General features: G+C 40.7%; 1 long non-coding RNA gene across 2 annotated transcripts; it reads left to right on the forward strand.

The window, feature by feature from the left end:
• The first annotated feature begins 316 nt into the window (after positions 1-316).
• LOC143685454 (uncharacterized) lies at positions 317-52674 on the forward strand. 2 transcript variants are annotated; one of them, XR_013176682.1, is made up of 4 exons: positions 317-509; positions 14057-14163; positions 16720-16852; positions 52466-52674. It is a non-coding gene; the product is annotated as an uncharacterized LOC143685454 (long non-coding RNA). The 2 variants fall into 2 exon arrangements; XR_013176688.1 differs by lacking the exon at positions 14057-14163.
• Positions 52675-72089: the final 19415 nt, after the last annotated feature.

The following is a 72089-nucleotide window of genomic DNA, read 5'->3' on the forward strand; positions in this document are numbered from 1 at the left end:
TTACTTAACCTCCCCCCGCCTCTGCTCCCTCATCTGAAAACTGGGGGTGGTAATAATAGTTAACCTAATACACGGGGTTATTGAGGGGATTAAGGAGAACACGTGTAGAGTACTTAGATTGGTGTGAGCCTGCTAAAATGTATTATTTTGACTTTATGGGGTTAATTGAGATAGGAGCAAGATTCATGGAGGATCTTCAGGCAAAGCCTTAAAGTTTTAAACAGAATAGTTCCATTAATGTGGAATGTTGGCCACATTTTCTTAGAATCTTACCCTTTGGCGCCTATTCTTCTCATTATTATAGTGTCTCCTGTTTTCTGTGCTCAATAATTCCCCTTCTTCCGAGGCTTTGGTATCAATGAATATACCATTTTAGAAGAACTCAGGCATTTGGAACTCGACCAATGAGGTTTTTGCTGTAATTTAATTCAATCCAAACAGCTTTTATTGGGAATCTACCATGGGCAACTGGATCACTGTGGGAGCTCCAGAGACAGCCATCCACTGAGGTAAGAGGAAGGGGAACTTCCATGGAGCAAACTGTCTTTAGCTAGCTCTGTAATCTGCATTCACCAGTGATTTTTTCAACTTCATCAGTAATCTACCATGAACCAGTTTTTTTGTCAGACATTCATTCAGCAAACACCTAGGATGATGTATTTAGGCACTGCACGTACGACTGGTGCAATGGTAAGCAAAATGTCCTGATCCCTGCTTTTCAGAGCACCTCAGAGGTTGAATGGTGTAGCCAGTTATACCAAAGAACATTTTCTTAGATAATTTTTGTTATTGTTGCCCAATTACCTTCTGGGAAGATCCATAGGGTTATGGAAAGGCTTTTCAGCTCTAGGAGAGCTAGGAAGACAGCCCAATCTGAAAGGCAACTTGGCAATGTGCCAGTCTACAACATCCCAGGAGCCTCAGAGTTTTTCTTCCTTGGGGGCTGTGGGGGTGGCTTTTGTTGTATTCCCCTGCCATGAAGGGATTGGGGTCGACTTTGGGAGACCACTGTGTTGGGTTGGTGGCTGAAGGGCAGGGAAGTCTCGAAGCAGCGGGTGAAGCTGTACAGTGCTGATGGCGTAGAGGGAGGTAGCCCTCTGTGTGCTGGAATGCAATCAGATACATTAATTTCCTTGGGGGACAAATGAAATTAATCCTCTCTCCAGATGGCAGCAAAGTGACAAGAGTGCAGAGATTAAAAGAGATTGTGAGGTTAGCTGGGTGACAGCACCATCAATCGGGTTACAAACCCAGTGCTCCAGTCTCACCAAGGGCAAATGGCACCATCTCAGTTTTGCAAGTCTGATGGGTTTGGCGTCCTGGAGGAAAACCCAGTCCTACTAACTTTCTTCAGCTTTGCCTCCTTCAAATTTCAGAACTCCTAGTTTTAAGAGACTCTTTGCATTCATCTGTTAAATATTATTTTGGTGTTGATGACTTTGTGTCAAACTCTTCCCTGACATTATCATTTATATTTATATATATATTTTAACTTTTATACCACACTGTGCCCGTTGGGTCCTCTAGGGAGCAGAGTCTGAGATGGAGAGGAACATGCAGGAGGTCTTCTGGGAGTGCTCTCAGCATGAACACCCATGTGGGGACAGGAAGGAAGCAGGTCTGGGCAGGAGGAGAGGCTGGTTGCAATGTGGTGAGCTCCGAGGCTCTTGAGCTGTCCCGATTCGGGGTGAAAGCTCTGGGCCTTTATACCACTGGTCAGCCAGTCACCGATGGGGTCTGTGGAGGGCTTGACCATCAGTAAGGTGGCTGTCCTCAGCCCAGACAGCTGAGAGCTGTCCGCAGACATCTGTCCTAGGGGGAAGATCTGGGCAGCACAGCACAGTATCTGTGAATCCATGATGGCCACTTAGTAGAGGTCCTCCATGCGAACTGCATGCCTGAAATTCTTTGGCAATTCCATCAGTGACCTCATAAACATCTGAAGGTGTCCTTAAGCCATTTTTCATCTCTTAGGAGCATTTGACAGCAACTTCTCTGTCTTTCACTAAAATAATTTGCTTCTTTCTCTAATTTCCTGATTCTTTCCTCTTTTCACTGGCTCATTTCCTAATCCTTAACTATGATCAAGTCCCCTAAAACTCATTCTTAGAACTCTTCTTTTAGCCACTTCTCAGTTATCTCACAGAGACCCTGGGTTTCTCTTCTGAGCTGCAGTCTGCCCTCTCTAATTGCCACTTCAAACTCAGCGTGTGTCAAATCAAACGTGCCCTGTCTCTTAAACCAGTTCCCTTTCCTGATTTTTTTTCCTATCGCTTTCCTAATCATTATGCTTGGGATAGCACATCCACCTGGAAACCTTCATGTACCTCATTTACCATCTTATTGTCACCAAGTCTTTTAAGTTCATCTGTCAGAATTTATTTCATTACCACAACTGAGATTTGCTCAAGCTATTATCACATCACATTTGGTATACTGCAATAGTAGAGATAACGACAGCTACTGCTTATGCGCTATTTATAAAGTGCCTATAAATTGCCCAGCACTGAGCTAAGCACTTTGCATAAAACATGAATATATTTATTCCTTGTAACAACCCCAGGAGGCAGGAACTGTTATTAGACCCACTTTACAGAGAAGAAAAGTGAGGCACAGAGAAGTCAGCAGCGTTCCCAAAGGCACACAGCTAGTAAGGCTTAGCCCCAGAGAACCTGGCTCTACAGCTTTTGTGCTTTACCAGTAACCTAAACTGCTTGCAGTTGGGGTTCGGCTGCTGGTGCCATCATCATCATCATCTTTCTCACCGTTCTTGCCAACAGTGCTTAGCCTCCTGCCTCATACCTCTTTAATTGGAGGTGTGCCTATCTTATTTCCCCAACTCGACTGAAAGGTTTCTGAGGGTAGAGACCATGTCTTACTCTTCTCTGAATCTCACTGTAAACAGCAGGAATTTGATGAAACCAATTCATTGAATTGTTTGAGATACCAGGTCATAGCCTCAGCATGGGTCTCTCAGATTTCCCACATGCAGCCTGTTCTCCCTGTTATGCACAGAATGAACTGTTTAAAATGGAAAGTACGTTTAGTTAATTCCTCGTTCAAAACTCTCCATTGGTTCTGATAAAATTTAAAGTCCTTATCATGGCCTTATAAGATCATGGGGCTCCAGCCTCACCCCTGCCTGCCTCAGGTCGGCCGCCCGGGCCTACTGGCTGCACTTCTAACATGCCAGATCAGCACCTTGCCGGGACTGTGCTCCCACAGATCTTTTTTCCTGCTTCCTCCCTCACTTCATTCAGTTCAAATGTCTGGCCTGTTATCTAAAAGAGCACCCTCATCCCATCATTTGCTACTTCTTACCCTGCACTCTCTTTTGGCAGTATTGATCCCTACTTGACATTATACTATAACTGGTTTATTATCTGTCTCCCCTTTTACAAAGCAAGTTGCATGAAGGGAAGGGTATTGTCTATCTTGTTTAAGCCCCGAACACTGCTCCCCCAGAGCAAGGTCTCGACAAGTATTTATTGCATGAATGAAGAAAAAGTGGGGGAGAAAACGGGGTCCTCAAAACAACTGCCATAGCACCCATTCAGGCTTCTCCCCACTTTAGCCAGCAGGGGGCTCTTCTGCTCTCTCTAGAATTCAGAATAGTACACAAGTACCTTCCTAACAGTTTACCTGAAATTCTACTTTTTCATAAAATCAGAAATATCTACCTCCTGCTTCTTGGTCCTCCCGGGATTGTGCCAAACCAGGTAAATACTGATCTTTGTGTTAGCAAGCAAGTTTTGCTTTTTCTAGGTGGTCTTTCAAGGAATTTGGGGGTTTGGTTTTTGAAAAGTGTAAGGTTTGCTGCTGGAAACTCTTATTTTTTAATTCACTCACAAAGACACGTCGTCATAAACAAAATGTGCGGAACCAGAGTGACAGTCATAATATAACTTTATGTAAGTGCTTGCGCCTGGCAAATTAAATAACTGACTGAATGAAGCTAATCAATTATAATAACTGTGTTTATATCCCTTTGAAAGAGAAATGCCTTTCTCTCTGGTTCTTTCTGAACACCTCCCACGCCCCCACCACTAACCTGGAAAGATAATATGTATTGTTGGGAGCAGATGTCAGAAATATATTGTTAAATACATCATCTTCTTCTGGAAAATAAAATTTCCCCCACTTAAAATAGAATGGTTTTGAAGTTTGTATCAACTTAAAAATTAAAAAATCCCCACTGGAAGACATTGCTAATGCATTTGAATGAATTTATTGTCTCTTGCCCATTTCCTTTAGAGTAGATCCTGGCAGGAGTGCCTGCTTCATTGCCAAGACAAAAAGAACTATATATTATGGCTTATTCTCTGCCAACACAAAGTAAAGCTAGTTTGGCAACACTTAACCGTTGTTGGGAAGGCCCAGGTACAGACATGAGGATATTAACATGGCTTATATTCAGTTACTCATGTCTGCTTCTGTACAAACACTCCTTAATTTCACACTTAAGAAAATCTGCCTTCCTAGTCAGGCAAAATATTCCTGGAAAAGCCACAGTAACCTTCTGTAAATGAGCAGAGTAAATGGATTCTTGCAGAGAAAAGAGCAGTGAGGAACTGATGGGAATGCATCAACTATCTCGATGGAGAGGTCTGCCTTCTAGGGTATTTTCAACAAACAGAATCCTTCATGGCAATCTTCAGTTTTCAAACTATAAACAAATTTTGGTCCAAGCATTTTTTTTCCTTTCTGGAAAAAATAATTGAAATTGCTGACTCTAGACAATAGGAAATGAACCCGACGCCTCCTATGGCCTGAGGGAGCAGGTGAAGGTGTGTGTTGAGCCTGGTGAGCTGACTCAGCAGCAATTGTTTAAAGGGATTCCTCTGAAAGGAGTGCTCTTATCTGACTGTGTTACACTGAAATGTTATGCTTAGTCCATTGATAATGTATGCCCGGTGTGGGCAGAGGTCCTTTGCAGGTAGTGTGTGTGGGCAATAAAATAGACACAATTGCTGTCCTGAAACAGCTTATGAAACTGCCTATGGAATATGCACACTTGAAAGAGGCTTAAGAGCATTGCAAAGCCTGATACTAATGACTATGACCAAGACTCATCTATTTCAGGAAAGTGTGGTTAGACGGAAGTTAGGGCATGTCTGGGCTCCAAAAAGAACATCATAACAAATCCAAAAGCAATTGGCAACATGGCAGCCCTCCCGAACACAAAAACGCTTCTGGAGTGCTAGAAGTTAGATCTGGAGGGGTGAAAGACCATTGTATTTTTAAAAGCATTAACTTGGCAGTTCATTCTTTCCTAGGAATCTACTGGGCATCTACTATGTGTAAGGCACTGTGCCAGGGGCCTCAAGTTATTTATAATCAAAAAGGGGATATGACATACATATAAGTTCCTAAAATGGAATGGACACAGGAATGAGTGTCTTGAGGGCAGTACATATGAAGTGTTGAGGGAATTCAGAGGAAGATGGATTACACTTGGTTGAGAGGCTCAGTGAAGGTATTAGTGAGCAGATGGATCTTATGGGACAAATCGGATTTGAGCACTTTGGAGACAGGCAGAGGCCTCGGGCTGAATCCAAAGCAGTAACAGGTTCTGAAGCTTTTGTTCCCTTGCCTTCAGGTGTCAGATGCCTGGCCATGATGCCATATTGATAAATCAAACACCGGATATTGATTGAACCTATACTCAACCTCTTTCCCCACTCATAATCCTCTGCCTTCTGAACATCAGAAGCATTTCCTCAGGTTATTTTAGTTCAATAATCATTCCTACTTGTAAGAAATAATGAATAAAGGGCATATGCTTTCCCAACTTTTGGGGGTCTATCTTTACCCATGCCAGTCACCACTCAAGCTCACAAGATCATGGAACCTTTTACAGATGTGGCATAGCCCTGTTCTGAGCTGAACGATGGTCATGTAGGTTTATACTTTTGTACCAGAGAAACCTGATTAGCAGCCTTGATCACTGGAAAACTGGGAACGGAAAGACATCTCCATGTTCCTCTACATAAACAGCAAAACTGATGCTTACATCTTGAAAGAGAACTAGAAAATAGAACAGAGCAAATGAGACTTGGTTTTGGGAATGAAACCTCCCCTCTGAATTATCAAGCTTCCCAGTAGGGGTGTTATCTTCCTGTGAATCTCGGGCTTCCGGTAGACACAACCAGGTTTGAGTGGAGACAACATTGTCCCAAGGAATCTCATTTTACATAAAATGGTAGAATGGTAAGATCTGAAAGCATACTGAGACCACCAACCTGGAAAAGATGTTTGTTCTAATATGACTAAAAATGGACTTATTTGTGTTTGATAAAGAAATGACATGATAAGCATGGAGCTTTTAAGATGCACACTCCAGTAAGAGAAAAAGGCTTGAAACACACTGGATGCTTTATGTCATTGGTGTCATCTTCAAATGTCAAGAATGACTTTATAGAGTGCTGCTGCTACTGTCCACCCACTCACTGAAGTCCTTCAATGACAGGAATCCTTCACCGATTATGCCTTCAGATGAGACCCCAGCCCTGGCCAACACTTTGAAGCCTCACAAGGACCCAGCCATTACCACACACAAACATGGTCCTCACTCATTTGATCCCCAACCATATGGTTTTGTACCCATTTCATGTATTTCAACCATTTGATCAAGAACAGAACCAATAACTTTGCTGATTGCCAATAGATGCTGCCATCACCAACCAACCAAACAACTGTACATTTTTTCATCACTGTTTTTTCATTTATGAGAATATGCATCTACCTTCATTGTCCATCACTTGTGCAACAATAAGTCATCATCACACCTGAATTCTCCCAAAATCTGTTTCCTAGATGTAGAGTCACAGACTTAGCTGGGTTTGCTCCTTAGCAAACTTGTAGCTGCTTCTACATACCTTTGCTGAAGTCTGTTCTTTGCCTTCCTCAATCCCTCTCTACCAGCAGCTTGCTTTCTCTCACCCATGGCAGACTTCCATCTGGGTTGCTTCTAGCTATCAGTGCCCCCATACACCAACTGGGCTAAAATTATTGCCTCTTTTCAGATGCACAGAAAGAAATATGGCTACATCCTGCATTTGCTTATATTCAGGTAATTATAAATTTAGAAACCTGGAAATAATTACAAAACATCCGTCAAAAGAAAATAATACCCTGGCCACACTTTGCTACCTTTGAGAGTACTTTAAGAGTATTATGTGGTACCTATGATGAAGGACATAAAATCCATATTTTTGTTTAAAAAATGGGCCTACTTTTATTTAGCACCCAAATTTAATTACTCTTAAAGCTTTTTAGGATCCCAGATGAAAGATGCTTCAGTGGTGTAAAGTTCTGATATTATTTATTTCCGTAGTCATCAACATTAGTTGGTTTCTTCTTTCTTGAAACCTATTTATCATTTGTATATATATAGTAGTTTGGAGCTTCCTGCATTAGATCATCTCCCGTCCTTTCAGTGTCCTTGATGTTCGCTGCGCTTTCCTGGGGAGGCTTGCTGAGACAGAAACACAGTAGCCTTTTCAGTTTTAATATCTTTAGAAGTTCTTTAATGTTACATACTGCTATTGATATGTTTGTTTTTTGTTTGTTTGTTTTGTTTTTTTGCATGGGCAGGCACCAAGAAACGAACCCAGGTCTCTGGCATGGCAGGAGAGAACTCTGCTGAGCCACCATGGCCTGCCCTATATACTGCTATTGAAATGGGCTTTGACAATCTTTTTTTTCCTCTCTCATTTTTGTCCTGTGTAGAACAGTATCTTCTTTCTTATCAGGGTGACCAGACTTTTCTTCTGATCTCAATATTCATTCGTACACAAACCTTTATTTTTGACTTCCAAGGTGCTTGGTACTGTGTTAGATACTGCGGTTGCCCAGTGATTCCTGGGCCCTAAACCTTCCTTCAAAAACCAGCAGAGATTGTGTCTCCTTTGAGAAGTCACCTCTGACATTTCCCCTCCCATCCTCTCAGCTTGTAGTTTGGTGAACAGTCTCTAAGGGGCCCCAGTGATGCCTGCCTCCTGGCATTCACACCATTAGAGTACTCCCTCTCCTTGTGTGCGGGATCTGCGACTCACTTCTAACCAATATAACAGGGCACAGGTGATAGAATGCTATTTCCAGATTATGTCATATAAGATTATAACATCTGTCTTGCTAAGAGATTCTTTCCCTTGTTGGTTTTGATGAATCAACATTACATATTGGGAGGCTCCATTGGAAAGGAACTGAGGTGTAGCCTTTGGCTGACAGCCAGCAAAAACTGAGGCTCACAATCCAACACCTCATAAGGAACTGAATGCTACCAACTACTCCATGAGCTCACAGGTAGATCATTCCCCTGTTGAGCCTTCAGATGAGAATGCAGCCCTGGATTCAACTAAGCCATGACTAGACTCTTGACCCACTGAAAATGTGAGATAACAAATGTTTGAAGCTGCTAAATGCATGGTAATATCATTATGCAGCAATAAAAAACCAATTTCTCTCTCTTCTGTGGGATCTATGCATATTGCACATTCCTCAGTTACTATATTTACATTGTATCATGAATTTTTTGCATGCCAGGCTTTCCTATTTACAAAGAGGACCATAATAATAATAATCATTGGAGCAGAGTAGAAAGGCATACCGTATCTTTCAAACGTGAAAAAATGTTTCAAGGCCCCATCCTGATTATGGCTGTGTGCAAAGGGAAGGAGAAATTACTTAAACTTGCCAATGAAGTATGACTTTTCAAGTGACCCTGGTTGGCCTGGTCTTTAGGCAGTCAAATTCAAAATCCAGTTCCTTTATCAGAGCCATTGTTCTTTCAAAGTTTTCCTCTCTTTCCTCCCTGAGGTTGTGTCAGGAAAGGCTTACATGTCCTTGTGTTGGGCATTGTATCCTCACCAGAGAAGCCTTCTTGGCATTGTCTATTATTTCACTGTGCCATGAGGTAGCCTGATGGCATCTCCTGTTGATGTCTGCAGCTGACAGAACACATGGTCTATCTTTTGGTCTGATCAATAGCTTATAGACTTCTTTTTGCTGACTGAGCTCTGCACTGGCCCTTGGTAGTTCTACAGATATGGAATCTTTTCCATGTTCTCCATCCAATACCTGTCCTAGAATGTCCATCCTGTAGTTTCTGCTATGGGTCACCTTGACACAGTTGGTCCTCAGTGGTCTCTCATTGGGAGCCCATGGGATCACCTGAATCCCTTTCATGCCTTAAAGGAGCTAAGAGAGACCAGGGACCCATCTTCTCTAACTTGGAAGAATGATATGAGATGAACTTTTCCCACATCCTAGAGAAGTGGGGCATAAGCCCCATCTTCCTTCAGTTTCTGTCTTACTCTATATTATAGTCTTGCGGCCAGTCTAAGCCCAGTCTAATAAAGGTTTGTGTACGAATGAATATTGAGATCAGAAGAAAAGTCTGGTCACCCTGATAAGAAAGAAGATACTTTTCTACACAGGACAAAAATGAGAGAGGAAAAAAAAGATCGTCAGGCAGGAGGCAGTCCTGAGTCTCTGAGAGATTCAGGTATAGTCTTCTCTTTATCTCCTTCTCTCAAAATCTCTTTCCATTAACATTACATCTCCTGGAAGGGCTTCAGATTCCCCTTCCTGTCTGGAGGAAATTTACTCATGTCATTTCTTCCTACTTCCCTTCCCTACCTCAGGACACAGCTCCATGGCTTTAATCCCTATTCAATACTGCATGTTTGAAACTGTAATCAGATCGTCTTCCTGGAGATGTGATTTAATCAAGAGTGGTTGTTAAGCTGGATTAGGTGACAACATGTCTCCACCCATTTGGGTGGGTCTTGATAAGTTTCTGGGGTCCTATAAAAGAGGAAACATTTTGGAGAATGAAAAAGAGATTCGGAGAAAGCAGAGCAGAATGACATAGTCACAAAAAGCAGAGAGCCCACTAGTCAGTGACCTTTGGAGAGGAAGAAGGTAAACACCTCCCAGGGAGCTTCATGAAGCAGGAGGCCAGGAGAGAAAGCTAGCAGATGATGCCATGCTCGCCATGTGCCCTTCCAGCCGAGAGAGAAACCATGACTGTGTTCGCCATGTGCCTTCTCACTTGAGAAACCCTGAACTTCATCGGCCTTCTTGAACCAATGTATCTTTCCCTGGATGTCTCTGATTGGACATTTCTATAGACTTGTTTTAATTGGGACATTTTCTTGGCCTTAGAACTGTAAACTAGCAACTTATTAAATTCCCTTTTCAAAAGCCATTTTGTTTCTGGTATATTGCATTCAGCAGCTAGCAAACTAGAATAGCTGCCCATCAGTATCCTTAATTTTTGTTCCAGCAGCTATTAGATCTGTCCACATTTGTCTGTGTGACACCTGGCTTGTACCATCAATCCCCTTGGGACATGACCTGTAGCTCCAACTCCAGCTCCCCTTTGCCTTAGGTGATCTGTCTCTCTCAGGTGTGCAATCATCTGGGCAGTCCGTGAGATGGACTGTCTTATAAGTGGGCAGGAAATGGGCATGAAAGTCCCACAGTACTGATTGGGAGCAATATGTGGAATGGTCTCATTAATTCCCGTGGTGAAAGTTACATTGCCTGGTCTAGTGGCATTTGGCATATAAGTCACATGTTTCATCCCTAGTCCCCTTAATGTAACTTGTAGTGCATCACTGGTGTTCCAATGAGGGGTTTGATGGGACAAACCCCCCTCACTGGGCCACACCTCCTTACACTGGAATATGAGCCAATTGAGTAGTGAATTTATTTCCGTTTTGGAGGCTAGTGAATATATGTGTTGACACAGAGAATAATGGGTGGTGAGAGAGGACAATTTACTCATCTCATGCCCTGGGAATAGTATACTATCTGCACCAGTGTCCCACATCACAGTACAGGCAACAAAAATGACTTGTCGATAAAGAAAAGAGCATCAAGAATTATTCAAAAATATTTCCATTTTTCTATTTAAAAATCATTCCATAAGGGAAAAGATGAATATATTTTACTCCACTGAAATTAAGAATTTATGTTCATCAAAAATTCCATAAAGAGATTGAAAAGATGGGCCACAAATCAGAAAAAAAAATCCATACACATCCACCTGACAAAGGTTAGTATCAAAAATATGCAGAGTATATCTAACAAAAAGATTAGAAAAAGACAAACTACCTGTGATGGTTGGGTTCAGGTGTCAACTTGCCAGGTTGTCTTGTCAGGCAAGCACTGGCCTAACCATTACTGCAAAGATATTTTGTGGCTGACTGATAAACCAGAATGCTGGTTTATTAAATCATCAGTCAGTTGATTGCATTTGTGACTGATTACATCTATGATCAGTTAAGGGTGTGTCTTCCACAAACAAGAGAATCTATTCAGTTGGATTTGATCCAATCAGTTGAAGACTTTTAAAGGAGAAGAGAGAATTTTCATTGCTTCTTCAGCCAGCAAGGCTCTCCTGTGGAGTTCATAGAGACCCTTCATCAGAGTGGCCAGCCTCGCTGTCTGCCCTATAGATTTTGGACTCTTGCATCCCCATGGTTGCATGAGACACATTTATAAATCTCATATTTAAAGATATTTATCTCCTGTTGTTTCTGTTTCTCTAGAGAACCGTGACTAATATACAACCTATGCCAGTTTGAAAGTATTACGTACCCTAGAAAAGCCATGTTTTAATCCGGATCCATCTTTTAATCCCTATTCAGTACTGTAGGTTGGAAACTTGAATAGATTATCTCCATGGAGTGTGACACATCCAATTGTGGGTATTAACCTTTGATTAGAGGGAGAAGTGACTCCATCCTTTCCAGATGGGTCTTGATTAGCTTACTGGAATCCTTTAAAAGAGAAAACATTTTGGAAAAACATGAGAGCAACAAAGCCGTGAGAATCACGAGCCCACGCAACCAGAGACCTTTGGAGGTGAAGAAGAAAAACGCCCGTGGGAGAGCTTCGTGAAACAAGAAGCCTGGAGAGGAAGCTAGCAGACGTCGCCATGTTTGTCATGTATCTTTTCAGTTGAGAAAGAAACCCTGACCATCATCGATGTTCTTGGATCAAGGTATCTTTCCATGGATGCCTTAGATTGGACATTCCTATAGCTTTGCCTTAATTTGGACATTTTCATGGCTCTAGCACTGTAAACTTGCAACTTAATACATTCCCCCTTTTAAAAGCTGTTCCATTTCTGGAATATCACATTCCAGCAGCTTTCAAACTAGAACAATATCCAAAAGAAAAAATAAGTACAGGACATGAACAGGACTTCTAAAGAAGCATGAATGGCCAATAGACATATAAAAAGATATTCAACTTTATTAGTGACCAGGGAAATGGAAATTAAAACCACAGTAAAATATTTGACACCCTGCAAATTGACAAACATTAGAAAGTCTGACAATAGCTAGTGTTGGCAAGTACAATGGGGACTCATAAATGGGATAGGAGTACAGATTTGTTCAACCACTTCAGAAGACAAGATGGTACTACCTAAGTCAAGTTGAGCATGTGCACACCCAGTAATTGGGCTCCTAGAGAGAGGTCCTGAGAAACCCTTGTCCTTGGGGTCCCAGGAGCCAGGCAGAAGAATGTTCTCAGTAGCACTGCTCACAGCAAAGAAGTGGAGCTAGTTCAGTTGACCATCCACATGAGAATGGATACATAAACATGTTGCAGTATACTCATCCAGTATAAAACCATACCACAGTGGAATGAAATGAGTGAACTACAGCTACACATGTCAGTATGGATGACTCTCAAAACACACAATGTTGAATGAACAAAGGAAAGTCACAGCATGAGGGAGATAAGACAAGCATGAGTCTTTTCCTCTAACGATCAAAAACTGGCAAAACCAGGCATGTGAGGGATACAGACATTAAATCTAAAATGAAAAACAAGTTAATAATTAAGATGAAGGTCCACACCCCTGGGGGTTATGTCCCACGCAGAGAGGGGGAGGGTGGTGAGACTGCTCATCACATTGGCTGGAGAGAGAGGCCACATCTGAGTAACAAAAGAGGCTCTCTTCCTGGCAACGTGGGAAAAAGATCCTGGAATGAGCTGAGACTCAGCATCAAAGGACTGAGAAAAACCCTAGAATGAGCTGAGAATTAACATCAAGGGATTGAGAGAACCTTCTCGACCAAAAGGGGGAAGAGGGAAATGAGACAGTGTCAATGGCTGAGAGATTCCAAACAGAGACGAGAGGTTATCCTGGAGATTATTCTTACACATTAAGTAGGTATCACCCTGTTGTTCCAGATGTAGTGGAGAGGCTGGAGGGAATCGCCTGAAAATGTAGTGCTGTGTTCCAGTAGCCATGTTTCTTGATGATGATTGAACAATGATATAGCTTTCACAATGAGACTCTGTGAATGTGAAAGCCTTATGTCTGATGCTCCTTTTAGCTACTATACCAACAGAAGAGTAGAACATATGGAATAAAAATAAATAATAGGGGGAACAAATGTTAAAATAAATTCAGTTTGAAATGCGAGTGATAAATGAAAGCGAGGGGTAAGGGGTATGGTACGCATAGTTTTTTTTTTCTCTATTATCATTTTATTTTTTTCTATTGTCTTTTTATTTCTTTTTCTAAATTGATGCAAATGTACTAAGAAATGATGAATATACAACTATGTGATGATATTAAGAATTACTGATTGTATATGTAGAATGAAATGATATTTAAATGTTTGTTAATTTTTTTTTAATTAATAAAAAAAGTTAAAAAAAATAATTAAGATGAAATTCAGAATAAGATTACCTGATTGTGGGAGAAGGAAGGAGGAAAGGAGATGCAATCAGTGATCGGGACTCCCTTCGAAGGTAACAATAACTTTCTATTTCCTAAGCAAGGGGTCAGCAAACTTTTCCTGTAAAAGGCCAGATAGGAATTCTTTTGCACTATGTGGGCTCTATGGTCCCTGCACAACTGCTCAACTCTACCATTGTAGTATAAAGCAGCCTTGACAACAGGTAAACGATGAGTGTGACTATGTTCCAATAAAAGTTTATTTATGAACCAGTCCCCCCAAAATTAGAATTACATAGAATTTTCTCATGTCATGAAATATTGCTCTTTTTTTTTTTCTTCCAGATTTTTAAAAATCATTCAAAAATGAAAAGCCATTCTTGTGAGTCAGGCAGAACTAGGTGGAGGGCCAGATTTGGCCTGTGGGCCAGTTTATTGACCCCTATCTTAAGGTACTATTTTAACTTATATATCTACATATGCAAAAATTGAGTATATATAGACTACATATTATACTGCGTATGTTTTATGTAATTTAGAAGAAAATCTTTTTTAAAAATTAAAAAAAGTTCTTTCTTATACTACTACCTATTTAGCATCTGCTTCTGTGTAGGCACCATTTTCTTTTATTTTCCCATAGGAATGAAAGGCAGGTACTGTTTATTCTTCTTAGAAGATGAAATGAAGCCGCAGGAACATTAACTGACTTGAATGTGGGCCCCAGGAAGTGAGGGGCAGAGCAGAGATGAGAACTCAGGTCTGTCCCACCCCCACATTCCATATGTTCTGTCCTTCTGTGTCCTTGAGGTGCAAGAACTGTATCGTATTCATCTCTGCACCCCCACACCCATCTCAGAGCCTGGCACCTGGTGAGTGATCCTTAAACCTTGACAGAGTGCTTCTGCTTCAGCTGACTAATTAGTCTGCAGGTAATTTCTAGCTGATAGAAAAGAGGCCAGCGGTTAGTATGTTTTTCCTATAAGTATCAGATAAGATTCTGGTTGCAAGCTGCCCAAGTATCTATATATAACTGAAGAAAATAGGAAGTTCCTGGGAAGATACTGGATATCTTTGTATATAACATTGAATAATCAGGTCCAGGGAAGTAGCAGGTAGCAGGAAATAATGGATGCCCCCTTTGTGGCACCTTATTTAGAATGACTCGCTCCCATCATCTTCCGCTCTGTGCTCCTTAACTTCTGGGAGGGTGAGGAACTGGACTTTCTGGGGTCGTCTGCTCATGTTTGGATGAGAGGAGGCCCCGTGATTGGCCGTCCTCTCAAGAGCACTCAGCATGACGAAGGGAATAGTTCCCAGAAGGACTGGCAGCTGTCCACTCTGTCTTGGAAAGAGATGTTCCTTGTTTCCCTGCTCCCAGGACAGTTCCTTGAGAGTTAAAGGAGCAGCAACAATGCCTCACACTCTTAGAGGAAGGGCTCAGAGCACTAGCAGCTCAGCCCCAGCGTCCTCATGCTCAATGGATACTTTTAAATGCAAAATTTCTAATTTGAGATACCTGCTTTCTTTTCACAGCAGCCTTCCCATAGCTTATTCATTTTTACATTTTGTAGCATACTAGGGACTCTGTTCTTTAGGAAGCCACGTGGCTAATGTGGCCATTAAAAAAATATGGATTCAAGGATGAAATGTGACCGGCCATGCAGCATACAAAAAAAAAAAAAAGTGGATTCTACAATCTCTAGTGGAGATGAAATTTTGCCCAATTTGAGTACATTTTTAAATGACGGTTCTTAGCAATTTGCTCACTGTACTTTATCTAGAGTGTGGGGTGCAGGAAGGAATGGGAATATTGAATGAAGGAGTGGCTCAAATTCCAATGCCCAGAGATACTGCTCCTGACTGATCCTATAACCAAGATGACGAAGTTTTAGTGGAAGAAGTTGTAAGTTGAGAATTTAGACAGTATAAAAGTAGAAGAGGAAAGAAGTCTTAAGGTGCACACTGTTTTGTTTTTAACATTTTAAGGAGAGAGATTAGTGATGGGCTTATGCCCACTTTATGTCCTCATCAATTATATCTCTACTTTATTAATATAATTTACTATATGATACAATCTGGCTTTACTCATCTGTTATACTTACAGATTCCAATATATAATTTATTATATTATTACATGTAGGATATAACTATTTTGTAGATAAAATATCCAGGAATAGTTTTTTGAATATGTGGGTTTAACAAAGACTAGATTATGTTTAAATAAGCAAAAGCCAAATATAAAATAAAGTACAGCCTGAATGCCTAGGATGATGGTGTTAACTATGATATGCTCAATGGGGGGAGTAAATTTTGAAAATACAATTAATAGATAAGAGTATCCAAGAGAAAAACAATGGAAGGTCACAAGATTTGCTGAATACCAAATAGGAGAAGGATTGGAGATGGGATGGACAAAATAAGGTGGTGTCTCAGGTGACGACACCAAAGCAAATTCAAATAGCTTAAAATGATCTATTTTGAAGAATGAAATCTAAACCCAAAGTATATGATCTAACACATTAGAAAAGAAGTCTTATTGCTCCTGGGGAATGGAAGAGGAGTAAAATGATGATCATAAATGCGGCATTGAGTCATGCCCCAAATTCTGTCCCTGGCAGAGACTCAGTGGGATGTTTTGTGACATGTCAGGCCCAGCTGTTGTCTCCCATATTACCCTTTGATTGAGCTATCATTTACGAACTGATGTAAATGTCCATTATTTATCATTTCACTTTGTATCAGCTTTAGTGTAATGCTTCCTACAGATAATACTTACCCCTCACCGAATCCAAAGCTAGCATGTTCAAACTTGAAATCACACCTTCACATTTCAGGGTCTCAAAATTTAGAGAGCAGGTCTCTGATCTATGCATCTGCCACTTCCACGGTTTTTAAACTTCATTTTCAAACAGTCTCGGCTGTCCAGTGTTTAGAAATAGCACCACCCCCTGACGGTTTCATTTTTTTCTCCCTGAATCTTCAACACTTCTACATCTTTCTTGAGGTAGAACCACAGAAATCGGATGGATCATGACTTTGTACATGGCTGAAAGCTGCTGTTAAAATTTGTTTCGGGGACCTGGTGCACTGTAGCATTGGATGGACAGCTGGGACCGTCATTTGTCAGCTGGATGACCTGGGGTAAGTCATTTGGCCTCTCTGAGCTGAATTTCTTCTCCCATTTTATGAATTTCCTGGGGGTAATCATAGGGATCAAATGAGACAAAGTAAAGGTAAGGATAGAAATGCGTACCTTTATTTTTTCTGATTTAAAAATTAATATATACTTATTGTAAAAAAAAAAAAAACCAAAACCGGGATTATATAATGAAATGGAAAATTTCTACAAGTATCAACCACTGGTGATAGTTTGGTTATTTTCCCTTAGATGGTTTTCTTTTCTCCCTCATTAACATTATTTGCTTATACCTTATTTATTATTATAAAAACAAGATAATTTTACATTCTACATTCTGTATTTTCTCTTGCTTAGTTCACTTCATACGTTGTGACAACTTTAAAGGTCAGTGCATTTAGAACTACCACATTCTTTTTCATGCCTCTATAGGCTCCTAATTGCCCAGATGCCCCATAAATTATTTAGCCAGAATCTTAGTAGTGGCCATGTTAGCTTGTTCCTAGTTTGTCTGTTTTATTTTTGCTATTTGAGCCAACGCTGTAACAAACAGCCTTGTGCTACAGAACTTTTACATTCTAAAGTGATTATTTCTGTGCATTCCTAGGAAAGGAATTGCTGGGTCAAATATATGAGCATTTAAAATTTGATGTCTATTGCTAAGCTGGACAAGTACATTAAAGTTGTGATAAGAGTCATTATTAAACTAGGTTCCAGAAAGCACGTGAGTGGAGGTTGTAGAATGAGCCTGGGAACAGAGCAGGAGGCAGGGGTAAGTCACTAAGCTTCCCTGTGCCTCAGTTTCTTCATCGGTAAAGTAGAGCTAAGAAGAGTTCCCATTTAGTAGGATTAAATGGGATAATGTATGCTAAGTGCTGAGATCCCTATCTGGCAGAGTGGAAGCACTCCATAAACAAGAGCTGTTGTTATTATGATACTTTAAGCAAGGACTGTGACCCTGGTATGAGCTGTTCATTGCCCCCCAGAGCAGGTGGCCAGAAGCCCTGGAGATCTAGCCCAGTATTAACTCTGGTGGCCTAAGCCTGCCTTCTTTCGACATAATATAATTTACTTTCCTTCTGCTTCCAAGGCCTTGTGAAGTCATTTTACCATGTATCTGTGAGTTTGACCTGTGGGAAATCAGAAAAGCTTATCTTTCTGGCCTCTTTGAGACTGTCCCCCATGAAGGAAGAAAGATGAGAGTTCCTATTTACTGAATCCCTACTATGTGTGAGAGTTTATCACACTTTAAAAAAACATAGTCATTACTTTTTTTAGTCCTCACTATGCCCTTTGTTGTGAGTATTACTATCCCCAAGTCAGAGATGAGCAATCTGAGAACTGGTGATAAGGAACTTGCCCAAGGCCACACAATTAACAAGTGAGGGGTTGTGGACCCAGGATTGGCCTCAAGGTTCCCATATTGTTCCATGGTGACCTCCAACTCTCAGCCCAGAGATGAACATAGCTATAACCATACTCTGTCCTGATTCAGAGCCATAATTCTCTGTCCATAATTTTTAAAAACCTTTGGTGTGGGATCTTGTTTAGTATTTTTTAAAGTTGAAATAACCTTCATGGATAATTTGAGGCTGTTAAAAAAGTCTATTTATTCACTCAACTACTAGCGGATCACAGAAGCCACAGTGCCATTGTCCTGTGGGTTCTTCCATTCATTTTGAAGTCTCTCATCCATCTTCACGCACATCACTGTGCAGAAGGGAATTGTGCCGTGGTTTCCAGGATCTGCTCTGGACAATTGGCCTTTGTCCATCATGGAGGTCATTGTTGGAGTTGTACGTTCCACAAGGCTATTCAGAAGTAGGACTCTTCCATTTTCCTCCTTAGACCAAAGCAGAAAATTCTGAGTCTCTCTGCTTCCTCTATGTCATCCTAAGCAACTTTTTAAATAGTGAGAATCAAATAGTCTTAAACACATACATAAACTACTATGTGACTTTGATGCATTTAAAGGATCATTTTGTATTACCTTCTTCAAAATTATTGTGTAGCCCTGATCAGAGATACTTTCCCTTGCTTCCTTTGGATCAATTTTAGTTTTTTTTATGATCCACTCAGCACTTTCTTAGCAGCCTAATGTAACTCTTTAGTTAAATGAGTCGTGGAGGGTCTTTGCAGATCTGTATGACTCTCTTTTCCAGGTCTTTTAATAGTAATGTTAAAACAAGTCCTCAATAATCCTCTCTGAGGATTATTTCTCAAACTCTTCCTTTCTGGGTGTCCGAAGAAGTACCTGGGGTTCTTGGTGCTTCTCTCAAATGAAGTGAGGGCATGGTGAAGCTTTTCTTTCCTTTTCTATCCAGAAGAGTGACCCTAATCATGCGTTCATACAGGTGACCCCACAAATACTTCCTCCATGACTTCCTGCCTGTTACTTGGAAGTACGTCGAGTGTATTTTCTTTCCTTGTAATTTCTAAAACTGTGGGTACCTGGAAGTTATCATTTAGATCTCTCTTCCACATAGGACTGGCTGAGCTTGCCCATTGAGAGAACTGACTGCAGTGACAGAAATAAACTGAAAGGTGCTGGGAAAGATTTCTCCCTAAACCTTCTATCTTGCATCTTTATTCATAAAATGAATATTTATCAAGCAACTGCATGTGCTTAATTCAAACTGAGCTGGAGCAGTGAACAGGACAAACATGATCCTCACCTATATAGAGCTGCTATTGGAGAGTGGGGCAATAAAAAGGTAGCATGGTAGAGTGTGATTGGGAGGGCTACTGTATGCTGGGGAAGGCCTCTCTGGTGAGGGGATGTTTGGGCTTCGTTAAATGACACAAGGGAGCCAGCTGTGTGATGAGCTAAGTAAGATCTTTCCAGGCAAAGGGAACAGCAAATAAAGGCCCCAAGGCAGAACACGCGCAACCTGTTCGGAGAAGTGAGAAGAGAACAGTGAGATGGGAGCAGAGATAGCAAGGGCAAAAAGACAGCAGATGAGATCGGAGAAGTGGTGGGGCCAGGTCGTGGCTGGCCTCGAGGCCAAGATAAGAAATTCATATTGTACTTCCAGTGCAATGGAAGACATTGTGGGAGAGCTCTATGGTCTAATTTGTGGTTTTGAGAGGTTGCTTTGGCTGCTGTGTAGAGAATAGATTTTAGAGGGGCAAACGGGGACTCAGAGACCAGCAGGGAAGCTGTTTCTTTAGTCCAGATGAAAAATGATGGTAGTTTGGACTAGGAGATGGAGAGAAGTCCATGAATTTGGGGTATATTTTGGAGGTAGAGCAGTTAGAGTTGCTGGTGGATTAGATGTGAAGGGTGAGTTAAGAAAAGAATCATGAACAATGCCTGGGATTTTGACTGGAGTGCCTAAATGGACAGTGGATGCTGTTTCTTGAGATGGGAACACTGGGGAAGGAACTGTTTGGAGAGGGGAGGTTAAGAGTTTTGTTTGGGTGTGAGGTGTCAAGTAGGCAGTAGGTTGTAAGTGTCTGGAGCTCAGAAGAGAGGCTCTGCTGATGCATAGTTTTGTGTCATGTAAAGCAGAAACACAATGCTTGCACATCAAAGACACTAGCTAAGTGCTTAATGAATGGAGGTGTTCTCATTAAAACTTAAATATGATCAAACTCAAGTGTTTCCAGTCATTCTCAACCTAGTCTGAATTCACATGGTTATTTTCTGACGACTTGAAAACTGATGTGTTTTAAAGGATGACAGAAGGACTTTGGGGACATGGCACTCCTGTGAGGAAATAAGCTGCGTGTATGGAGGGGAGGGATGCTAAAAGAGAAGGCAACAAAATACCACAACAAGTGTAATTTGGAGCTATGTCTGCTGTATTTCTTTTCCAGAAAATGTAGTCTTTTTTCAAGTAAATAATTACTTCTACCTTGTGTGTATGTGTGTGTGTGTGTGTTTTGCAAAGAAAGAAAAAAGCAATAGTTTTCAAAGCATTCCTCAAAAAGTGGTTACAGGATAGATCCCAGAATTTGTCACAGGCTACCATACGATCTTCTCGTATTTTTCCTTCTAGCTGCTCCAGAATATAGGAGGCTTTTTTTTTATCATCATAATCGACTTTTTTCCTTCTTTTTTTGTGAACAATAACATAGATACAAAAAAGCTATAAATTTCCAAGCACAGCACCACAATTAGTTGTAGAACATATTTCAGACTTTGACATGGGTTACAATTTCACAGTTTTAGGTTTTTACTTCTAGCTGCTCTATAGTACTGGAGACTAAGAGAGAAATCACTTCAGTGATTCAGTATTCATAGTCATTTATTAAGTCCTGTCTTCTATGTGTAATTCCACCACCACCTTTGATCTTTCTATATTTTTCATTAGGGTTTTTGGGCTATGGCAATTCTAAGTTTTTATATTGGAAGGGTCTGTCACTAATATGCGGTAAAGAGATGAAACTGTCTGATGTTCTGGAAAGGCTGGGCTAGTTTCAGGACTTATCTGGACCAGGGACCCATCTGGAGGTTGTAGGTTTCTGGCAAATTACTCTAGTGCCTGGAACCCTTGTAGAATCTTATAAATTGCCCTAGGGGGTCTTTAGGATTGGCTGGAATGGTCTGTGTATGTATTTTGAACATAACTAATTTTATATAACATTTCCAGTTCAGTCCCTTTATCCTAGTAAGGTGTTCTATTGCATAATTGTACCATGATGTTTTTTATAATGTATAGAATTTCTATTCACAGAGATTAATAAGATGTTTTCCTACCTGGGAACATTTTAATATGCCAATACAATTAAAACTTGACTAACTATCTTCCATGAGCTAGTGGTGTAGATTTCCATCCCACTTTTAAGGAAAGAAATTTCAACAAGTACCAAATATTCTTTCCCTGGCAGCCTTGTATTTAGCACTCAGTTCTAAGTTCCTTGAGAACAGACAATTGGCTTCATCTCAGAGTGACTCCTGGGCTTACCCAGTGGAGACTTAATGAAGGCATGGATGAAAAAGACAAATTTAAATTGAGGCCAGGTAGCAACTAATGATGCTGCTCTTTAAGAATCGAAACCAAATAAAACAAACCAAAGGCTTCAAGGTAAACTTTCTGGAAACTCTCTACTTTTGTCACGAAGTGTGAATCTTACCCCTCCACATTGGGTGCAATCATTGTTACATTACTTTGATTTTATAAACGGAATTAAATCTGACACCATGTCCCTGCTGCTTGTGGTGTGGAGAAGGTTAATCTGGGTAATGTTTTGAGGTGTTCTCCCCCTCGTTAAAGGATAGCTTTTAAGAGAAAGGTAAAATCGTCACTCTCTAACAAATATACAATGAACACAGATCAAAGATTTTATTTAATTCATTCATAAATGAGAAAACCAGCAAGATGTTTTAGCACTGGTTCAAAGGAGAATTTAAAAATCATGCACCTTTATAGGACCCTAGGAATGCTGAAATTAATTTGCAAATAGATGCAAAACTGGTCAATATCTGGGGGCAATAAGTAATTGCATTCCATTGGATGAAATTCATTTGCATTTCAAGATCATTTGCCTTACCATCTATTTTCTACAGCTTACAGAGTTGCAAAATAGCTCAAAGATGATGGAACGCATACAGACATGACCCAGTAAACTTTTGTTGTTGTTGTTGACTATATGAAAGTCTTTCGAAATTTTTCCCGCCACCCTTCCTAGGGTTGCCCAAGAATTTGGGGATCGTATTCGTACTGGTCACCATTGGCATGCTTGCTTAAAAGCAAGGAGCTTTACTACATCTGGGCTAACCATGGTATCTAAGCCTTTGCCTTCAGGTTGGCACCCTTCTGGGGTGGTGCCACAGCTAAGGGTGCTGCAGGGGTAAGGCTAGAGTCTGCTTTTCCTGAAATGCCAAATTCCATCCCTTTCTCAGACATCACTGCCAGCTCTGCCCTTCCAAACGCTCCAAGCATTTCTAGCCTTTCTTTTCCTTTCTTCTCAGGCAATCCTGGCGAATCTCCCAAGGTGGCTGTAGAAATTCTTGGTATCTCTCTCTTCCTGGGGTGAAAGTTAGGCCAGGAACTTCTCCTTCTAACTCATTCCTGCTGCATATATTGATGGTACCTGGACAGTTAAAATTATGAGATGGGCTTTTTCACTGGAAGGTTCTGAATCAATAGCTGTACTGCACTGGAGAGTGGAGGTCAGACTAATTAACTTGAGAAAGGTTGATGCTGAAATGAAGAGGGGAGTTTCCAGTTCATCTCGGCGTAGGAGGAGAGCACTCCATTCCCTGAGCATCCTGACAATGATGATTTTATGATGTCACTGTTTGAATTGCTCTTATCACGTACCACCTCCCATTCTCTCTGTTCCTGCTTATCCTTCCTATGGGGAGCAATGACACCCAGTTGGTAAGTAAAGGATTTTAGTTTCACCATTTCTGATTACTTTTCAGACTTAGGAACACTTCCGAGCTCTGGCAGTGCTTTGCAGCTGGTCCTGCTTGTTTTCCCCAAAAGGCAACTTAATTAACCCTTGACCATCCTGCGGCTTATATTAACCTAAGGGTTGTGTAGTTTGACATTCAATGTTTAGAAATGGCTTGCCCTCTTTAATATATCTAATTTAGCAGCTTGATAATCTTTTTTTTTTTCAGGTAATATAGTACTTTCTTTCTTCCTTTTTATCTAAATGGGTTCCCCAAACTTTCACAGACCCCCAAACCATAGTTAAGAACAGTGGATTTTAAATGGGGATTAAATGCCAGTGCCCCAAGGCATTTGGCAATTGTCATAATTGACACTTTTAATGGTGATGGCTGTGTGGCTGCTGCCGGTATCTAGTGGGGAGAGGCCAAGGACGCTGCTAAGCCTCCCACGATGCACAGGGCAGCCCCCCTCCCCGTAGCCCCAACAAAGAATTATCACATCTAGAATGTTAATTGTGCTGAGGTTGAGGAACTTTGGCTTAAAAGAAGGAAAAAATAAAACTGTTTTTAAAAAATTATAGAATAATAGATGAATCCTTATGGAAAAGTTAGAAAATACAGTTAAGTTAAAAAGAAAAACGTAAGCCTCTTGAAATCCCAGAAAAGTACATTTTCTACTAAAGTTAATTTTTTTCCATAAAGATATAAAAAAATAATGATAATTTGAACCTGTTCTCACTCTCAGTAAAACTTTGAGGCAAAGTGTTCATTTCTGCTCATTTAGAAAATACAATGCACTGAAACAAAATTGGTCCAAGTCTTTATGGACTACTTGGAGGGAAAAGCAAAGTGTCAAATAGGAACTAAATCTGATCATCTGATACAATGGACTGATTCCAGATGTATTTCTGCATGTTTAAGTGCCACTCAAAGGGCAGAGGAGAGGACCTTGTCACAGGTGTAGTAAACCCCTCTCCAGGATAACTCAGCCGAGGTTGAACACACATTAGTTGCAGATGATGGCGCTTTAGTGGGAGGAGGTAATATAGTTGTTATTTATTAAATGAAAGGCTTCGAAAATAGAAAGATGATAAAAGAATGTGAAAGAGGAGAAGCCCTTTTGTGGAGTCAAAAGCTGGAGACAATGTGGCACCAACCTGGGAGTGTCTGTGGTAGTTAGATTCAGTTGTCAACTTGGCAAGGTAAAGGCACCTAGCTTTGTTGCTGCAGACATGAGCCAATGGTACGTGAACCTCATCTGTTTGCTAATTACATCTGCAGTCGGCTAGGAGGCGTGCCTGCTGCAATGAATGACATTTGACTTAATTGGCTGGTGCTTAAATGAGAGAGCACAACGTAGCACAGCCTAAGCAGCTTGGCATATCTCATCTCAGCACTTGCAGCTCAGCCCAGACCTTTGGAGATGCAGAAAGGAATCACCCTGGGAAAAGTTGTTGGAACCCAGAGGCCTGGAGAGAAGGCCAGCAGAGATCGCCCTGTGCCTTCCCACATAAGAAAGAACCTCAGATGAAAGTTAGCTGCCTTTCCTCTGAAGAACATATGAAATAAATCCCCTTTATTAAGCGCCAATCTGTCTCTGGTGTGTTGCATTCTGGCAGCCAGCAAACTAGCACAGTCTCTCTGAGTGACATTTTTGCTGGGTGGGGATGCAGGAAAGTGGGTGACTTAAAGCATGAGGGGGCATGGACTTCAGTTGGACTCTGTGGCTGACAGTGGCAGAAAAGTCTGGATGAGTGTGAGCTGACGAATGTGGTTAAAGCAAGGCCCTGTGAGTTCACTTCTGCTCTGGAATATTTTTGAGAAAGTGGAGTATTGAGGAGGTGAGCAATCCTCTCAATAAGAACCTTATGATCTCCCCTTCTGTGGAAAGCTTTGTGCTGGGCTGGGTGTCTGGGGACACAAAGGTTAATCAAGTTTTTGTCTAAATAGATGAAGACAGAATTTATTGAGTCTGGGGCCACCCCTTCAGTTTCCTAAACAGAAAGTTGCTTACTCTTGAAATTTAGAGCTGCTACAAAAATTTTAGAGCTGCTCTTGTTCAAGTAGGTTGTAGTAACTTGATTAGTTGAGAGTGAATCTAGGCAGAAGTAGTCAAAAGTTAATCAAAAGGGAGAGATGATGGTGGCTTAGTGAGGTGTGGGATTAAGTTTGTCCTCCAGAGCAGATAGTAAATAACCAGCAACAGTACAGAACAACTGCTGGGGCCACGTCAGTGACCGGACACACAGCACACCCCAGTCTGGACAAGCTGAACTGGCTGTGAGCCCCCTCAGACCTGTGAGTCCCCCAAGCCATGGTGGTCACCGCCCCTCCACCACAGGTTGGTTCCCAGAGGGGATAGGAAAGGAACTTTACTAATAGCAAGGGGCTGAGCTTAAGCAAGCTCCAATTTGTGGAGTTAACAAATTCTGACTACTAAAAATAGCCCCCACCTCAGCTGAACCTGGAGTAAAAGCAGAGGTTGCTGTTTTTAGCCCCAGCCCAGAGGGGACGGAACTGACAGAAAAACAAAAAAAACAAAAAACAATAGAGGGTTTTTTTGGATCGGACTGCACAAAGTACTTGAAAGGGTCTGGGCCCTGAAGGAAAGGAGGGGACACATAGGACTTAGAGATATACAGAGCAATGTACCAACTTAAACCCAGGGGTCTTGCTCTGAAAAGGATTTTTCTTTTTTGTGGCTGTGTTTCTGTGGCTTGACTGCTCTTTGCATACAACTGCAAGGCTTCTCAGGCTCCAACTGCCCCAGAAAAGGCAGAATTAAGCTCGTCTGAGAGCTTGTCTGGAGGCTGTGCCCTCGTCAGGAAAGGGATGGGATCCAGCTCAGGTGGAATCCCTCCCTCAGGAATTCAGCCCCCAGGGTCTGGAAAACTGAAGCTATTAAAACCAGACTACAACCTCTCCTCTGTCTCAACCACACCCCCAGGGAGAGTCTGCTGAAGTTAAAGGTACCACACCACCTTAGGCTGGTGGGACCTGCAGACAGACAAGCTCCACATACTGGGCAGGATAGGAAAAACACAGAGTCTAGAGGCTTCATAGGAAAGCCTTTCAACATGCTGGGTCTCACCCTCAGGGAAAACTGACACAGGTGACTCTTTCTTCCTGAGAGGAAGCCAGTTTCGTCAGGGAAAATCTGACTGAGGTCTGTAATACTTAAGTAGACCCTCCTGAGGGTGGAAGGGAGGAAGAGGCACCATACAGGTAGGGCAAGAAACAAGAAAAGAAGAACTGAAAAATTCTAATCTGTTAAACAAAACCTAGGCTAGAGGTCTAGAATAAGCTGAGCTGAATGTCAAAGAACAGATAGACAACAAAGTCATCCAGAAGAAAATCCTAGGTAAAAAAAGAAAAAACAATCTCCAGAATAAACTAATCAAGGAAATTAGATGCCTAGATGCCAGCAAAAAGTAATGAATAATACTAGGAAAATTAAAGCTATGGTCCAGTCAAAGGAATAAACCAACAATTCAAATGAGATACAGAAGTTGAAACAATTGATTTAGAATGTTTGAACAGACATGGGAAACCTCATCAAAAATCAAATCAATGAATTGAGGGAGGATATAAAAAGACAAGGGATGAACAAAAAGTACAAATCAAAAGTCTGAAAATACAGATCACAGAACTTATGGGAATGAAAGACACAGTAGAAGAGATGAAAAAAAAAACAATGGAAACCTACAATGTTAGATTTCAAGAGGCAGAAGATAGGATTAGTGAACTGGAGGATGGGACATCTGAAATCTGACAAGCTAAAGAAAATATGGGGAAAAGAACAGAAAAATATGAGCAGGGACTCAGGGAATTGAATAACAACATGAAGCACACAGATATATGTGTTGTGAGTGTCCCAGAAGGAGAAGAGAATGGAAAAGGAGGAGAAAACTAATGGAGGAAATTATCACTGAAAATTTCCCAACTTTAATGAAAGACTTAAAATTACAGATCCAAGAAGTGTAGCGTATCCCAAACAGAATAGATCCAAATAGACATACTCCAAGACACTAATCAGAATATCAGATGTCAAAGACAAAGAGAGAATTTTGAAAGCAGCAAGAGAAAAATCAATCCATCACATACAAGGGAAGCCCAATAAGACTATACATAGATTTCTCAGCAGAAACCATGGAGGCAAGAAGAAAGTGTTGTGATATATTTGAGACACTAAAAGAGAAAAACTGCCAACCAAGAATTCTATAGCCAGCAAAACTGTCCTTTAAAAATGAAGGGGAAATTAAAACATTTTCAGACAAAAAAAAATCACTGACAGAATTTGTGACCAAGAGACTGGCTCTGCAAGAAATACTAAAGGGAACACTAGAGTCAGATAGGAAAAGACAGGAAAGGGAGATGTGGAGAAGGGTGTAGAAATAAAGACTATCTGTAGAGGTAAAAATAAGAAAAATTAGATATGACACATAATATCCAAAAGGTAAAATGGTAGAAGAAAGTACTGCCCATACAGTAATAACACTAAATAATAATGGATTAAGTTCCCCAATCAAAAGACATAGACTGGCAGAATAGATTAAAAACAGGACCCATCTATATGCTGTCTGCAGGAGATGCATTTTAGACCTAAGGATAAACATAGGTTGAAAGTGAAAGGTTGGGAAAAGATATTTCATACAAACAAAAATCAGTAAAGAGCAGGAGTAGCTATACCAAAATCCAAAAAATTAGACTTCAAATGTAAAACAACTAAGAGACAGAGAAGGACACTATGTATTAATAAATGGAACAATTCAACAAGAAGACATAACAATCATAAATATTTATTCGCTGAGCCAGACTGCCTCGAAATACATGAGGCAAACACTGAAAACACTGCAAAGAGAAATAGACACATTATACCATAATAGTTGGAGACTTCAATCCCCACTCTCATTGATGAACAGGACATCTAGAAAGAGGATCAATAAAGAAACAGAGAATTTGAATAATACAATAAATGATCTATACTTAACAGACATTTATAGAACATTAAAACCCACAACAGCAGGATACACCTTTTTCTCAGGTGCTCATGGATCATTCTCAAGGATAGACCATACGCAGGGTCACAAAGCAAGTCTCAATAAATTTTAAAAGATTGAAATCATACAAAACACTTTCTTGGATCATAAAGGAATGAAGTTGGAAATCAGTAATAGGTAGAGGGCCAGAAAATTCATAAATATATGGAGGCTCAACAACATACTCTTAAACAACCAGTGGGTCAAGGAAGAATATATCTTATAAAACTTATAATAGGAGGTGTTTTCCCAGACCTTACACCCAAAGCATGAGCATTGAAGAAAAATAAATAAATGGGAACTCCTCAAAATTAAACACTTTTGGGCATCAAAGAACTTAATCAAGAAAGTAAAAGACAGCCTACACAATTGGAGACAATATTTGGAAATGATATATCAGATAAAGGTCTAGTATCCAGAATATATAAAAAGATTGTTCAGCTCAACAATAAAAAGACAGACAATGCAATTTCAAAATGGGCAAAAGACATGGACAGACACTTCTCAGAAGAGGAAATACAAATGGCCAAATGGTCCATAGATGGACCTTGAGGACATTATGCTGAATGAGATTAGCCAGAAGCAAAAGGACAAATACTATATGGTCTCACTGATATGTTCATGAATTGGAAGACTAAATAAAATTAAGATGTCAGTTCTACCTAAATTGATTTATAGATTCAATGCAATGCCAATTAAAATCCCCAAACCTTACTTTTCAGAAATAGAAAAACCAATAACCAAATTTATCTGAAAGGGCAGAGTACCCTGAATAGCTAAAAATATCCAGAGAAAGAAAAATGAAGTCAGATGTCTCACACTATCTGACTTTAAGGCGTATTATGAAGCTACAGTAGTCAAAACAGCATGGTACCGGCATAAAGATAGATATACTGACCAATGGAATCAAATAGAGTGCTCAGATATAGACCTTCTCATCTATAGACAATTGATCTTTAATAAGGCAGTCAAGCCAACTCACCTGGGACAGAACAGTCCCTTCAATAAGTGGTGCCTAGAGAACTGGATATCCACATGCAAGAGAATAAAAGAGGATTCTAATTTCACACCTGTTCTAGTTTGCTAGCTGCCAGAATGCAACACACCAGAGACAGATTGGCTTTTAATAAAAGGGGATTTATTTCATTAGATCTTCAGAGGAAAGGCAGCTAACTTTCAACTGAGGTTCTTTCTTACATGGAAGGCACAGAACGATCTCTGCTGGCCTTCTCTCCAGGCTTCTGGGGTCCAACAACTTTCCCCGGGGTGACTTACTTCTGCATCTCCAAAGGCCTGGGCTGACCTGCGAGTGCTGAGATGAGGTATACTGAGCTGCCTGGGTGTGCTATGTTGAGCTCTCTCATTTAAGCACCAGCCAATTAAATCAAACACTGTTCATTGCAGCAGGCATGCCTCCTAGCCGACTGCAGATGTGATGAGCAACAGATGAGGTTCATGTACCATTGACTCATGTCCACAGCAACAGAACTAGGCACCTTCACCTGGCTAAGCTGACACCTGGACCTAACTACCACATGTCCACCCCTTGTCATTTTGGCAACTATATGCATCACCTTAAATGATATTAAGGTGGCACAAATTCTCTTCTGGCTGTGAACCTATGAATCTCAAAACAAGATATCTCGTGCCAATGTTAGTACATTGAATGAAGCTGAATGTGAGAATGATAAAGGGAGGAGGGCTGGGGCACAATGAAATCAGAAGGAAAAATAGATGATAAAGACTGAGATTATATAATCTAGGAATGTGTACAATAATAGTGACTAAATATACAAATTAAAAATGTTTTTGCATGAGAAAGAGCAAGGGAAAGTCAATATTGCAGGGTGTTGAAAATCAATGGTAATTCTTTTTTTCTTTTAACATGGGCAGGCACTGGGAATCGAACCTGGGTCTCTGGCACAGCAGATGAGAACTCTGCCTGCTGAGCCACCCTGGCCCACCTGGTAATTCATAGTTTAAAACTTTAACTTATATGTGAGACTAAAGCAAAAAAAAATGTTTATTTGGTACAAAACTTATATTTTGATTAGTGCATCTCCTAATATAACTGAACACCATAAGTACATGGAACCTTGAGTAGAGCATGAGATTTTATAGGTTTGTTCAGAGTGATGTTCCGATAAATCCCAGAGTGATTTGAATAGTGAATAGAAAAGTATTTGCAAAGTCCCCTTGGGGGAATGGTGAGAAAGAGGGAAAATTCAACTTCCCCATTTGGAGAAGGTCTGATATTTTTGCAAGCAGTGAGATAACAAAATCAATAGGCTGAGCCCTCAATCTTGGGGTTTGTTATATGAAACTTATCCCCGCAAAGGATGGACTAAGCTTACTTAAAATTAGGCCTAAGAGTCACCTCCAGAGAACCCGTTTTGATGTTCAAATGTGGCCTCTCAGCCAACACAGCAAGCAAATTCACTGCCCTCCCCCTCTCTACATGGGACATGACTCGCAGGAGTGTAAACCTCCCTGGCAACATGGGACAGAAATCTTAGAAAGAGCTGGGACTCAGCATCAAGGGATTGAGAAAACCTTCTCGACCAAAAGGGGGAAGAGAGAAATGAGACAAATAAAGTGTCAGTGGCTGAGAGATTTCAAATAGAGTCGAGAGGTTATCCTGGAGGTTATTCTTACAGATTATATAGATAACCCCTTTTTAGTTTAAGGTGTATTAGAGAGGCTAGAGGGAAGTGCCTGAAACTATAGAGCTGTGTTCCAGTAGCCATGTTTCTTTAATATGATTGTATAATGATATAGCTTTCACAAAGTGACTGTGTGATTGTGAAAACCTTGTTCTGATGCTCTATGGTATGGACAGATGAGTAAAACATATGGATTAAATATAAATAAATAATGGGGGAATAAATGTTAATATAAGTTGGGTAGAGGGAAATACTAATGGCCAGTGAGAGGGAGGGGTAAGGGGTATGGTATATATGAGTTTTTTTCTTTTTTCTTTTTATCTCTTTTTCCGGAGTCATGTAAATATTCTGAGAAATGATCATAGTGATGAATATACAACTATGTGATGACATTGTGAGCATTGATTGCCCGCAAAGTATGGAATGTTCATACATTAAGAATGTTTGTGTTGTATGTGTACTGGTTTTATTAATTAAAAAAACAAACAAAGCACAATGAGATATCATCTCACACTCACCAGAATGGCCATTATCAAAAAAATTGAAAATGACAAGTGCAAGTACTGGAGAGGATGTGGAGAAAGAGGCACACTTATCCACTGTTGGTGGGAATATAAAATGGTACAACCTCTGTTCTAGTTTGCTAGCTGCCAGAATGCAACACACCAGAGACAGATTGGCTTTTAGTAAAAGGGATTTATTTCATTAGTTCTTCAGAGGAAAGTAAGCTAACTTTCAGCTGAGGTTCTTGCTTATGCACAGGACGATCTCTGCTAGCCTTCTCTCCAGGCCTCTGGGTTCCAACAACTTTTCCCAGGGCAATTCCTTTCTGCATCTCCAAAGACCTGGGCTGAGCTGCGAATGCTGAGATGAGGTATGCTGAGCTGCTTGGGTTGTGCTACCTTGCGCTCTCTCATTTAAGCACCAACCAATTAAGTCAAACATCATTCATTGCAGCAGACACGCCTCCTAGCCGACCTCAGATGTAATGAGCAACAGATGAGGTTCACATACTATTGGCTCATGTCCACAGCAACAGAACTAGGTGCCTTCACCTGGTCAAGTTGACAGTTGACTCTAACTACCACAGGTAGTTTGGCAGTTCCTTGGGAAGCTAAGTATAGAATTGCCATATGATCCAGCAATACCATTGCTAGGTATCTATTCTTTTTTTTATTTTTTATTTTTTATTATTTTTTTATTAATTAAAAAAAGATTTAACAAAACAATTAGAAATCATTCCATTCTACATGTGCAATCAGTAATTCTTAATAACATCACATAGTTGCATATTCATCATTTCTTAGTACATTTGCATTGATTTAGAAAAAGAAATAAAAAAATAAAAAGACAACAGAATAAGAATTAAAACATTAATAGAAAGAAAAAAAAAACAAAAAACCTATACCTCACATGCAGCTTCATTCAGTGTTTTAACATAATTGCATTACAATTGGGTAGTATTGTGCTGTCCATTTCTGAGTTTTTATATCCAGTCCCGTTGTACAGTCTGTATCCCTTCAGCTCCAATTACCCCTTCTCTCTCTTTTTTTTTTTAATTAACGGAAAAAAAGAAATTAACCCAACATTTAGAAATCATACCATTCTACATATGCAATCAGTAATTCTTAACATCATCACATAGATGCATGATCATCATTTCTTAGTACATTTGCATCGGTTTAGAAAAACTAGCAACATAACCAAAAAAGATATAGAATGTTAATATAGAGACAAAAATAAAAGTAATAATAGTAAAGTCAAAACAAAACAAAACAAAATAAAAACCTATAGCTCAGATGCAGCTTCATTCAGTGTTTTAACATGATTACTTTACAATTAGGTATTATTGTGCTGTCCATTTTTGAGTTTTTGTATTTAGTCCTGTTGCACAGTCTGTATCCCTTCAACTCCAATTGCCCATTATCTTACCCTGTTTCTACCTCCTGCTGGACTCTGTTACCAATGACATATTCCAAATTTATTCTCGAATGTCTGTTCACATCAGTGGGACCATACAGTATTTGTCCTTTAGTTTTTGGCTAGACTCACTCAGCATAATGTTCTCTAGGTCCATCCATGTTATTACATGGTTCATAAGTTTATCTTGTCTTAAAGCTGCATAATATTCCATCGTATGTATATACCACAGTTTGTTTAGCCACTCTTCTGTTGGTGGAGATTTCGGCTGTTTCCATCTCTTTGCAATTGTAAATAACGCTGCTATAACATTGGTGTGCAAATGTCCGTTTGTGTCTTTGCCCTTAAGTCCTTTGAGTATATTCCCAGCAATGGTATTGCTGGGTCGTATGGCAATTCTATATTCAGCTTTTTGAGGAACCGCCAAACTGCCTTCCACAGTGGTTGCACCATTTGACATTCCCACCAACAGTGGATAAGTGTGCCTCTTTCTCCGCATCCTCTCCAGCACTTGTCATTTTCTGTTTTGTTGATAATGGCCATTCTGGTGGGTGTGAGATGATATCTCATTGTGGTTTTGATTTGCATTTCTCTAATGGCCAGGGACATTGAGCATCTCTTCATGTGCCTTTTGGCCATTTGTATTTCCTCTTCTGATAGGTGTCTGTTCAAGTCTTTTTCCCATTTTGTAATTGGGTTGGCTGTCTTTTTGTTGTTGAGTTGAACAATCTCTTTATAAATTCTGGATACTAGACCTTTATCTGATATATCATTTCCAAATATTGTCTCCCATTGTGTAGGCTGTCTTTCTACTTTCTTGATGAAGTTCTTTGATGCACAAAAATGTTTAATTTTGAGAAGCTCCCATTTATTTATTTCCTTCTTCAGTGTTCTTGCTTTAGGTTTAAGGTCCATAAAACCGCCTCCAGTTGTAAGATCCATAAGATATCTCCCAACATTTTCCTCTAACTGTTTTATGGTCTTAGACCTAATGTTTAGATCTTTGATCCACTTTGAGTTAACTTTTGTATAGGGTGTGAGAGATGGGTCTTCTTTCATTCTTTTGCATATGGATATCCAGTTCTCTAGGCACCATTTATTGAAGAAACTGTTCTGTCCCAGGTGAGTTGGCTTGACTGCCTTAACAAAGATCAAATGTCCATAGATGAGAGGGTCTATATCTGAGCACTCTATTCGATTCCATTGGTCGATATATCTATCTTTATGCCAATACCATGCTGTTTTGACCACTGTGGCTTCATAATATGTCTTAAAGTCCGGCATCGCTAGACCTCCAGCTTCGTTTTTTTTCCTCAAGATGTTTTTAGCAATTCGGGGCACCCTTCCCTTCCAGATAAATTTGCTTATTGGTTTTTCTATTTCTGAAAAATAAGTTGTTGGGATTTTGATTGGTATTGCATTGAATCTGTAAATCAATTTAGGTAGGATTGACATCTTAACTATATTTAGTCTTCCAATCCATGAACACGGTATGCCCTTCCATCTATTTAGGTCTTCTGTGATTTCTTTTAACAGTTTTTTGTAGTTTTCTTTATATATGTTTTTTGTCTCTTTAGTTAAATTTATTCCTAGGTATTTTATTCTTTTAGTTGCAATTGTAAATGGGATTCGTTTCTTGATTTCCCCCTCAGCTTGTTCATTACTAGTGTATAGAAATGCTACAGATTTTTGAATGTTGATCTTGTAACCTGCTACTTTGCTGTACTCATTTATTAGCTCTAGTAGTTTTGTTGTGGATTTTTCCGGGTTTTCGACGTATAGTATCATATCGTCTGCAAACAGTGATAGTTTTACTTCTTCCTTTCCAATTTTGATGCCTTGTATTTCTTTTTCTTGTCTAATTGCTCTGGCTAGAACCTCCAACACAATGTTGAATAATAGTGGTGATAGTGGACATCTTTGTCTTGTTCCTGATCTTAGGAGGAAAGTTTTCAATTTTTCCCCATTGAGGATGATATTAGCTGTGGGTTTTTCATATATTCCCTCTATCATTTTAAGGAAGTTCCCTTGTATTCCTATCTTTTGAAGTGTTTTCAACAGGAAAGGATGTTGAATCTTGTCAAATGCCTTCTCTGCATCAATTGAGATGATCATGTGATTTTTCTGCTTTGATTTGTTGATATGGTGTATTACATTAATTGATTTTCTTATGTTGAACCATCCTTGCATACCTGGGATGAATCCTACTTGGTCATGATGTATAATTCTTTTAATGTGTTGTTGGATACGATTTGCTAGAATTTTATTGAGGATTTTTGCATCTATATTCATTAGAGAGATTGGTCTGTAGTTTTCTTTTTTTGTAATATCTTTGCCTGGTTTTGGTATGAGGGTGATGTTGGCTTCATAGAATGAATTAGGTAGTTTTCCCTCCACTTCGATTTTTTTGAAGAGTTGAGGAGAATTGGTACTAATTCTTTCTGGAACGTTTGGTAGAATTCACATGTGAAGCCATCTGGTCCTGGACTTTTCTTTTTAGGAAGCTTTTGAATGACTAATTCAATTTCTTTACTTGTGATTGGTTTGTTGAGGTCATCTATGTCTTCTTGAGTCAAAGTTGGTTGTTCATGTCTTTCCAGGAACCCGTCCATTTCATCTAAATTGTTGTATTTATTAGCGTAAAGTTGTTCATAGTATCCTGTTATTACCTCCTTTATTTCTGTGAGGTCAGTAGTTATGTCTCCTCTTCCATTTCTGATCTTATTTATTTGCATCCTCTCTCTTCTTCTTTTTGTCAATCTTGATAAGGGCCCATCAATCTTATTGATTTTCTCATAGAACCAACTTCTGGCCTTATTGATTTTCTCTATTGTTTTCATGTTTTCAATTTCATTTATTTCTGCTCTGATCTTTGTTATTTCTTTCCTTTTGCTTGCTTTGGGATTAGTTTGCTGTTCTTTCTCCAGTTCTTCCAAGTGAACAGTTAATTCCTGCATTTTTGCCTTTTCTTCTTTTCTGATATAGGCATTTAGGGCAATAAATTTCCCTCTTAGCACTGCCTTTGCTGCATCCCATAAGTTTTGATATGTTGTGTTTTCATTTTCATTTGCCTCGAGGTATTTACTAATTTCTCTTGCAATTTCTTCTTTGACCCACTTGTTGTTTAAGAGTGTGTTGTTGAGCCTCCAGGTATTTGTGAATTTTCTGGCATTCCGCCTATTATAGATTTCCAACTTCATTCCTTTATGATCCAAGAAAGTGTTGTGTATGATTTCAATCTTTTTAAATTTGTTAAGACTTGCTTTGTGACCCAGCATATGGTCTATCTTTGAGAATGATCCATGAGCACTTGAGAAAAAGGTGTATCCTGCTGTTGTGGGATTTAATGTCCTATAAATGTCTGTTAAGTCTAGCTCCTTTATAGTAATATTCAGATTCTCTATTTCTTTATTGATCCTCTGTCTAGATGTTCTGTCCATTGATGAGAGTGGGGAATTGAAGTCTCCAACTATTATGGTATTTGTGTCTATTTCCTTTTTCAGTGTTTGCAGTGTATTCCTCACGTATTTTGGGGCATTCTGGTTCGGTGCGTAAATATTTATGATTGTTATGTCTTCTTGTTGAATTGTTCCTTTTATTAGTATATAGTGTCCTTCTTTGTCTCTTTTAACTGTTTTACATTTGAAGTCTAACTTGTTGGATATTAGTATAGCCACTCCTGCTATTTTCTGGTTGTTATTTGCATGAAATATCTTTTCCCAACCTTTCACTTTCAACCTATGTTTATCTTTGGGTCTAAGATGTGTTTCCTGTAGACAGCATATAGAAGGATCCTGTTTTTTAATCCATTCTGCCATTCTATGTCTTTTGATTGGGGAATTCAGTCCATTAACATTTAGTGTTATTATTGTTTGGATAATATTTTCCTCTACCATTTTGTCTTTTGTATTATATATATCACATCTGACTTTCCTTCTTTCTACACTCTTCTCCATACCTCTCTCTTCTGTCTTTTCCGTTCTGACTCTAGTGCTCCCTTTAGTATTTCTTGCAGAGCTGGTCTCTTAGTCACAAATTCTCTCAGTGACTTTTTGTCTGAGAATGTTTTAATTTCTCCCTCATTTTTGAAGGACAATTTTGCTGGATATAGGAGTCTTGGTTGGCAGTTTTTCTCTTTTAGTAATTTAAATATATCATCCCACTGTCTTCTAGCCTCCATGGTTTCTGCTGAGAAATCTACACATAGTCTTATTGGGTTTCCCTTGTATGTGATGGATTGTTTTTCTCTTGCTGCTTTCAAGATCCTCTCTTTCTCTTTGACCTCTGACATTCTAACTAGTAAGTGTCTTGGAGAACGCCTATTTGGGTCTAATCACTTTGGGGTGCGCTGCACTTCTTGGATCTGTAATTTTAGGTCTCTCATAAGAGTTGGGAAATTTTCATTGAAAATTTCTTCCATTAGTTTTTCTCCTCCTTTTCCCTTCTCTTCTCCTTCTGGGACACCCACAACACGTATATTTGTGCGCTTCGTATTGTCCTTGAGTTCCCTGATACCCTGTTCAAATTTTTCCATTCTTTTCCCGATAGTTTCTGTTTGTTTTTGGAATTCAGATGTTCCATCCTCCAAATCACTAATTCTATCTTCTGTCTCTTTGAATCTATCATTGTAGGTATCCATTGTTTTTTCTATCTTTTCTACTTTGTCCTTCACTTCCATAAGTTCTGTGATTTGTTTTTTCAGCTTTTCTATTTCTTCTTTATGTTCAGCCCATGTCTTCTTCATGTCCTCCCTCAATTTATCGATTTCGTTTTTGAAGAGGTTTTCCATTTCTGTTCGTATATTCAGCATTAGTTGTCTCAGCTCCTGTATCTCATTTGAACTATTGGTTTGTTCCTTTGACTGGGCCATATTTTCAATTATTTGAGCGTGATCCGTTATCTTCTGTTGGCGTGTGCGCATTTAGACAGATTTCCCTGGGTATTGGATCCAAAAGTTTGGAAGATTTTTCTGTGAAATCTCTGGGTTCTGTTTTTCTTATCCTGCCCAGTAGGTGGCGCTCGTGGCACACGTTTGTCTGCGGGTCCCACCAGTAAAGGGTGCTGTGGGACCTTTAACTTTGGAAAACTCTCGCCGTCCGGGAGGTTCGCTAGCCGAAGCGGCTTGGAAGAGTTCGAGCCGGCCCGGGGTCCGAACGCGGGGAGGGTTGCTGGCCGCCGCAGCCCGGGAAAGCGCCCGTTCGAATTTCCTAGTCGCCCGGGCGACAAGCGTGGCAGGAGGGCACCAGCGGCAGCGGCCCACCTGGGAGAGTGCACGTTCCTGGGGAGTCACGGGTTTGGAAGGGGCCTCCCCCACCCGTCACCGTTCTCCGCGGCCTGGGGATTTCTGATCCAATTCTCTCAGTTGGTCCGGGGGGCTGCGCGTGGTGTGGGCGCCAGCCGCTGCGGTTTCAGGGGACCGCCTCTCCAATTCTCCCAGCCGGCCCGGGAAGGGGGAAGGGAGTGACTCCGGCCGCTTGCCGCCCCGCCCGGTGAAGCCCGTGCGCCTCGGCGATCTCACCCAAGCGGCTTCTCTCAGCCAGCCAGCTGTTCCAGGATGGGGTACGCTGTCTTTTTTATCTCTGTTGTGGCTTTGGGTGCTGTTCTGTATCGTTTCTACTCCCCTAGTGGCTGTCCTGGAGAAGAAACTAAGATCCGTGCGTCTTACTAAGCCTCCATCTTCTCCGGAAGTCTGATCTCAGTCTCAGGCATGAACAAGAAGCAATTTATCCCCATGCACGTGGCCCAAGTACTCCACGAACTATAGGCCCCTCCTCTCGCTAGGTATCTATTAAGAGGACTTGAGGGCAAGGACACAAATGGATATTTGCACACCAATGTTTGTTACAGCATTATTTATAATTGCCAAGAGATTAAACCAGCCCAAGTGTCCATCAACAGATGAGAGGCTAACCAAGCTGTGGTATATACATACGATGGAATATTATGCAACCGTAATATAGAATTAAGTTATGAAGTATGTAACAACATGGATGGACCTTGAGGACATTATACTGAGTGAAATTAGCCAGAAACTAAAGGACAAATACTGTATGGCCTTACTGATATGAACTAATATTAATGAGTGAATTTGGAGAATATATTCTTATGCATTATATAGATAGCCTAGTGGTCAATGAAAGGGAGTGGTAAGGGTATGGCACGTATGAGTTTTTTTCTTCTTTTTCCTTTTGCTGGAGTGATGAAAATGTTAAAAAAAATGATCATGCTGATGAATTCACAACTATGTGATAATATTGTAAGCCATTGATTGTAACCATGTCAAGAACGTATGTTGTTTATAATAAAAATATTTTGTAAAAAAGTTAATCAAAAGGGCTTTTTGCTTGTAAGAAGGCAGCCTGATGGAAGGGGCCAATGCCTCTTAGAGCAAGTTAAAGTTCCTTCAGCTGAAAAATCATGTCTGAAGACATATAAACAGAAGTGGCTGCAGAGAACAATGTAGTCACAAATCTAAAGAAATCAGCAAAGAGGAGTGAGAAGCTGAGGTCTGAGATGAAGAGTAGAAGTAGAACCAGACCAACAGCTTGTTGAAATTAAAAATTTAGGTGAGATCAGTGTGGTTTGCAACAAGAAACTCTATATGTGTGACTTATCCACTTGCTGTGTGATTAAAAAATTATTATGAAACATTTTAGACAAAAACACATGTAGAAAGAATAGTATTAATAAACCTGATGTACTTATTGCTTGGCTTTATCAATTTTTAATAAATGGCCTATTTTATTTCCACTCTCTTGCCCCCTACCCAATGCCCCAATAATTTTGAATTCTAGATAGCATATTATTTTATTTGTAAATATTTTAGTATGTATCTCTAAAAATAAGTAGTATATAATTTGAATTTTACATCTCTCAATAGTATGAAGTTGAGCTTTGTAACAGATGACATTGTTATCTGAAAAACACTGAAGAGAAGGAAAAAAGTGTCACTACCTCAGAGAGTCTTGTTCATTGTGTTCAACATATCAGGTAGAAATCATTGCTTTCTTGTCTGTGCTTTCACTAGTGTGGTATTGACATTTAGCACTAACGAAATATCCATGTGTTCCCCACATTTCCCAGCCTGCCTTGCAATTAGGTTTGGGCAATATGACTACTTCAGGCCAATGAACTGAGTGGAAGTCACTTCTAGGCTGAAGCACTGGAAAACCAGTGTGGCTACTCCACGTTTGTCCTTCCCTTCTTGTGACCCTAGAAGTCATGTATTAAGATGATAATGCTCCAGTATGGAGGAAGCCTGAATCCCTGTGTCACTGTATGGAGGAGAGACTTACTGGTCTGCAGAGGACTCAGTAAGAATGAGAAACCATGTTCTGTGGTGCTGAGCCACTGAGTTTTCAGGGTTTATTTGTTACTACAGCATAAGATAGTCTATCCTCATCAATACAACTAGACCACAACTTTGTGTAGGTCACAAACTATATTTTCCATAACTGTGTCCTGAGTATTTCACTTTGTGCTTGGTACATAGTAGACTTCTAAGAAATGTTTGGGGAAGGAAGAAAAGAAGAAAGACCTGAAAGAAGGGTAGCAGCAAGCAAGATTATTCCGGGGTTTCAAGGCTTACTATATGAACATAAAATTTCTGATTCTTGGGTGGGCCACGATGGCTCAGCAGGTAAGAACGCTTGCCTGCCATGCCAGAGGACCTGGGTTTGATCCCCGGTGCCTGCCCATGTTAAAAAAAAAAAAAAAAAAAATTTCTGATTCTTTGGGGATGACAGTAAAAAAAAAAAAAAAAAAAAAAATCCAGTAAGATCTCCTGTAGAAGCTTCTGAAAACCCTAGCCTAAGAGATGTATCTTTTATTACTGTTTTACTTTCCCTACTGATAAATATATGAAACTATGACTTACAAATAAGCGTCTCATCCCTGCTCCGTTTTGGAATTTTACTTGCATTGTCTAGAGCCCATAGACGTCACCTCCTTCCACCCTTCCTTTGCCCTCTTGCTCACTGTATGCCTCACCCATGCCAGGCACTGCTTCCCCACTGCTGGGGAATTAATAGTGAGCAAGAAAGGGCACAATCTTTGTTCTCAGATGAACAGCCAAGTGAACAGACAGTTGGGATACAGTGTGGCCAATGCTGTGGGTGCAGCTAGGAGGGCCCCTTTCCTGGAGTAGAAATTAGACAGGTGAGAGGATGGGGTAGGGGAGAATATCTTCATGATCTGTGCACCACCTTTCAGACTTGCACTCGTTTTTCCCCCACTGTTTCTTTCTTTCTTTTGACTTCACAGTCATAATTTTATTCAACACTTAAAAGAACCCTATGAAGTACATATTATCATCCTCATTTTCTAGATGAGGAGAGTGCAGCTCAGAGAGTTCAGCCCAAGTTCACACAGTTAAACAGTAGACCCCGGATTTTAAAATTTGATCTGTCTCATGTGAATCAGTGGAAAAGCAAAATCCATACCCCAGCCTTCAACCTCCAGCAGAAAAGTCCCGCTGTCCTGAGAGCCACTTGCTCAATGGTGGTCAATCTCAGGCACCTGCCTCAGGCCCCATATTGGGTCTAGCCCCAAACCACAAGTATGTCAGGTGCCATGAGGGTGTTTTATTTAATTTCAGGTTGGAGACATTGTGGAGAAGTAGCATATTTTAAAATCTTGCTCTTTTCTCTATTTTGATTTTTCTCCATGATGAAAGGACTTCCTGTATTTCAGAGAAACTGATGACTACCCTACGTATATTTGGGGAAAAAATTAACAATCTGGCTTCCAGTGTTAGCTAAAGATTACAGAGAAACCCCCTGGCAGAGGTGGTGCATACATGTGCAATAGTAACAATAATCAATGTGGAATAATGGCAATTTCACCCTGAAACAGATCCAGTTAACTAAAGATCAAAGCTGTTACCCCTGTCCCAGGAAGGGAAGCCCTGGGGACTAGAAAGGAAGGGCGTTTTCATCATAAACCACTTTATCATCTTCATTTCTTATTATCGTTATACACATTTCACCAAAACTTAGCAGTGATGGAATTTGCTGGTCTTTAGACACATCTAGAGAAGACAGCCATACAGCTCTGGAGGGTGTGTCTGTGTGTATAGAGCACTGTGGGCAACAGACTGAAATGGATTTCAGCTCTTACCAAGATGGGTTTAGGGTTAAGAAAGTGTTCAAAAATGTTTTAAAAGGGCAATGTGTTTTGCAAAATCCTGAAGCTCCCATTTAGGTTTAGCCTGACTCCTTTGGATGTGAGGACGTCTAAGTAGTGAGATTCTTCCTAGGTTGGGTCTCAAAGAGTCTGACACCAGGCCAGGCACCATCCAGCTTCCTTCTAAGCTGGCCCATTCCCTGGGCCTGAAGCTGAGTTCTAACCTTAGCAATCTGCCAGGAGCTGCGTGACCTTCAAAAGACACTGGCTCCTGGTTTTCCTTGGCAGAAACAGGAACATTTTAAAAGAGTCTTCTTTTGCATTTGGCCTGCGTTTTGGGAGAAAAGGCCTATTACGTTGAGGAATGTGGGGAAATTATGGGGAAATTCTTCTTTGGCTCCTCCTTTGCTTCTCTCATTTAACTCATTTATAAAGGAGACTGGCTTCATTCCCCAACAGAAAGAGAAGTTTCAGAGAGATGGACCCTGATTTCTTTTATGAAAATACCCATTACACTGCAGCAGAGCACAGAGCAGAGGGGACTCTCAGTGGGAAAGGAGGAAGCAAGAGAGTCATTATCTCTTGACAAAAGTGATTGTCTGATGGCTACCCATTTCAAAGATAAAGGATGAGGCTTAGAGATGTAATGGGGTTATTTCTACAAGAGAATAAAACATGATTTATATACTTAAAAAGCATATTTTAATTTTTTATTGTGAAAAATAACATATGTATAAGAAAGCAATAAATTTCAAAGCACATTGTAACAATTACTTATAGAACAGATTTCCGAGTTTGGTATGGGTTACAATTCCAAATTTTAGATTTTTCCTTCTATCTGTTGCAAGACACTGGAGACTAAAAGAAATATCAATATAATGATTCAGGAGTCATACTCATTTGTTAAATCCTATTTTCTCTATTATAACTCCACGTTCTCTTTTGATCTTTTTAAAAATTATCTATTTTTTTATTGATATATATATATATATATTATATATTCACAGACCATGTGATCATCCAAAGTGTATGCTCTAGTTTGCTAGTTTACAATCCTAAGGCCAAGAAAATGTCCCAATTAAAACAAGTCTATAGAAATATTCAATCAAAGATTTCCAGGGAAAGATACCTTGGTTCAAGAAGGTTGATAAAAAGTTCAGGGTTTCTCTCTCAAGTGAAAGGGCACATGGTGAACACAGTCAGAGTTCCTCTGTCATCTGGAAAAACACATAGTAAACACGGTCAGGGTTTCTCTCTCAAGTGGAAGGACACTGGCGAACACAGCATCATCTGTTAGCTTTCTCTCCTGGCTTCCCATTTCATGAAGCTCCCCAGAAGGTGATTTCCTTCTTCATCACCAAAGGTTGCTGGCTGGTGGACTCTGCTTCTCAAGGCTATGCCGTTCTGCTCTGCTCTCTCTCAGTCTCTCATTCTCCAAAATGTTTCCTCTTATCGGATTCCATTAAATTAATCAAGACCCACCCGAATGGGTGGAGACACACCTCCACCTAATCCATTTTAACAACCAGTCTTGATAAAATCACATCTCCAGGGAGATGATCTAATTACAGTTTCAAACATACAATGCTGAATAGGGATTACAAGAAGTGGCTGCCTTTACAAAATGGGATTAGGATTAAAACGTGGTTTTCTAGGGTACATACATTGTTTCAAACCAAGGCAGTGTACAATCAATGGTTCACAAGTTCATCATACAGCTGTACATTTACCAGCACAATCTACTTTTTTTTTCTTTTTTTGTGAAAAATAGCATATGTACAAAAAAGCGATAAATTTCAAAGCACATCACAACAATTGATTATAGAACAGATTTTAGAGCTTGGTATGGGTTACAATTCCACAATTTTAGGTTTTTACTTTTAGCTGTTCTAAGATACTAGAACAGCTAGAAATTGGTATTAAAGAAATACCAATATAATGATTCTGCAATCATACTCATTTGTTAAACACTGCCGTTTTTGTATAACTTCACCATCACCTTTGATCTTTCTCCCACTCTTAGGGGTATTTGGGCCATGCTCATTCTAATTTTTTCATGTTGGAAGGGGCTGTCAGTAATATGGGATAGGGTGATGGAACTAGTTGACGTTCTGGAGAGGCTAGCCCTTCTGCATTTCAGGACTTATCTGGACTGGGGACCCATGTGAATGTTCCAGGTTTCTGAAAAGTTACCCTAGTTCATGGAACCTTTATAGAATCTTATACAACACCCTAGGTGTTCTTTCGGATTAGCAGGAATGGTTTTGGTTGGGGTTTGGCAAGTCATGATAAGTACCAATGTCCGTGTGTAAGAGTAACTTCTAGAGTAGCCTCTCAACTCTATTTGAACTTTCTCAGCCGCTGATGCCTTGTTCGTTATACTTTTTTTCCCCCTTTTGGTCAAGCTGGCATTGTTGATCCCTTGATGCCAGGGCCAGATTCATCCTTGGGAGTCATCTCCCACACCACCAGGGAGACTTTCACCCCTGGATGTCATGTCCCATGTAGTGGGGAGGGCAATGGTTTCCCTTGCGAGTCAGGCTTAAAGAGAGAAAGACCATATCTGAGCAACAAAAGAGGTCCTCCAGAAGTAACTCTTAGGCATACCTATAGATAGATTAGGCTTTCTCCGCTACATACATAAGCTTCACAAGAGCAAGCCTCAAGATCAAGGGCTTGAACTACTGATTTGGGTGCCCCTAATGTTTGACACAGTATCAGGGGTTTCCCCAGTGGTAATTTAATAGTTCCACAATTTTTCTCCCATCTCCCAAAGGACTTTGCCAATACTTTTTGATTATCTGTAAAAAGCATATTACTATAAATACTCTATAGAAACATATGTTCCAGCAAATAAGGATAGATGTACAAAAAATGGCAAAATTTATAAATAAAATATCAATGTCTTGATCAGGGACAGCTGGATAAATTCTGAATCATCTGTGAGATAGAATTACATGCAACTACTAAGAAAATTAGTTAGAGCTCTGTATGTTGACTGGGAAGATGTTCCTGATGCATTGTTACAAGAAAAACGAAACTTGCAGAGTACTTTGTATGTTATGATCCTATCATGTTTAAATGGGCAAATCCCATATATGTTACATATGCATGTGTGAACATAGACAAAGGATGGAAGATACGCACCAGGCTGTAACTCTGGTTTTCTCTTATGGTTGTGGTGGGATCAGGACTGGGAAAAAGAATGCATTTTTTTTTATACACTATTTTTGCTTTGTTTTTTTTTCAACAAGCATTTTGCAGCAAAATAATAACCATGGAAAGGCTTAATTTAAAATTAGAATGTAAATATTAATGTATGAGTTGAGATGAGAAGTGCAGCCTTATCTTCTCATTGTTTATAAATTATTGCTTACAAATTATTTTTATTCTAATAGTTTTTGAATGTCAAGTTCATAAGCATAAATCTCAAGTGAATAGTTTGGATGATAGGACAAGCGATGCAAAGTTAGAAGGTGTTGAACTACAGGGAAAATGAGAAAGCTGGTGTTTTGGTTTGCTAAAGCTGACAAAAAGCAATATACAGAAATGGGTTGGTTTTTACAGTGGTGACTTATTAGTTTACAAGTTTACAGTTTTACAGCCATGAAAGTGTCCAGATCAAGGCATCAACAGAATGATACCTTCTTCCTGAAGACTGGCTACTCGTGAACTTGGACTCCTCTATCAGATGGCAAGGCATATGGTGACATCTGCTGGTCCTTTTCTGGTTTTTTGCTTCCAGCTTCTGGCTTCAGTGGCTTCCTCTCTCAGCCTCTGCATGTCTACTTGTCTCTCAGCTTCTCTGGGGCATCTTCTATGAGCTTCTCTGGCTTTATCCTCTTTAAAAGGACTCCAGTAGGAGGATTAAGACCCATCTTGAATGGGGTGGATCACATCTCAATTGAAATTACACATCGTATCAAAATGTCCCACCTACAAGGTAATAAAAAATGTACAGATAATCAAAAAGCATTGTAGGACCATACTACACCCATGGGAATGAATTAGCTGATGTTTTCTGGACATGATCTTTTACATGCAGCTTCCAAACCATCAAAGCTGGGAAGGAATACAATTTGGGGCCAACTAAGGGTGAGTGTGTATGTTATTAAAAGGGTTAATTGCTGAGCTGTTGTAGTAGGATTGTGACTGACATGAATATATATGAGTAGTCAAAGCCCATAAAAAGCCAAACATGGGACCAAAAATGTACTTTCATCTTGGGTGATAACTTGCATGATTTATTCCAAAGCCCAGTAGATGAATTGCCCAATTTATAGACAGTTTCTGAAACTGTAGTATTTATTATGAGAAACAGAGCAAAGAACAGATGTGGAGAGGACTTGGCAAAGGGGATGAGTAGGGGCACCCTGATTTCTGCTCTGATGAGATATGGGAAGAAATTTACAGAATTGAATCTTCACTCCAAGATGCAACACTCACCATGCCACTCCCCACCCCCACTACCTCTGTGATCCCTGTCTCAGGGATTATTTGGTGGCAAGAAGCAGAAGCTTATTCAAACTATCTCAGGTGAAAAGGGATTCATTATAAATATACAAGAAACACTCCTAGAATCCAGCTGTAGAAAGTACACCTGGTCCTCCCAGGTACTGAGAAATTATTACACAAGTGCTCCCTCTGTCTCACTCTTTCTCCATGTGGGTCACTATGTTTCCCTCATATCTGGTTCTGTTTTTCTTCTTTCATTATCTCTCTCCCCACCTGTCCCTGCTTGTACATGGCTGCTCCCGCTCTGATGCTACATCACATATCTATTCAAGGGATACTACCAGCATCTCTGGGCTCTAGTATCTGTATCCCCAATTAAAGACCATGAGATGAAGTGCCTGATTGGTTGCTGGCCAGCCAACGAGCTGGCTGGCTCTGAGACAGGGCGCCAACCTTCACTTGGCCTACCCTGTCCTCTGCAGAGATGAACGCATGGGCAGGAGATGGTCGCCCAGCATGTGTGCTACTTCCCATGCCTTTTCTCTACCACCTTCTTCCTCCTATTTTATGTTCATTCATAAACACTCAATTTTCAGGCTGCTTTGCCTTTGCTCCAGGTGTTCCCATATTCTGTCATATTCTTCGTTCATCCTTTGCCTATCCAGTTGTCTCATATTTTCAGACCTAGTGTAGTTATCATATAGAGCATCCCTTCATAACTAAATTCAAAATGAATTATATCTTCCCTTGGAGCACCTACAACTTGTATTTACACTTTTCACATCCTGTCTTTGTGTGCTCTCTGTGTTTAATTCTCTGCTTTTCCTCCCCCAGACAGGAGGGAGCACATCCTGCACATCTTTGTACCTTCCAAACTTTTCACAACACCAGTAAATGTTTCCTGAATTCAGGCCCTAAAGCTCATTGAATAATGAATGTGTGGATTTCCCCTTCATTAGAATTATCATGAAATGTCAGAAAAGTTCTCACCATTCTATGTTAAATTTGGAGGTCACCTTGTATATCTGAAATGATTTTTCCTCATTAAGGCATAAAAAGGTATAGGGACAACCAGGTGTTTGCACTGTTATTTTCCAGAGAAAATTAGGATGAAAAATAAAAGCAATATTCTCATGATTTCTCCATAAATCTGAATTATTTCAAAGACAGCATCCTGAAAGCCGGTCAGAGGTCCTAGGGTTATGTCTAAAGTTGTTCAAAGCATCACTTTGTCAGGGAAAACAGTGGTAATTTACTACTTCAGTGTCTGTAGTCTGGTCTTTTTGTTTTGTTTTCAGCTGCCTGAGTTGGTGAACATGTCTGATCCGATAAAACGAGCTACGCTCTGGTCACAGCACCCTCAGCAGTTTGTGCTAATCTAGTCATCCTTGACCCTCTTTTCCTCTCACATTCCACATTCAACCCATCAGGAAACCCTACTTTCGCGATAGATGGGGAATCCACCCATTTTCCATTACTTCCACTGTGACCACAAACACCTCCTGCCAGGGTTAGTTTGGAACCTCCTAACTGGTCTTCTCATGGCTGCCCACTCTGTTCACAACATAGAGAAACCTTTTAAAACACAACTTGGGCCCTGCCACTCCTCTGCTCACAACCCATGGCACTAGATTAAATCCAAAGTCCTTACCTTGGCTGATAGGGCCCCATGCAATCAGCCTGCTCCTTCCCATGCCCTTATCCCCTTGACCTCGTAGCTCTGCTCTCTGCCTCACTCTCCTCTCCCATCACACTGGTTCCTTCTGTGTCTTCAACACCCAGGCAGCTTCCTCTCCCCCGGGGATCCCGTGCCTTCTTCAGGGTTTGCTTAGTTTTTGTCTTCTCATAGCATTTCTGCTCAATGAAGCTCCATCTAATACTTTAGTCTGCCCCCACTCCACCCCACCAACTTCTAATCCCTTTTGAATTTTTTTTTTCATGGGCAGGCACCCAGAATTGAACCCGGATCTCCGACATGGCAAGCGAGAACTCTGCCACTGAGCCACCGTTGCCCACCCTCCAATCCCTTTAATGTGACTCTTTTCCCTCCATAATGCTTACTGTCTTCCAGAATCCTAGATAATTTACTTCCTTTTTATGCATATTGTTGTCTGTCTCATCCTCCACCCTCCTCTACCTTGAGGAGTGGAAGAGTCCATCTTCTTTGGCTGTTCTCTGGCATATTCTACTTCCTATCGCTGTGCCTGGTACATAGACACACAATACATATTTGTAGACCTAACTGATTGCTCTATGTTTTCTTTAGAGGAAAAGGTAAATAAGTATTTTTGGCAGCTCACCATTTTCTAGCAGAGTTGTCTATTAAAAAAATAAAAGAGAGCAAAACTTCAGGCTGATGCAATATCGAAGCATGGCATACGATGAGGACTTATGTAAAGCCTTTCTCAGGCCACTTTTCTATACATTTATTATTTATTCTGGGTGTTTTAAGAAATGGCAACCCAGGCATTTCCATTTCTCAATCCCATACTTAGGACGAAGTATATAATCGACTTGGGTTGTGATTTCAATTAACATGCCAACCTAGCACATACTTTGTTCCTGGGATCCAGAAAGCTGTATTCACTTTCTGGCACAGTTTTTATTTCTGCTTTCTGTTTCTCTCGCTAAAAACATCTATGGTATGAACACTATATTATTAAATTTAAAAAAGTGAGTCACCAAACAGAACTGACATTATTATTCCATGTTTACAGAATGAAAACAATGTCGATATATGTCATATATGTTTTTCTATAAAAAGGGAAAAGTCTGGAGCCATGCATATCCAGCGTGGAAGGGGAGAGACAATACATTTTTGTGTTGTTTGGATTTTCTTTTACAAGCAGATATGCCTTTGGTAATAAAAAATGATTTGGATGTAAATAGGAAGTAAAAAAGCTTTCCTTGGGAGAGTGAATTTTCCAAGACAGAAGAACTAAAGCTGTTGGACACTGAATACAGCATGTCCTTCTCTGGAGACTTCTCTGAAAAAGAAATGTTGTGCTTTTCTATTTACTGCTCTGGAAATGAGTCGTTAACATGAATTCGGATGTCCACCATGTTTTAAAAAAATGTATACAACAACGCTGGATTGAAAAATAAATAATATACCAACCGTGGCCCTTGTCTTGTGGCAAGATTGTGGATGACTTCTGTAGTATATTACTTTTGTTTTTATTCTTTACTATGTTAAAAACATGCAGCAGGTTGATGACAGGGTTGGTTCCTGGGCGTGAGGCTGGCCCTGAGCCACCAGGCTGGAGATGGGGTCCTGCTCAGGGACTCTCCCTCACAGGGGGCTGTGCACCCTCGGGCCTTTCTCTGGCCAGGGGCAGCTGTCTTTAAGGCTCCAGATGCAATGCTGGTACCTCAGCGGTAGGGAAGTTCTGCCATCTCAAAGCTGGGAGGGGGCTAAAATGAGGACACCTCCCCCTTCCTATTGGCTCCAAAGAATTTCCCCCAAGGAGTCACGTAGAAGGCTGTAAGCTGGGTTGGGCTGACCAAGGTGATTCTTGAGGTAGCCAAGACCTGAACCCTAGAAGTGCTGTGGATCAGCTGCTCCAGGTCTGCATGGACCCCACTGTTGGCAAAGCTGGCTAGCTGCTAGGGTTTTGACCCTAGGGTCTTTGGCAGGGAGAACTCTAGGTCTGACACGGAAGTTGCCTAAGCAGAAGACATTATCATTCTCAAAAGCTGGTGTGTCTCAGAATCACCTGGGGAGCTCCTCTGGCCATGCCCAGAGTTTGATCCAGCAGTTTGCACCACGGGCCTAGGATTGTGAATGTTGCTGAGTAACCCCCCACCCCAACCCAAACCATCCCCAGGTAGTTCTGAGGTAGGTGGTCACATATGGAGAACTACTGTGTAAGAGGATTATTGACAATGCTTGAGACTCCAAGTATCAGCACCAGTTTTTGATGCAGGATGCTCCTGCATTGTATTGTCCTTCCCCCAAGACTTCCCCCATCCAAGGCCTTCAAGGTCCAGTTGCAGCCCATCCCTCAGTGGCACCGAGCTCCCTCTTCTTGGTGTTCCCTACTGTGATACTCATTTATAGAATTCTCTTTGGCCCTTGACACAATGTCTTGCAATGTTCCTTAACTCTTGTGTGTGTGTTCCAGTTTCATCTCCCCAGCTACCTACAGATCCTACCTTACATTTCTTTAATGAATACTGATGTAAAATTTACTATGCTTGGAGCATGGTGCTATATCCACCAGAAATAAATTAAGATGTGAATCCTGGGCCTAATATAGAGGAATATGCAAGTGGTTTGTGTACAGTTTAGACATAGTAGATTCTTGCCAACCACCTGAATGAATCCAACTTTGAGACTAAATTCTTTACTTTGAACCAGATCATTCGTAATGAACATCTAAGCAGAACTTTTGCTTTAGAATGGCCACAATTATTTACCAGGTAAAAAATGTGGGAAATACATCAGTCAGTTGATACAGCAGAATGAGCACTGGCTTTGGAGTCAGAAGATCTAGGTTTACAGCCTGGCTCTGACCCTTACTCTTGGCCTCGGGGCAAGTTGCTTGCTTACCTCTTGGATTCATTTACTTAGTATATGATGGTTAAGTTCTGGTGTCAACTTGGCCAAATAACTATGAACAGTTTCCTAGTCAGGCAAGCACTGGCCTGACTGTTGCTGCAAGGATATTTCTTGGCTGGTTGATAAATTTGAAGGCTGGTTGATTCATCAGCCAGTTGATTGCATCTGTGGCTGATTACTTCTGCCACATTTACAACCAATTGGATTATCCCCCCCAGTCAGTTGCAGGCTTTCAAGGGATAAGAGAGACTCTTTCATTGCTTCTTCAGCCAGCAACCTCTTCTGTGGAGTTTGTCCAGATCCTTTATTGGAGCCACCAGCTTCACAGCCTGCCCTATAGATTTTGGACTCTTGCATTACGACAGTTGCATGAGACACGTTTATAAATCTCAAATTTACAGATCTCTCCTGTTGGTTCTTTTTCTCTAGAGAATCCTGACTAATACATAGTCATTCAACCATTTTCACTGAGAACCTACTGTATGCCAGGCACTACGCCGTATACTTTATCCAATACCCACATGACACCCCTCTAGAGTAGAAAAGAAGCTTCCCAATTTATGACTTTATAGATGAAGAAAAATCACATATCTATGCCTTCCTTTGCAGTTGTACTCTTCAGCTTCCAGCTCTCCCTCCCAGGGTGACTGTTAGAAATTGAATCATGTCCTCCTACAAAGATGTGCATGAGTCCTAACCCCGGGCCCTGTGGTTGTGAACCCATTTGTAAATAGGATCTTTGAAGATGTTATTGGTTAAGTAAAGACCAAACTGCATCAGGATGGACCCTTGATCCAATATGGCTGGAGACCCTCCAAGCAAAGGAAATGTGGACACAGCAAGGAGGCAATAGATAGAGATAGATGGGAAGAGCTGACCGTGTGAGGGAGGCAGAGATTGAGTTATGGATTGCTGGCAGGACACCATCAGAATGCTACAGACTTCAGAGAAAGCTTAGCCCCACCAACACTTTGATTTTGGACTCATAGCCTCCAAAACTGTGGAAGAATAAATTCCTATTGTTACAGCATTCTTGCAAACTAAAACAGGGCCTGACCTCTGAACCCTGGGTACAGTCATTTATCCTGCATTGCCTCTGGGTCCATAAGGGTGAATCAGACTTGGAATGGACATTTGATGCTGTAAGGAACCTAAGAGATGGGATATTTCACCTTCAATCAAATGAGGATTCAGTGCCAAGATCCCAAATCAGGGAATGTGAGGAGACATTTCCAGAAATCCTCCTTCTGTTGCCCTGAGCCTCTATTGCTTTGGCTTCTCCTCACTGAGAAGCAGTGGGGAGGCACGTGGGTGGAGGGGAGGCAGGAAGTGAGGCAGTATCATAGGCAGTGTTAGATCCAGGACATCTCTGCAGGCTGGTGCTTCTGAGAGTTCCAGTCACGCTCTAGGGACTATGGCAGCATCGAACACGGTCTCTGCTTGGTGTCTTCCTTCATCTGAACTTGACACTCCAGGCCAGCATCTAACTGATTTTTCCATTTCTACCTCAGGTTATGTGTCTTGGGGCAGCTAGGAGTATGGAAAGTACTGATGCCTTTGTGAGAAGAAACCCTTGTAAACAGTCCTGCCTTGGCTGTGATTCACGAGCTTCCAGTGAAAATTAAAGGTCTCTCTTCACACTCGCCACCAGTAAGGTTAGAAGACCGGAAAAAAGTGAGGGTGAAATTACTGCCTAGCTAAACAAAATAAAGACACAGTGTTTAACTCTCACTTCTCAATGTATAAGCTTTTGTTATGTTAAAAAAAAAAAAGCAACAACAACAAATACTGTGGGAAGGGTAGTTCATGGGGCTAGTTTGGATAAACTGCACCACTTCTCCCACCCCCAGAACAAAACCAGCCAACCACAACAAGAGTCTGTCAGCTGGAATGCAGTCTGGATTTCTAATCCCAATCTTTAGCCATGATATACACTTTTTTTTTCTTCACAGCATTCCCGTATTTATAAACATATATTTAAAATCAAGACCCCAAATCCCTTAAATAAAACCTGCTTGATGAGTCACGTTCTTCATCCACTTCAAGTTTAGTGGTTTAAAGATAAACAACCATAGCTGCAATCTGAATTCACAAGTGAAGCCCTCAACTCTGACGGACTCACCAGCATCCTATTTTATGAACAGTGAGAAGTGTTCTTTGGTGTGTGGGCACTCACAGTAGAGAGCTCTGATAATGCAAATGCTTTTTTCTGTCTGATTTTGGAAGTAAGCAAGTGACCTTTCTGTTGTGTTGTTGTTAGCAGCTGATTTGCCCTCCAGATTAAGTTTGACATAAGCTGATGTTAAAAATCATTTTGCTTTCCCAGGGTCACCTGGGTCGCAAGCAGGAAAGGGGATATGTGGGGCAATGAGAGAAAGCACCACTGCACAGTGGGATTCAATGAAATTCTTTTCTGAAAGAGGCCTGGCTTGTAGTAGGACTTGATGGATTTTGAAAAACATATCTGTTGAGTTGAACTGAATTTTGCCTCAGGCTTGTCCTGTTGCTAAGAAATAAGAGACTGTCTATCTGCAGCAGGCGCTGGAGAAATATGAACTGTACACTTGCTTCAGGGCTTTTCCTCAACTATCTGTGCCTGGACAAACATAAAACTGCATTTCTTGGGTTCCTGCCCATTTGGAGTGGGGAAGTATCCTGCTATATTGGCAAGACATCAACCAGAGTCTACAGGAGAATGAACAAAAAGAATGGCCTCTTATCCGTGTCTGGAGAAAACATTGCTTACAGGATTTGAGGTCTGCTGTGCACCATGGAGAAAATGCCTGATCAGTAGGGGGATGGCAGGCTTCCTTGCCCTTTTCGTAGCAAGGACATACATACCTCCACACTTCAGAGCCAAACCAGAGCGAAGAAGAAAGTAGGCAAGTAGGTCTTCATTTTTGATGAAAGTGGTAGGATATTTAAAGAATCCTGAATCCATTACAATCTGACCACTGAATTAGTACATCTGGATATGCAGCAAAATGAGGGGTGGCAGCCCGAAGCCTCCGGATCAGGCAGAAAAGATAACATGGAAGCTGTGAGTGAGGCAGTGGGAAGTATGGGCTGTGGAGAACACAGGTCCTGCCTTACAAGGCTCAGAAACAATTCAAAACTACAATAGCAACTAACTAATGGGGCCCCTGTTCTGAATTCAAGATATTCATGCCTTGGCTGTCCCTGACAATGGTACCATTGGAGGTGGACAGAGCAAATTTGGTCACCAGAAGATTCCTATGTTCCATTTCTTAAAACAGCACTGATCCCATGTTCCACTTGCATCAAGAATCAAGCTGCCAAGGTGCTGCTCACTAAACTCGGTGAAAAGAAGATCAATAACCAATATAACCACTTGTGTTATTTAAGCACACTGGGTCCAGGCCCTGAACAAAGTGTGAGGATTCATTGAATTTCATGGGAACCTTGCAAAGTGGGCACTCTTACTAACCTGACCTTGCAGATGAAGAGACTAAGCGTCAGGAAGTTGAGGTGACTGCCCAAGACAACACAGCCAGTAGATGGCAGGGCTGTAACTTACTCCCACCCAACTGACTCCAGATCCTATGTTAGAACCATTGATGTGAAGAATTTTCTACTCATTGCAAGATTCACAGAACACAAGAAAATGTCCCCGATTGAACCCATGTTGGGTATTTCTGGTATGCAGGTGGCATGGATGCAAAGGGCTTACATGGAGGGCTGCTCCATGGCTCAACTTCCTGAAAGAATATTTTGACATTCTACCTAGTAGGAAAACCAGATCTGCTGCAGCATTTCAGAGTCGCTGAATTATAGGTTCTTGAAAGCTGAGTCTAAGCCTGGAATACAGTAGAGACTTAAAAAAAATTTTGTCGGGTGACAGCTCCCTTTCCATCATATGAGACCTCACCAACACCCACAACTCCTGAAAATTGGGAGGGAGTTACATGGTGCTCTCTGAAAAGTCACTGCTACATTGGGAATGTTCAAAGATGGCTGCACCAGAGCTATTTGCAGAGGAAGGAAACAAGCTCCTAAGCTGGATTAGTAACTTTGCCCAACAGATGACTTCACATGAACAGGAGGCTGGGGAAAAGACTAGAGTAGAAATGATAACAGTCTTGATCATCTAGAATATCCCTCCATTTCCTCTAAGGCCAGGAGGGAGAGGATAGTGGATACTTTAACCTTAGAGGAGCAGCCAAATTTAATGAACTTCTGGATAATCTAAAAATGAGAAATTGATCACAATCATGGGTGGGGAAGGAAGAATTTTTCTTGCACATTCTGCATTCTCAGCTTCTTGGGTTAGAAATGGTCTATGTAAGCAAGAATCAAGTGCATCTTTATATTCCCTAAGAAATATTTTTTTCCTGTATGAATGGATAAACAAGATGTTGTATGTACACACAATGGAATATTACTCAACCATAAAAATGAATGAAGTACTGGTGCATGTGACAACATGCATGAACCTTGAAGACATCATGTTGAGTGAAAGAACCAGACACAAAAGGACAAATATTGCATCATCTCACTTTTATGAAAGACCTAGAATAAGTCAATTCATAGAGACAGAAAGTACATCAGAGGTTCCCAGGGGCCTGGGTTGGGGAAGGATGGGGAACTATTGCATAATTGGTATAGAGTTTCTGTTGGAGGTGATGAGAAGCTTGGGTAATGGGTGATGGTAATGGTAGCAGAACGCTGCGAATGTAATTAATGCCACCGAATTGGACACATGAAAGAGGTTAAAATGAGAAACTTTATATTATATATAGTTACTACATATAAAAAAATTTTATAAAGATATTTGCTTCCTTTAGCTGACAAAGTCCTTTGTATTAAGTCAGTATTTTCACAGAAGGACACAAAAATTTCAGAGAAGAATACAATCTTAAAATTAATAAAACATTTAGAAATGGAAACACTGGCAGAGGAAATTGCTTCAAGAAACAAGAACATGCAAAGAAGCTATTTTTTTGGGGGGGGGGTGCTTCTGTGGCACTTCTGTGGCAAAAAATACGATTAAAATGCAAAATACTTCCCATGTGGTTCAGCTGAATTATATCTTAGATATTTAGTCAGGGCAGCCTGTTAGAACAAAGTGCATTTCCCCAGCACTTATAAAAGGGTAAAGACATACTGTGCACCAGGACATTTCAATGAGGGCAGGAATCATCTGGTGAAAGAGTAGAAACTCCAAGCCCCACAGAGAGATTCCGGCCACTGTAAAGACAAGTCGGCTTTGCATACCCCAGGCGTCAGCAGGTTCAAGGAACTGAGGTTTCAGTAGTGCAGGTGTTCGTGCTTCTTTTACTGGCAATGTGGTCTCGGTGGTAGGCCCCCTTTCCTAACCAGGTGGATCTGAGTGTCTGAATCTACATTTTGTTGCTGTTTGCACAGTGCAAGACAAGGTGTCAGGTCTTTCCCAGCCTTGGCCTCCTTGGGCTGACTCATCATGAAGAATTTGCCTGCATGACTCTGGCTCCATCAATTTTTCATTGGCTCTTAAACTACACTGGGAAGAGACAACACTGAGGGGAAAATTGCTAGTTTTGGCCACCACTCTCTCTCTCCTGAATTATTCCAACTGTATACCCTTGTCCTCCATGATCTATTATGTCTAAGTCACATCATGTCACTCCTGTGCTTTTGACCTGGCAGGGGCCCCCCATTCACTCAGAGTTAAGGCTGAAGCTCTTCCAGCCTCCTGCAAGGCCCTATGAAATTTGTCCACTTCCAACTTTCCAAGTTTGACCTCATCTTGTACCATGCCCTCTGCCCCAAACTCTGTCTGCTCCTCACTGTGCTTCGAGCCCTCCAAGTCTGCTCTTTCTTACCCTCTATCTGCAGGCCTTGCTTCTTCACCTCCTTTAGGTCTTGCTCAAGTCACCTTCACTGATTATACACTTAATATACACTGCCCCACTCCTCCCTGGCTTCCTTCTTGATCCTTTTTTTTTTTTTTTTTTTACTGTTAAGTCAGTATGTTTTATTGAGTAACCTATGCACTACATTTCCCTTTTTAACCACTTTCAAATATATAATGCAGTAGCATTAATTATGTTTATAATGTCATTCTACCATCACCATCATCCATTACCCTTTCATCCCCAGGTCGCCCTATAACTTCTAATCTGCTTTCTGTCTCTATGAATTGGCTTATTCTAGGTCTTTCATAAAAGTGAAATAATACAATATTTGTCCTTCTGTGTCTGGCTCATTACACTCAACATAATGTTTTCAAGGTTCATCCATGTTGTCTCATGTTTCAGAACTTCATTCCTTTTTATGGCTGGCTAATATTCCATTGCATGGATATACCACATTTTGTTTATCCATTCATCTGTTGATAGACCTTTTAGTTGTTTCCACCTTTTGGCAATCACCTTAGTGAACAATGCTATTATGAACATAGTATTAAAAAATCTGTTCAAATATCTGTTTTCAGTTCTTTTGGGTATACCCTGAGAACTGGGACTTCTAGTTCCTTCCTTATCTCTTTTACTTTCCTTTACTTTCTATTTTTTCCAAGACACTTAGTACCCTTTAACTTATTCATTATGTTTATGGTTTTTTGCCTGTCTCTCCCCTGGAGATGCCAGCTCTGTGAGGGCAGGAGCCTTCGTCTATTATTCATGATGTGTCCCAAACACCTAAAACAATGCCTCCTGGCATATTGTAGGTACACAATAAACAGTTGTGAAATAAATCAATGAATGAAACAAATACACAGACAACCCCTTTCTCCCTATCTACTTCCACAAATCATTTTATCTTACCCGTCAAGATGCCAACCACATTTGCTAAGAATCAGAATTATTGCTAGTTCCACATTTTAGAATAAATGGTTGCAGAATTCCTCTACACTGAAGGTGGTATGAAACTGAGGCTGTATAAAGGGGTGGGGGGGATAATACAAACATGTTCCCCACCCCCACCCCAGTGGGGAGTGTCAAATCTAAGAGGAACATGCAAAAGGGATGCAAATAACCAAGGAACAAACTAAGGAATAGATTTAATAAAAATTGCCTTTAAAGTAATTGCATCTTTTACACACCAGAGGTGGTCATTTAGCAAATCACTTTTAAGCTCCAGCTTTTGCCACGATACATCCTTCTCCCTGCCGCTGCTTAAGTCCCATCACAACCAAATGAAGTATTACTACTCCCCAGATTAAAGCATGAAAGAGAGACCTTAGTGCTCCATTTCCTCTCTACTATTGAGCTAATTTTGCCTTTGGCACATCATATACAAGGAGGTGGGCTAACTGTAGGCTCAGCATGTGGGCTCTTGGGCCAAACGACCTGGATTTGCATCCCACCTCCACCACCTAAGGGTTCTGGGACTTGAGTACCTTGTTTCAGGTCTGAGGATTGGCTGAGAACCTCCAGGTTTACCCAGCTGGGAGATGGAGGTAATACTTGAGCCTCCTACGAAGGAAATAATTCCTGTAAAGAGCTTAGAGCAGGGCCTGCAAGTGGTAAACCCTTAACCAGTGTTAATGATCATTGCCGTAGTTACCCAGGAACCCACTATACAACCCTAATTGCTTTTGTCTGACCTTCCAGTTCCCCACCAGTTCATTCCCCACTTCCCTGCATGTCCAGCTTCACTTCCTAGTGTGTCTTCATTTTTTGCTAGATCCAACTCTTCTTCTGTAGCCTCGTCCTACTCATTCTTTCCTTTTTTCCCTTTGCTCTTCTTTACCAGCTAGACCCTCAAGTTTTCTTCCACACTCATTCTCTGCATTCTTCCCAATTGCACCCAAAACTCTGTTTAGGTTCCATCATCTACTGTCTGGCTCCTCCCTCTCCCTCTGTTCTCTCCCTGCCCTGCAATCTTGCCAAGCAGTTTAGGTACCTCTGATTGGAACCAGTCATACATTTTCTCTTCTCTTTCAAGGACCTCTGAGAAAGAACACTGGCCTTGAAATTGTCAACTTTTGCCAAGCCTTTATCTCCATTCTTGTTTTCCCAGGTGCTGCCAGGACTTGGAAAACAGTCTTACTTGGCCCAAAGGTGGAGGAGAGGGTTTCATTCATTCATTCAACAAATATTTATGGAGCACAAACTAAATGCTGGGACAGGACCAGACACACCATTCCCTCCCCATAGGCGCTCACATCTCCAGAAAGAGACTAACAGTGAGATATGTATTGCCATAACACAGAACTATGTATGAAAAGTGACTGATGACAATGGCCTGACTGATTGGGAAGGACATGGCTTTGGAGGCAGCCCGATTGGGGTTTGAATGTCAGCTCTGCCACTAACTGGATCTGTGACCTGGGCTCTTTACTTAACCTCTCAGAGACTCAATGACCTCATTTGACAAATGGAGTGATAATCCACAACCTTACAAAGTTATTACTTTCTCTATTTTCTATTGCCCTTCAGCTTCCACTTCCCTAGTAGCGCAGGGATGAGTTGGTGGGAGAGGAGGGGCTCAGTCCTTAAACTTGCCCATGATAGTATCTTAGTCTCTTCAGGTCTAAGAGTCACTGAAAAAGCTGTCTCTAGGATGGGTTCTCAGTTTCACAGCATCCCTCGCTCATCTTCTTTTCCAAGATGGTGTCTAGGTGTAATGCAGGGGTTCTCAACTGGTGGGGATTTTGCCTCCCACGGATCATTTGGTGATGTCTGGAGACATTTTTGGTTGTCACACTGGGGAGTGGAGATACTACTGACATCCAGTGGGTGGAGGTCAGAGACACTGCTAAACATTCCACAGTGCACGGGACAGTCCCCTGCCAACCCACATGTCAACAGTGCCAAGACTGAGGAATCCTGGTCTAGTGGAAAGCACAGGAGACCTCCTGCTGAGGGGCACACTTGCTGCTGCCTGTGGCTGGTGCCAGCCCTGCCTCTCATCAGTCAGACAGACAGGCCCACTCATCTCTTTGCTCCCCACCTTGGCTCTCGCTGGCAGACCTCTCTGAATCACCTCCCCTCCTTGGCAGGTCTCCTGGCTCCCCATTCAGAATTCCCCTATGGGGATGGGGTGACACAACATACTAATTTAGTGTTTTTCAGATATTATTCCTATTACATGAACTCTGTGGAACTAGCATGGGCCTACACTGCCCAGTGCCCTCCCAAGAATGTTGGTTACACCCGCTACAGGAACAGAGCATTGAAAAGGGCAGGGAAGTGATTCTACAGGGAAGTGACAGCTTCTCAACATTTGCCTGGGAACAGAGTGCCCACTGGTAGATTTCTCCTGGGAATTCATCCCCTGAGTTACAGAGGGGACCCTCCAGTGAGGTCAGCAGAGTCTTTCCTGGACTTTGAGTAGCAACAGGACAGACCGGATCTGTGCACTGTTTGCCTTGTTTATCTTGTTTTCTATGAGAAAAGTTGCAGCTTTTAACTGTTAATAAAAAAGTATCAAAACAGTCACCTCGTGACAGGGGCTGAGACTTTGGCCATATGTTTTATTTTACAACAGTGTTTTACTCTTTTTATGCTCATTTGTGTCATTGGAAACATATTCCAAAAAAATCATTTGCTCTCATCTTTCTGTCCAATCCTGAATTATTAAAATAAGAAAAATATAAAATAAAAATAAATCTTAAAGAAACACTGTTTCACTGCATTATAATTTTTGACTTCACTAATTATGATTTTCATCACACAAGTGGCAAAATACAATTAAATGGTGTCAGGTGTAAAAGAAAAATAATGAAGTTTTCTTCCCATAGATCTTTAAAAAGCAAACAGACCAACCTTAGGACTTCACATACTTTTAATGGTTTTGTAATTTAAAATTCCTACTTATATCACTTTATCTTTATGAAGGTGATAAAAAAAAGCATAACTGTTCATTTTATTATAAATTAAATTTTTATGAACGTCAGAAATGCAAACTTGCAAATCTTTTGTTCGTGTTTATATGTCAACTTGCTTAAGTGCCAGCAGATGTTCTGTGATCAATAAGGCACAATTTATACACATTATCCTGAAGTGTCCTTGGCTGGAAATGTTGGTTGGCAATATCCAAATTATGGTTGAATATGAATGACGATAATCAACGCGAAGGGCACCGGCAATATGGCTCATGTGGCAGGTTTTATTTCAGCAGGGAGAGTTAAGTAGCTATTGATTTGAATTAAGTTGGTAAGTTCAACCATGATTTTATATAGCCTGATAGGTCCAGTCTGGAGTTTAATGGTGCTACAATTAACCTTTGTTTTGCTAGGGACACACGATTGCTAGCAACCTTGCATTATTTTACATAAAGTTTGCTGCTGGAGTATATTTAGACCCAATAAAATAGCTGAAATAGCTCATTTGCATTTGCAATTAGCAAATAAAATATAGCAGACTTTTCTTCTTATGCCTGGTAATGCTAACCAAGAATAGAAACTAGTGCAGTTTATTAAATATCTTCAATTTGGGCTACTGTTCCTACTAGGTCATTGCAGCCAAATCTGGCTGCTATTAGAATCACCTGGAGAATTTAAAAACAAACACGCACCAGGCTTCATTCCAGACCAATCGAATCACCCTCTCTGGGTGTGGGGCCTGGGCATTGGGATTTTAAAAAATATATGAGGTGTTTTAAATGTGAAGCCAGGGAATATAATCTCTGCCCTAGATAGAAAATAACCTGACATCCAAGCTTTTTAAGAAAAGCTTTATGTAGTTCTACTAGTTTGCACTCAAATTAGTTTTTATTATAATTTTATTGTAGTGAAAGTATGGTGGTCTTTCAAAAAAACTGTATATAAGATCATAGGACAGAGTAACTTTCCAGAAACCTACAACCTCCAGATGGGTCCCTGGACCAGATAAGTTCTGAAATCCAGAGGGGCCAGTCTCTCCAGAACATCAGATAGTTCCATCTCCCTACCCCATATCAGTGACAGACCCTTCCAATATGAAAATTTTAAGGTGGCCATAGCCCAAACACCCCTAAAGAGAGGGATGGAAAGACAAAGGTGATGGTGACGGTGGAGTTATACAGAGAAGATAGGATTTAACAATGAATATGAATGCTGAATCATAACTCTTTTAGTCTCCAGTATCTTAGAGCAGCTAGAAGTAAAAACCTAAAATTGTGCAATTGTAACCCATGTCAAACTCTGAAATATGTTCTACAACTAATTGTGGTGCTGTGCTTTGAAATTTATTTTTTGTATATATGTTATTTTTCACAAAAAAGAAGGGAAAAAAGTCAATTGTGATGATAAAAAAAATACGTGTTCCTTCTAGCCTCCTATATTCTGGAGCAGCTAGAAGGAAAAATCTGAGAGATCGTATGGTAGCCCATGACAAACTCTGGAATCTGTCTTGTAACTACTTGGTGAAGAGTGCCTTGAAAACTATTGTTATTTTATTTCTTTGCTTTGTATATATGTTATACCATACAATAAAAAAGTTAAAAGAAAAAAAAGATCAGAGAACGGTATAACTCGGTCTATACAAAAATAGTGGAGCTGATTTTGGGTTCTCTGGAAATAGGGTGTCCATCAATACATTGAGGTGATGTGGATGTGTGTTCTATGGGCCCTTTCTCCTCCTTCTGAGGGTGTAATGATTTCTAAAGGACTCCCTGGAAGAATTAAAGGAATCCTTGATTGTGAGTCCGAAGAATCAAGCTTTGAATCCCAGCCCCGCTCCTTCCTGGTGGTGCCCTCAGGCTGTGGGGCTGGAAGTTCAGCATCAGCAGCCCCTGGGGGCTGATGAGAAATGCAGCATCTGCACCACACAGGGCCCACTCCTGCGGAGCTTCTGTGGGCTTTCTGTGCAGATTTATAGCCAGTCTGTCCCTCTGAGCCTTACTTTCCACGTGTTGGTATCCCGGCTGCTTCTGTGCAGCATGATTGTGAGGACAAGAGTTTTTGCTAACTATGAGATATTCTGTATCATGTTTGCTGTTGTAAATTTTGAGATGCTTATATTGAATTTTCAAAGACCTGGCTACTTTGTTCAAGAAATCTTCCAGACTTCCTTCAGTTGTTTAAGGAGCAAACAAGCCACACTTTCTTCTGGAGCATAAATGAGCTGAAAATGCTACCTAAGAGTTGACTAATGAAGCCTGAAAACACTACAGCGATTGCCTCAGTTTCCTCACCCATAAAGCGGGGGAAATAATTCTGTCTCAGAGAGTCCTTTGGAGTATTGAGTGAGAGCATGCATGCATGCAAAGTGCTTAGTGCGTACCCAGCAAACTGTCCAGAGTAGGGAGAGATCATTCCACCAGGGTTCTGAGAGGAGGGGCCCGAGCTGGGTGATGCGGAAGGGGCAGGGCGGGGTGAGGCATAAGGGAAGACAAGACAGGGAATGTTGAGGCCAAGAGGCCTGGCAGGACAGTGACAAGGCTGCAAGACATGTTTGGTGAACTCGTCTCATAACGGTAGAGGGAGTGGAAGAGAAGCCTGGCAGGGTGGGCTGGCGCCTGATGGTAGGGGCAGAGGGTGAGTCCACCAAGAGGTGCGGGCTTTTGAAGGCAGTGGGAACCCCAGAGGTTCTGTGCTGGAAGTGACATGATCAAAGCAGGCCTGTGTTGTTGATTGTTCTTGCCAGGCAGGCTTGCCCCCTCAAACTTGAGCAGCAGCACTCCGTACTCTAAGCTTTGATCTCAGCCATTACCGGTGTTTACCTTTTGGGGAGTACCTTGGACATTTACAAAGTGCCATGTAATCAGTTTTATTAGTTGACAGATAAGATCAATTCGATTTTTGAGGCAAGCAAGGACTGGACTTGGCTTTGAAAAGCTAAACGGAACAGTGTTTGAGGCTCAGCTGGTGAACCTCAAATACTTTCTGATAAGCTATGAGGTGTAACTGCATTTTTAGAATGCAGAATGCCATCTGGAGGGTTTTATAGAATTAGAAAAAAGGGAAAAGCCTGGTTCTTGCCTTCAAGGAGATTACAACCTCATCCAGGAGAGGTGGCAGTGGTGCGTTAATACAGAATGGAGTATTTTCGAATGTATGTTATATACTTAAAGACCCTGCTGGGACTGGGAGGCAGGAATGTGGCATGAGGGAGCCCTGGAGCTGTCTTCTCTCCCACTATACTGCAGCAGAATTGGCATAGAATGAGTGTGTTTATAACAAATTGTTCTATTTTCTAGACTTTAATGGAAATAATATGCAAATTACTAATGAGTTTCTCTTTTTTTAAGTACTACTTATCAAACTAGGCTGGAGAACAATAAACAAAAATAGAAAGCATTTCCATTTCCATTGAGGAGAGTAATCATTTAAAGTAAAAGTTTCTGCCTGGAGAAATGGCTATTTGTGGTTCTCCGTAAATGAAAATGTCATTGGGTTTCTAAATGTATGTTTAAATTTTATAAATTGTACTTTTCTTACCAAGAAACCTAGTTCAATCTATATTTTTATATAATATGATTCTCTAATTAAAGCATTAGAAATGGTCATACCAACCAAATAAATGATTTTAATTAAAGTGTCAACAGGATAATTAATAAATTTACTAATTTTTCTTCATTGCTGTAGAGAACTCTAAAGTCTTCAGTTTTCATAGAATACCCAAGAAACAGTTATATACATACCAAAGGACTACCACAAGAGTGAAAATTCAAAGACTATTTCTGCAAAAGTCACCCTTGCAGTATAAAACACATGCTGGTAAATGTCACTCAAGGTTTTAGTTCAAAAGACAGAAACCATCTTAGGCATTTCAAGTAGTAAAGAATTTAATAGAAGGAATTAGATGTTTATAAAGAAGTGATCAGGTTTAAGGAGCAAAAGTTAGGGGAAGCAGTCTGTGCTATTGCAAACTTATTATAAGAAGTTGTTGCTACAACTCAGACCAAGAAAACTACAGGAAACTGCCACCCATGCCCAGAGCTGGTCATAACTGGCTTGCAGTACCCAGGCTGATAACTAGAAAGGGAAAACTTAGAGCTTGCCACAAAACTTCACATCTGCTGAAGCTCATACTTTCCACGTCTTGCTCAAGGGCACACCATTGGCAGAAGGTATTTCTTATCAAGGACTGTGAAAGAAATGGCATCTAGGACGTGTAGTTCTCTGGTTTTTAATCCTGAGAAACAGGAGACAGCGTACAAAGGGGTGGGGATGAAAGCTAGTTGCCAAAAGTAATAGTTAAAAAGGAGTGGGGACAGATATTATCACCATTTTAGAGATGAGGAAACTGAGCACAGAGGTCAGCTAATTTGCCCAAGGTTATATGGTATCTAAATCAAAACCCAGGCAGAACATGGCAAATAGCCCCCAAACTTAATTTGCATTCTTGGCTTTGACTAACCCTCATGAGCTCATGTTCTTTTAGGCTATATAATTTTAAAAAGATCTGTTAACAAGAGATTATTTTGGCTTTGATAAGCCAAATACCATATTTGATAGTATTTCCAAATTTGCTTGTCTTCTCAACTTCTTCCAGCAAATGCCATCTTGCATTTATGGTATCTAGCTCTCTAGATCCACAGTCTTGGTTTGGTAATATTTTAGGAAGCATGGGAAGGATATCTGTGTCACGACAACCAAGTACAAGTTTTAAGCCAAATTATACTACCCACAATGTCTGCAAAATCTCTAAAACATGCCCACATTTCTTTCTGTACTTTACTGTTCGAGATCCTTATTGACACTGGCTTGAGATGAAATTATAAGTGAAGGAACATAATTGACATTTACTGATTATGACCCCAGAAAACAATAGACCAAGAAAAAGGAAGGTATATTTAGTATAATTCATTTATTCATTCATTAACAAACATTAATTGAGGACTTACTATGTACCTTGCTGAATGCTGGTGGGGATTCATTCATTCAACACATATCTGTAGTACCATGTACTGGTTATTCTCCATTTGTCTACCCCCTTTCCTACGCCTCAGTTCCATCCAGACCCATTCTCCTCCTTCTCTGCCCTGCTCTGTCCTCCAGGAGGTTAATTCCTATAGACCTCATTATCTGGCGCCCCTTACTTGCGGGTTTCCATTTGGGTTTGATCACTGGGAGGCACCAGCAGGTGACTGAAGGGTAAAAGAAGTGAGAATTGAGATGTTTCATCCTTCACCTCTTTCTATTTGTACCTCATTTCTGATGGTGGGTGTGTGCTTCCATGATTAGAGCTTCTACTTGGTGACCTACTACCCCACAGTTCCAGTTCTCACTGGGTTCAAGTGACACTATTTCCTCTCTTGTCCCTTTAGCCCTAGAGGTGGTAACAGCTTACCACTTTTGCTAGTCCTAACTATCCCTTGTTTCCATTACTCCTCTCCTCAGTTCTCTAAGGAGAACCTTCATTAAATTTTCAACATTTATACCTCTAGAGTACCAACTGCTGACTCTTCCCAGAGAACCCCAGAATAACCTGTTGATGAAACCAAGCTGAGTTTATTACTGTTCTCAGGGAAAGCATCACCGTGGCATTACTGCTGTACCATTAGTAGTGTTTCAGAAGGGGTACGTGTGCTGGTTGGAAAGGATGTATGTACCCTAGAAAAGCCATGTTTTAATCCTAATCCCATTTTGTAAAGGCAGCCATTTCTTCTAATCCCTATTCAGTATCGTATGTATGAAACTGTAATCAGATCATCTCCCTGGAGATGTGACTCAATCAAGAGTAGTTATTAAACTGGATTAGGTGGAAACGTGTCTCCACCCATTTGGGTGGGTCTTGATTAGTTTACTGGAATCCTATAAAAGAGGAAATATTTTGGAGGATGGAGGAGATTCTGAGAGCACAGAGAATGACATAGGCACGAGAAGCAGAGTCTACCAGCCAGTGACCCTTGGAGATGAAGAAAGAAGACGCCTCCCAGGGAGCTTCATGAAACAGGAAGCTAGAAGAGAAAGCTAACAGATGATGCCTTGTTCACCACGTGTCTTTCCAAATGAGAGAGAAATCCTGACTGTGTTCACCATGTGCCTTTCCGCTTGAGAGAGAATTCCTGAACTTCATCCGCATTCTTGAACCAAGGTATCTTTCCCTGGATGCCTTAGGTTGAACATTTGTATAGACTTGTTTTAACTGGGATGTTTTCTTGGCCTTAGAACTGCAAATTAGCAACCTATTAAATTACCCTTTTGAAAAGTCATTACGTTTCTGGTATATTGCATCCCAGTAGCTAGCAAACTAGAACAGTATGTTTTAGAGTCTGGGTTCATGCTGTTTAAGGTAGGTCTTTAAATTCAGGTTCTGATTATAATTCAACAAAGATTATGATAAGAATTTAGGGTTGGTAAACCAAACAAAGAGGAGAGAGTTTTGGAATCAGTCTTGATGAATAAACAGTTGTTTGACAGGCAAGCACATTTGCCCAGTTGAGCAAACTACTGTTCTGAAGAGGGGGAATTTACCCAGATGAAAAACCTATTGTCATTAGAAGCTGGCTGGTTGAGTAGTCCATTGTTCAGATAAATGAGTGTTTGAGGTTATTTATTAGTTTACAGCTTTATCTTCCTGGGCCAGAACAGTAAAGTCATGTTGATGCAGAGGCCATAGTCTTTGTTCTACTAATTAAGCCAGGTGGCATCAGGTACCTGACAGGCAATTTAGTCCCCTCTTTCTGGGCATTCTTCAGCTGGAGCTGGAAGATAGAGCATTACCGTCTGGGGGCATGTCAATCTAGATCTCCAAAGCTGTTCAAGTTATGATTGTGAATCAAGTTTCTGGGTATGATCATTTCGACCTCTTTAGGCGTCAGGTTTTCTGGTTCTTATTGCTGGATGATCATTTGTTAGCTTAATGGGTGAGATAATGGCTGCACCCATTTTTCTCTTGGGCTCTGAAGACTCACCTCCCTCACACCTTCAGCAAAGGAATCTTCTAATTACAGGACCGCCCTCCCAACAATGAGGCTAAAGAATGTAAATAACTAATGAATTTTTCCCTTTCATAGTTTTTTTCCTGTCTCACTTAGAGGTCTAAGTAGGCTCTTATCTCCTTGAATTCACCTCCTCTTCCTTCTTCTTTTGTCAAATTGCTGTTTACCCTTAGAGACAGATATGAATGAGTTACTGCCTACTCATTGAAGCTGTCAATTAGAATAGCCAACATTCACCTCCTGCTTGGTAGCCACGGATCTCTAACACATTTAAATCTTCACAGGACTTTAAATACTCATAGGAAGTAGCACCTAGAAAGTCGGTGCTATTATTATTATCCCTAATTTACAAGTGAGAGAACGGGAGCACAGCGAGGCTAAGCAATGAGCCCAAAGTCACACAAATAATAACTGGGGGAGCTAGTAAGTGGTCAGTGTTTGACTCGAGTCTGTGTTCTTCACCACTCTAGTACATGGCCTCTTAGAAGAACAGAACTGAGCACAGTATACGAACCTAAGATATATTTGCAAGGTTGGTCTTTCCCACAGACTACTGTCTCCTGTCTGCAGAGACCTAAACCCCTTTATCTGGGCCTTGCTCCTGACTTGTACTGGGCTGACTTCACAGTAAGCGCTGAAAGAGGCTTATTAAACTGGGAAGCAGAGTAGTGAAATAGAAGGACTAGGATCTTCAGAGGCAAATGGATCTGGTTTCAATACTAGTTTTCACATGAACCTGTTAGTTGGGTGTATTAGATTCCTAGGAGTGCCATGATGAATTGCCACAAACCAGGTGGATTAAAACAACACACATTTATCCTCTCCTAATTCAGGAGGCTAAATGTCTGAAATCAAGGTCTTGGCAGGGTTGGTTCCTTCTGGATGCTTTGAGGGAGAGTCTGTTCCATGCCTTTCTCCTCATTTCTGGCAATTTGTGATGCTCCCTGGCTTGCAGTTACATCATTTTAATCTCTGCATTTTTTCTTGCGTGCCCTCTCCTCTTCATATAAGGACACCTTAGCCCAGTATGACTTCATCTTACCTGTATTACAAAGACCCTAATTCGAACAAATGTCATGTTCTGAGTTTCCAGGTGGATATGAATTTTGGGGGGATACACTCAAACCACTACAATGGGCAAGTTATTTACCCCTTTGGAAACTCAACCTTTTCCCATGAAAATCATACTCACTCACAGTTTCATTATAAGGATTAAATGAGGTAAGGCATAGAAAATGCTATAGTAGACACTTAGAATTTTGTTTGCCCCACACGTCTATCTGTTGGGAGTAGCAACCTCTTCATTTGGGGGCATGGCTTACTTCACAATCGGGGTCCTAAAGGGTGTGACTTGTCTGCTCCTCACCTGTAATGACCATTCCTCAGTGCTTTACTGCTTCCCATGCTTTCCATTTGGCAAAAAGAAACATACCTCGGGCAGGCCACGGTGGCTCAGCAGGCAAGAGTGCTTGCTTGCCATGCCAGAGGACCCGGGTTTGATTCCCGGTGCTTGCCCATGAAAAAAAAAAAAGAAAGAAAGAAACATACCTCACTCCTTACCAGTCAGACCTTGCTGGGGATTTTTCAATATGAAGTTGAAGGAGGAAGACTTTACCTCACTCATGGTGGAGCAACGGACTGCTAGCATCCATGGTTCCAGCTATGGGAAAAAAATCAATCTGAGCAAAAAGATTTGTTGTTGATAATCAGCTTTATTGAGGTAAATTGACATACTACAGAGTCCATATATATATATATAGTGTATAACTTGGTAAGTTTTGACATTTGTGTCCACCCATGAAACCATCGCCACAATCATGAGAGTGAATATATCCATCATCCCCAAAGTTTCCTTGCCCTCTTTGTAATCCCTCTTTCTCACCTCCTCAACCCCCTCAGTAAACATTGTACTGCTTTCTATCACTATAGATTGCTTTGCATGTTCTAGAGTTCTATAAAATGGAATCATAGTCTATGCAACCCTTTTTATCAGGCTTTATTCCCACTCAATTATTTAAAGATTCCTCCATGCCTTTGCATATATCAATAGTTCATTACTTTTAATTGCTGAGTAATATTCCATTGTATGGATATACCATAATTTGTTTATCCATTTACCTGTTAATGAGCATTTGGCTATTACCCAAAAACTGCAATGGACATTCATGTACATAGTCTTTCTATGAACATATATTTCCTTTTTCTCTTGGGTAAATATCTAGAAGTGGGATGGCTGGATCATATGGTAGGTGTTTAACTTTTGAAGAAATTGTCAAACTGATTTCCAAAACTGATTGCACCATTTAATGTTCCTATCAGCAATGTAAGGGAGCACTATTTCCTCCACATCTTTACTTACACTTGAGATAGTCAGTTTTTAAAATTTTAGCCATTCTAATAGATAGGTAGTGATGTCTTATTGTGGTTTTAATTTGTATTTCCCTAATGACTAATGAGGTTGAGCATATTTTCTTGTGTTTATTTTCTATCATATGTATTTAGTCAAATCTTTTGTCACTTTTTATTGAATTGTCTGTTTTCTTATTGTTGAGTTTCAGAGTACTTTATATATAAAAGGCCTTAATGTGATACATGTTTTGCAAACATTTTCTCCCACTCTCTTAGCAGAAGAACAGTTTTAATTTTGATGAAGTCCAGTCAATCAATTTGTTCTTTTATGGATTGTGCTTTCAGTATCTTATCTAAGAAATCTTTGCCTAATCCAAATCACAGAGATTTTCTCCTATGTCTTCTTCTAGAGGTTTTATAGGTTTAGATTTTACATTTAGATTTATGATAAATTTTTATTGGCTTTTAAAAAGGGAATTTATTAAGTTGCAAGTTTGTAGTTCTAAGGCCATTAAAATGTCCAAACTAAGGCGTCCAAAGAAAGATACCTTGATTCAAGAAAAGCCGATGGGTCCCAAACACCTCTGTCATCTGGGAAGGTACATGGTGAGGTCTGCTAGCTTTCTCTCCAGGCCTCTTGTTTCAAAGGACTTCCTCAGGGGCATTTTCTTTCTGCATCTCCAAAGACCTCTGGCTATGTGGGCTCTAAAGCTTTTTCCAAAATAGTTCCCTTTTACAGGACTCCAGTAAGCAACTCCACCTTGAATGGGTGGAGACTCATCTCCATGGAAACCACCTATTCAAAAGGTCCCATCCACAATTTTTGGGTCACAAGATTTATGATCAATTTTAAGTTAAATTTTTGCTTATGGTGCAAGGCGTGGATCTAAGTTCATTTTTTGCAGATGGGTGTCCAATTGTTTCAATTCTATGAGTTGAAAAGGCTACCCTTTCTCTTTTGAATTATTTTTTCTGCAGCTTTGTCAAAGTGGGTTGTCTATATATGTGTTAGTTATTTCTAGATCCTCTAATGTGTTCCATTGTGTCGATCTTCATGCCAATACTATGTGATATTAATAATGTAGGTTTATAATAATTCTTGAAATAGGTAGTGTTATCACTTCAATTTTGTTACTTTTCAGACTTATCTTAGCTATACATCTCAACATGAATTAACTTCTCAATATTGATCTTTGATTTTGCTAAATGCATTTGTTGGTTCCAGTAATTTTTTGTGGATTCTATTGGGTCTTCTACATAAATGATGTGTCTTTTTAAAGAAAGCTCTATTTTTTTTTCCATTCTAGTCTTTTTTTTTTTGCCAGCTGTTTTCACATTTTATTATGTACAGTATAGATCTTTAAGCTGCCTCATCCCCCCATTTCCCTTACTCCTGGCCCCATTTCCCCCACTGCGGATTCAGGCCCTCACAGGAGCCCCTCCCTGCCTTGCCGCCCAGTTGCTGGATGGCTGAGTGACAGTTTCCCTTGGCTGCTCTAACACATGTGAAGTCCTAGAACTGGGATTTGCATTCTTTAATTTCAGCTGTAGTATGGTCCAGCCTCTTCTACACGGTGGCTCGGGCCTCCCATAGCTTCTGTTTGACAAGCACAGGACACAGATGTTTGCAAATCACCCTGGATCCATTCAGTCAGGCCAGTTCCCCTTTCATGATATTCTGTTGGCTGTGGCCCAGCTTCTGCCGCCCCATAAAGACCTACTTAAGTTCTTCTGTAGCCATTGCTATTTTTCTTCTTCCTGTAGTTTCTTCTGGATCAGCTCAGCCATGGTGGGGGTGGAAGGTGTTCTCCCTTCAGTAATACCTTCCATTCAAATCTTGATGCCTTGTACTTCTTATTTATTTCCTTTCCATCCCTCCCTCTTTCCTTCCCTTTTCTCCCCCCCCTTTCTTTTCTTCCTCCCTTCCTTCCTACATTTCTTCCCTTCTACCCATTTTCCCTCCCTCCCTCCTCTCTCTCTCTTTCCTTCTCTCTCTCCCTCTTTTTAATTCCTTTCTCCCTTCTTTTCCTC

The sequence above is a fragment of the Tamandua tetradactyla genome, chromosome 1 (assembly GCF_023851605.1).
Source record: "Tamandua tetradactyla isolate mTamTet1 chromosome 1, mTamTet1.pri, whole genome shotgun sequence".
NCBI classification, from domain to species: Eukaryota; Metazoa; Chordata; class Mammalia; order Pilosa; family Myrmecophagidae; genus Tamandua; species Tamandua tetradactyla.